At 46.8% G+C, this 53636-nt stretch overlaps 2 protein-coding genes across 19 annotated transcripts in view; both read right to left on the bottom strand.

The window, feature by feature from the left end:
* Nucleotides 1–1372: 1372 nt before the first annotated feature.
* On the bottom strand, nucleotides 1373–32667 carry CLIC4 (chloride intracellular channel 4). Of its 2 annotated transcripts, none has more exons than XM_032709954.1 (7): nucleotides 32636–32667; nucleotides 32513–32593; nucleotides 14522–14631; nucleotides 9011–9136; nucleotides 7987–8093; nucleotides 6602–6783; nucleotides 1373–5230 (listed from the first exon to the last, which is right to left on the bottom strand). In XM_032709954.1, exons 2-7 carry the CDS (start codon nucleotides 32582–32584, stop codon nucleotides 5066–5068), a joined length of 762 nt encoding a protein of 253 aa, XP_032565845.1. In that variant the 5' UTR covers nucleotides 32585–32593; nucleotides 32636–32667; the 3' UTR covers nucleotides 1373–5065. The 2 variants fall into 2 exon arrangements, with proteins under 2 accessions (XP_032565845.1, XP_032565844.1); XM_032709953.1 differs by having other exon boundaries at nucleotides 32513–32596; nucleotides 32633–32663.
* A 14491-nt stretch (nucleotides 32668–47158) lies between these two features.
* Nucleotides 47159–53636, bottom strand: part of SRRM1 (serine and arginine repetitive matrix 1) — an 18205-nt gene continuing 11727 nt past the window's right edge. For 9 of the 17 annotated variants that reach the window (XM_032709885.1, XM_032709878.1, XM_032709877.1 and 6 more), the window contains 7 exons: nucleotides 53477–53621; nucleotides 53183–53224; nucleotides 51459–51563; nucleotides 50145–50609; nucleotides 49015–49192; nucleotides 48381–48575; nucleotides 47159–48167 (listed from right to left, as the gene is read on the bottom strand). In XM_032709885.1, coding sequence (XP_032565776.1) covers nucleotides 48063–48167; nucleotides 48381–48575; nucleotides 49015–49192; nucleotides 50145–50609; nucleotides 51459–51563; nucleotides 53183–53224; nucleotides 53477–53621 — 1235 coding nt within the window. In that variant the 3' untranslated portion in view covers nucleotides 47159–48062. The remainder of the gene's footprint in view (nucleotides 48168–48380; nucleotides 48576–49014; nucleotides 49193–50144; nucleotides 50610–51458; nucleotides 51564–53182; nucleotides 53225–53476; nucleotides 53622–53636) is intronic. The other 8 variants (XM_032709884.1, XM_032709883.1, XM_032709880.1 and 5 more) reach the window with 6 other exon arrangements.

Below are 53636 nucleotides of genomic sequence, written 5' to 3' on the forward strand. Positions count from 1 at the left end.
AGCAGCTCTTGCAGCAAATCATGATTACACACAACACATATCAGATATCCCAAGACTACTGACTTTGCCATGTGGGACAAGCATCCTCTTCCCAGCTCAACACTATTCCCTGTCCACCCTGTCAGCTCTCAGGGATGTGTGTGACCAAACTCAGACCAGGTGACTGCAAACCTCACTGCAAACCACCTCTGACCACAACCCTGAGTCAGTAAAAGCCTGGAATGGACCTTCAGGAGCATCCAGTCCCAGGGACACACACAGGGATCCAAGTACATAATCCTACCCAGGGTTTAATTGCTGGATTTGCAGCTCCCACCACCACCTTCCTGTGCCAGCTCAAAGTCAGGTGATGGCATCCCAGATTACAGGCCCCGGGAATGTCTCCTGAGTTCCACAAATTTCCTTTCAAAAACAAGAATCAGAGCCCAGCTACGCCTCAAACACTCATCAGACAAGAGATTGATGTGATAATGCTTGGGAAGTTTGGAAGAAAACTTCCACTAGTGGCTGGTGGTCTCTGCTCTGCAGAGCCAGGGCCTGATTGACACCCCCAATTAAACCAAGGCTTAAAAACCCCCGGGGTTTGCCAGGGCTGGTTGAGACATATTTGAAAGGAAAAGACAGTAAAGAAACACGTCTGAAACTCAGAATAAATCCACAGATTATGTAGGTGGGACCAATCCAGTCTCAACTCACGGAATGGCCATTTAATGGGTTGCCTGGGTGGAAACAAGTTGAACCAAACATGAGAATTTTGGTGTCTTTTTAATCAAGTTTCACAGGTTAACTCTGAAAACCTGTATTCTGTAGGTAAGCAGGCTACCAGAACTTGTTCTGAAGAGCTGCCACTCAAAATCTGAACAAAATCAACCTTTTCATAATTTCCTTAAGAGTCATTATTTCTCAACTTGGTTTTAAGAAAGTTCTGACTTTAAGGGGCACAACAGCAAGTTATGTTAGAAATAACATGTATTCTGCCTGAAATCACACCACCACTGAAAAAAACAACAACCCTGAAGGCCAAAAATGGAGATTATAATTACCACAAGGCTGTGTTGTACAGTTCAGTACCACACTGCAGACGTAGACAACACACGTAAGTCTTCAGAAATAAGAGAAAGATCTGCTTGGTAGTGAAAATATAATTTTATTTAACAATAGCTGCCAGCAGTATACTGGTATATCTGTAAAAGATGTTCCAGAGAGTGAAAGACACAAGCAAACTACAATAAATTGTATCAACTCTTCAAGTATTTCTGCAAACAACGCTCTGATCCTTGATGTCCCATCTCGGGATCCCAACTCTGCTCCCACCTCCTCCAGAAGAGAAGCGTCAGGAGTTGGTGGCACAGGTTCTGAGGCAGATGAAATATTTATTTTTTTTTTTTTCACTTGGGACAAAGCCTCCTCCTGAAAATATTAATTGGACGTGCTCAGGTAGTTCTGAGTGGCAAAGAGCACAACAAAGCTGACTGTGCTTCGCCACTTTTTGTTCTGCTCCCAGATAGGCATCAGCGGGTTTGGCTCGAGCACCTTCCACTTATTCATGTCTGTGCTCCTTTGATACCAAATGCTAATTTGCTGCTTTAGCATAAAAATTTGATTACATCTCTCTTCTTATCATGGAGCTGCATGCAGCTCTCCGTCGGTCCAGACATGCCCACTGTGGAAAAAACCAGTAATTTTATGGGAAAATGCAAATGGGGGGGGGGAAGAAAAAATGCTACGAGGGAGGGACTGTGCGTGTGGGACATCCACAGGGAGCAGCAGGGAAGAGCTGGACAGGGAAGCTTTGGAGAGCATGGAATTGCTCCAGAAGTTCACATGCCTCTTGTTCAACAGGCAGCTCTTCCACAGAAGGGATCTCTTGGAGAAGGAAAGCTTTGTTAAGGGGAAAAAAAACCCAACCCTACTCATGCATATATAGGATAATCTGTTCTCCCACACAAAAACAGGGTGCAGATGATGGATTTTCCCTTTGTGTTCAGGAAATACACAAGTCACCTGTTTTAATGCGAATTTAAGCATATTTCAGCTTGAGAATAAAGTAAGTTATTCAGCATGCTAATACATGCAACCAACTTGCAAACTGGAATGCCAACTTGAAAGGGTAACTGCTGTTTTTAAATTGTAGAAGGGGCTTGAAGCAGCATTTTAAATTTAAACAGGGGGCAGATTAATTGCTGTTTGATGAAATTAAAAATGCATTTAAAGATCAGATTGTAAACAAGTTGACAGAAGTCAAGAATTTACATAGTTATGAAAGGGCTTTTTTAATTAATGTGGAGCTGGTGATTGGGGCCAGATGAAAGTGCTCTGCCCACACCAGACGCTGAGCCTTCCCCCAGTGCTCTGCAGGGATCACCTACGGAGGTGAGAGCAGCTACTCTCCAGGACATTCCTGGGCTCTCCCGAAGCCAGGAGGGGCTGGGCAGCTCCTGCCACAACAAAACTGTGCAGCAGGAAGCCCGAGGGACAGCCAGTGCTCTCACACACAGGACAGTTACCAGCCTCGCTGGGATTCCACCTCCCAGGGAAAGGGAGATAAGAAATGCATTAGTTCCAGCCAGAGCTCTGCCTTTGTTTACAAGCTCTCAGACAACAATCGTTAACGAGCTGCAACGGTTTGGAGATTGCCTAAAAAGCAGAGAGGATTTATTATCTCCACGGGACAAGCAGTGTTTAAGGAGCTGGGGATTTGTTTGCAGCAGCTGCACCCCAGAAACTGCATCCAAGAGTTTGGTGCTCACACCCCCCCCGGGGCCTGTGCACCACAGTGGGCACAGCAGGGCTGATCTGCCTGGAAAAGGGCTCCTAAACCTCCATTCCTACAACTGCCAAGGGCCACCTCATCTGCTTTTTTTAAAGGGGAGTTAAGAACTTTAAAGGACATGCCCACAGTCACGTTGCTTCCTACAGTTTTGTTTTTAAAGGTGAGCTATGATAGCAAAGAGCACCAAACCAACGAGGGCTGGGGAGTTGGTTTTTTTTTTTACCCTCTATAGTCACTAAAAATGCTGTTATCTAAATAAAAAAGATTTTTTTCTAGATGTCACGTTGTAGCAAAGACTGAGCCCCTACAGAGGATTATTATGGCTGAGAAACTTTATTCAGGAGGAGAACGTGACATTAGAATACAGTGATTATTAAAAGGCTACAGTTTAGGTTTTCCTAACCAGGTCACTCTGCAGCATTTCCTCTCTGTGCCTAAACACCTCTGCAATAAATCAGAACAGGGACTAAGTGTATCTAACACAGTTGCCTTTGAAAGACAAGTAACAGGATTTACTAACTGCCTTTATATTGGAATTCTAGCTCTAGGAAGGCAAGACAAGGCACCACAAGCCATGTATACAAATATGGATCTGGTTCTCTACCTCTTCTATGTCAGACTAACTCCATGGGTATATAAAGTAGCAAAAGCAGGACGCCTGTAAAAGTCAGGCTGGTTTTCAGAAAGCCAGTGCTTACCAAAAAAATTAGTGTATAAAAGTGTTTATGTGAGCATTTTCCACGTTATTGCAGAATGTTAAATATTCCAAGAACAACCTAGCAGGAATAGCACTTTCCAGCTTCTAAAATCAGTTAAATATAAAAGTATCTTTACAAAAAAATAGGCATATAAGTCTAGCATTCTTTGGAGTTGTTTATGATGGTCTTTTAAAAATAACCTAACAGTTCACTTCATGCGTCAAACTCATTAATTTTAAACATGAAAACTATTCCCTGGTTTAGAAATATTTGAAAATTGCTTTTAAAAAAATTGTAGTGCTATTCCTCAGCGTTGCTGTAAAAAGGTTATGTATAGTAGTGCAATGATTATGATCATGCAAAACTGCAGTCTGGGTGCACACACAAGCAAATTGGGATAAATTCAAGGACTGGATTCCACACACCCTCTTCTTTACTGAAGTCATCAACAGATTTCCTTTCAGGAAAAAAAACAAAAGAACAAACCAACCTGCATACTAAAATTTAAGGCAAATGTTCTCTTTCAAGGTCACTTTAGCTTTCTTCAGGAAAGAAAGAGCATATAAAAGTTCCCCAGAGGTTCCCATTTCATGGCTCTCAGGTCATTTTGCATCACTAATCATTGCACTGCTATTCACACGTTACCAACTAGGACACTACAGGTTACATGGACTTGGTTTATGACAGAACAGGGTTTGTTTTTTTTTAAGTAAATATCACCAAAAAGACCTATACAAAACAAAGGCTCTTAACTACCAAAAAGAAACCACTTGCAATTTTTCAGGTGGACACATGGCAGCTTCCAATTCTGCTGTTTCCTGATGGCCAAGGGCATCCTGACAAGTATTTGTCTGCTGCAACTCAGAATTCGGGACAGAAGTAGGTGTTTGAATCTCATCAAGCTCTTGAAGACACAACTAAAAACCACCTCTGAGCTTTGAACTTCCTGCTACAGCACTCAAGCCTAAATTCAAACTTCCCTGATGCTGAGGTCCTTCAAATCCAAGTTCCACATTGAGTCCATTCTCAACCACTACTGTGACTTCAAATCCAAGAGATTTCTTTTTTTCTAATTAAAAAAAAAAACCAACAAAACATTTCCAAATATTCTGCAAATGGCTCTTTTGGATAATAAGTTCCCTTCTCTATGTGAATAGGATAGACAAGCAGGTACAGTTCAATGTGTCACAGGTATGACAACTGTGTACAGATCTTCTGGAAAAGCAATAAATTCCAAAATACATAAATATTCCTTGTACCATACAGCGAGACAGTGTCCTAAACCAATTCATGGACAGGGACCAAACGTTTACAGAGGAAAGCAACAGGGGCAAGACAATCCTTCACACTGAAGAATCCAGAGTTCCCCCAGTGCAACACGACTGCACTAATGATATTCAAAGGAGGTAAGGAAAAACAAGCCTATAATTAACCCTGCAAACTTTAGGTAATTACTGTACCTGGTCTATCCACCGTAACTTTGAATAACTGCGAGTTCATGCAAAAAAAAATTGCTATATCTTATGTGGAAGGAGCAGTCTGTTAGAAGCATTGTTATGGAATATGCAGGAAGTCATCCTTCAGCAAGTGCTGATTACTTGGTGAGTCTCTTGGCTACATCACTGTAAGCTATTTCGATTTCCTTGTCTCCAGGACAGGTGTTGGTGAACTCATCCCTGCTGTAAGCATTCGTCAGGTATCTCCAGATCCCTGTCATCTCCTTGGGAATCTCAAAGTTGCGGTACTTTTTGGCCACCACCTAAAGCGAAAGAATCGGGTTATGAATTTGCATCCTTCCACTTAAAGCACTTTTCCATGGCTGGTCACTCTCCTGTGAGGTTGTCCTTCCAAGTAGGACACTCAGAGTCATTCCTAAGGCCAGCAGAAGCTGTTCCCCAGGGATACACCCGGCCCTGGCAGCTCCCTTTGGGTTTGTCCTCAGCCAAGGAAACATTCCTGCACCCAGGCAGAAGCTGATCTGTGGCTCCATCTGCAGTACAGAACTGACACAGATCCCTGGAGACAGGGAGGGAAACCAAACCATGGTCCTACAGACACACCTGCACTCCTCTGGTTATCCACCTCTTCCTGGACTTCCAACTTTTTTTCTTTTAATACAATCCTTTTATTTCACTTTGTCATTTCCTTGGTTGCACACAGGGCAGTTTTCCCTACAGGAGTGAGCAGATATTCACCTTAACCACCAGCTGCTCACCTGATCTCCACCTTCCCTCTTCCACCTCACTGATCTGAGCACTAAAACTGCCTGTGCCCACAGGGGTCAGGGCAGCAAGAGGGGTTTGGGTTCTGCCAGTTCATCCTCTGCCTACAGGTTCACACCTCCACTGAACCCAGTGCTCCAGCCCCAAAGCCCTTGTGCAAGACCCAAATCCTGCTTCAGGTACTGTTAATGCTGTAGTTAAACTTACATGGGAATCTACAAACAGCTGGAATTAGCTGGGCTTTAGAATGCCCCACACAGCTGGAATTAGCTGGGCTCTGGAATGTCCCACAATTGGAATTAGCTGGGCTCTAGAATGTCCCACAATTGGAATTAGCTGGGCTCTAGAATGTCCCACAATTGGAATTGGCTGGGCTCTAGAATGTCCCACAATTGGAATTAGCTGGGCTCTAGAATGTCCCACACAATTGGGATTAGCTGGGCTCTGGAATGTCCCACAGTTGGAATTAGCTGGGCTCTACAATGTCCCACAGTTGGAATTAGCTGGGCTCTACAATGTCCCACAATTGGAATTAGCTGGGCTCTAGAATGTCCTACACAATTGGGATTAGCTGGGCTCTACAATTTCACACCCATCTGGAATTAGCTGGGCTCTGGAATGTCCCACAATTGGAATTAGCTGGGCTCTGGAATGTCACACAATTGGGATTAACTGGGCTCTAGAATGTTCCGCACAGTTGGAATTAGCTGGGCTCTAGAGTGTCCCACAATTGGGATTAACTGGGCTCTGGAATGTCCCACACAGCTGGAATTAGCTGGGCTCTAGAATGTCCCACAATTGGAATTAGCTGGGCTCTGGAATGTCCCACAGTTGGGATTACTGGGCTCTGGAATGTCCCAGGCCATCAGCCTTTTGTCCTTCATCCTCCCAGCCCTCCAAGGCTCTACCTTGACAATGTGCAGCTTGGGCAGCAGGTTGCAGTCTGCCAACGTCATCTCGTTGCCGTCCAGGAACTTGCGCGTGGACACGGCCACGTCCTCCATGCTGTTCTCGTCGATCTCGTCGGGCAGGGGGGAGTTCAGGTACTCGTCCAGTTTCTGGAGGGTTTTCAAGAGGCCACGTTCTAAGGCTGCAGAGGGAGTTTCAAGGGGTTTTTTTTTAGGAACAAAACAAATGCTCATTTATAATATTGATACCAGCCACAGATCTGATGAACCCCTCATCACTGTGCTCCCCAGAGCAGCCCGTACTCTGAAGGATTTGTAACCCCTGTGCAATTTTTGTGGCAGCAGCACTGCTGGATCTGGCTTTATGGTCACCAGTAACACTGGAACGGAACCAGAACCCCTTTAAATATCCCACACGCTCAGGTTATTTAAAAGCTGGTTAATACACGAGTTTACACTAATTTAGAACACTCTAAGACTGTCCACAAGGGTTTATTTTTGGTTTAAAAAGTGGCTTATGTCAGTTTGTTAAGACCGTGCCTAACTGGCTTAGAATTAAGAATTAGAATTGGAATTAAGCTATGCTGGGGTTTGGATACATTTAAACATAATCTGTTTAACGTCACACGCTCAGCAAAGAGCCACGACCAAACACAGAGCACCCGGGAGGTTTCTGGAATAGAGCAGGTTTTGGGAATGCATCAGCAGAGGGCAGCACACCCCACAAAATCCCCAATTGTTTCTCAGCTGTTTACAAATATTTTGCATCTCCCCGTTTGAAATGCAGCACAAAAGGCCTCCTGGTTCCCTGGCTTTGGTTTTCCCTCAAAGCACACTGAGGATGAAAGAGTTGTGCTAAACTATTTGAAGGTCCAGCTGTGAACTCTCTATCAATTATTGATCTCTGTGTTACACCGACTGTTTTCCCTCCACACACAAAGGTCTTGATGCTTTAAAGAAAGCAACAGGGACTGAGCTCAGCTCAGAACTCTGAATGAGAGCCCTCAGTCCTGCAGAGGGCAAATAATCAAGTGCAACAGATGCACAGAAACTCAGGCACTGGGGTATGACACAAACACTGCATGAAATTTGGTTCTGGATGTTAAAATGTTTGTACTTTATTCCAGAGTTTGGACTGGCTGTAAATATCCAATACCAGGGGTACTGATAAACCCTGCACACCCTGCTGAAATTCTGAGTGAACACTAACTGAAGTTCTCTTTCAAAGTGTTGAAATCTTTGAAAATAAATCACAGATTGAATTCCTGAGACTCTCCCAAGGGTGCATCAGTTTGTCAGTGAGACACTTCACAGCAAAGCTGCTCTGAAAAGCACAAGCCAGTGAAAGCACGTGTGCCCAGGCACTGCCCCCCCAGGTGACCCACCTTCATTAGCTTCTGGTCTAGAGTTTTTGATAAATGCAGAAAATTTGGCAAATATATCCATCCCAGCAGTGTTTGATTCTGGATGCTTTGGTGAAAGTTTTAGGTATCTGGAAAGCAGAAAGGAGTAGATCTACAGCACATTTAGCATAATGATGATCATCATATACATTAACTAGTACAAAATGGCCCTTTTTAAAAAATCTACATAATGTAGATTTACCAGTTTATCCATTTTCAGAGTTGCTTTTGAAATGTAATATCACACACTTCCATTTAAGATTTTTAAACCCACTTTTAAATCACTTTTCAGAAGATCACCAAAGTGTATCCCTGCTTTCTGAATCAGGCATTTGCTTCAAGCAGATAACAAACAGTTCATAGTCAGGGATCAAGCAGGTAAATAATAAAATACACTTGTGTGTTTCCTGTACACACCAAAAAAAAAAACCCAAACAGATGTCTTTTTCCATTTAAATTAATATCAGCTGTTCCAGCATATTGTGGATTCCAAATCTTTTAACAAAAAAAGTGAAGTCTCGCCACACTGAAAAGACAAAACAGTCTGTTAAAGGCAGTGTCTGGATTTTGCCTTTGCCTGCCAGCTGAGGAGAAGAAAGCCAACAGTTTGGGGAAAGCCTGAACACATCACAGCAGCTCCCCACTGCAGTTCATTACAAGTCAGGACTAAGTTTTGCAGAGCAGACTCATCTTCACCTGCATGGTTGGGACACCCCACCAGAACAGCCTGTGCCTGGCACCAAAAGGGAGTCACTGAGTTTGGAACTGCAGGAAGGATGACAGGACTCCACAGAGGACAATTGAAAAATAATTTTTAAGAGAAAAACACTTCTTAATATAAAGGTGAGGGAGCTGGAGAGGAGAAGGTGTGACAAGCAAGAACTCCAAATTATTTTCCATGTCTTCTCTTCAGTTTATTGATGCTGAAGAACATCATGGTTGGTGCAGGAAACCCCTGTGAGAACAGTGTTTATCTAAGGGGACAAATCACCATTTTAACACTTACTTGGGTGGAGCCAAAACATCTTCCAGGAACTCTTCAATCTTATTCACATCTGTTCTCACTTCCCCATTGTATGTGATGAAGGGGGGGTGAGTGCCTGGAGCCAAATTTTGAAGGTCTGCTGGTTTTCTAGGGTGAAATACAAACCAATAGCAGAGTGAGCAGGGGGCATCCATTCCACTGCCACAACCACAAAAGCACTGTCTGAGCTTTTCACATCCTTTCGGCTTTAAAAAGATATCACCAGTTTTCTTCTCAAAAAGTGAGTTTACAACCTGATTAGCATTTTGAATATACTTCATAACAATTTAAAACACTTAAAGCCAACTGCTTCCTCCTACCTCTGGCTGTGTTTATTCTCAAATCAATACAATGTTGACTAGCAGGGGGATATATATATATACACACACACACACAAACACACTCTCTCTTTCCCAAGCTCTGCAGAACAGTTTATATATAGCATAATCTGTGCTCAGTGATAATCCTCCCCCCTTCACACAGACCTGCTCTGGAAATGAGCAACTCTGATACAGAGCAGTGTGTATAAACCATTTATCACGTGCCCAGGGAATCTGGTTTAGACAAACTGACAGATGCTTAAACATCACGTTTAAAAATTATGCTGAAGGTTTCATCCAGTAAAAGAACTATTTACAAATAAGAGCAGCACACCTGGGAGAGGAATCCTGGACGTTACTGTGAGTACACACAAGAGAAACAGCAGTAAGATAAAATACACATTTCTAACTTTTACGTCAGTTTTGGCAGCACATCTCACTGTTCACTCCAGCTCCTTGCTCAGTAATCCCTACCCAGCTAAAACACCCTATTTTATAAGCAATTGGCTTCTCTCTCCTCTGGCTGTGCCTTGAAGCTGCAGTGACAAGGCCCAGCTCCACAGGTGTTTCTTTAAAGCTTCTGTGTCCCTGTCACCCCAAAACACCCAACTTAGCCTTCATGCCCAGCTCTCCCCTCTGCCCTGTCAGCAGAGTCAGATTTAAAGGTGAAATCAATAATGAGATGTGGATCCATCACAAGCTATAAAATCCAAAGCACCATCCAAGGAGCTGCAGCTGATTTCCCCAGTAAATCACCTGGGCATTAGTTGGTCCCACACCAGTGGCAGCAGAAACAGAACTGAGAACTGCCTGGCACTTGTGCAGCAGCACCACTCGACCCTCCCCTGGTGAAGGCACAGACTCCAGCCCCAGGACAACTGCTCAGAGGACACAGTCTGAGCTCTCCATGTCCACGTTTCAGAGGACAGGCTGCAGTTCCCAGTCCCTGCACCATCCCCGTGGCTGACACCCAACCATTCCCACAGGCTGAGCCACAGCTGCAGTGCCATTTGCCAGGCTGGGCAGAGCAGCCCGACCACCCCCTCCTGCTGCCCCAGCACCACCAACCACCAGTGGCCCAGCAGAGAGGATGCCAAGAGAAAGCTGCCCCTTGGTTACTGTTTGAACTAATGCAAACTGGACCATAACCCTTGGACTGGGCTTGTGCCTTGCACGACGTGGCCACATCCCCGAGCCAGCACCAGGCACTGGATTTACAGGAACTGGGTCTGCAGTTCAGGAAATCCTCCTGGCTGTGCTGGGCAGGGAAAGCACATCAGGAACATCCACACACAGCCATGGAGGGCAGCACAGAAAGCAGGGCTTTCAGGGGCACTCTGTGAGCTAAGCCCAGTTTACAAGTCCATCCTGTATAAACATGGTTTTCCATTTCTCACAAAAGGAAGATCCCCTGGCAGAATTTCATGTCCTGCCCACTGCTGATCCTTTCCCAGTGCCAAAATGTACTTACCTGGCACTACATGTGGGACTGAATGAGAAAACTGATTTTCATACTTTAGAATATTATAGACACTGCGTTAAGCCAGGTGACAGAAGTCTTATTAATACAGGAATTCAAATATTTACAATTTTTAACCTTCAGAGAAGTTATTTCTCACTAATAGTTGCCACCACTCTCTCACTTTTAGGATTTAAAGTCTGTCATTGGTTAATGCTTTAAGTAGCTTAACACTTCATTTAAATACAGCTTTGTAACTCCCAACAATTACAGGAAGTCCTCGTGGCTCACTTCCAATTTTGCATGTTGGAGAGATAAAATTCCTCAAGAGGAATGTTATTTTAAAAACAAACACAGGCAAGACCACCGGATTTGCAACAATACTATCAAAGGCAAGGCTTTAGTTCAGCAGCAGACTGGTCTGAGGAACTAACCAAAAACGTGTTCCAAAGAACCAGAGTGCACCTCAGGGACCCCAGAGCAATTTATTAATCCAGCCAGACCACCTGTATCTTTGAAGAAAAAGAAAGCAGAGATTAACATCCCCCAGCCAAGGCCCAAACAACACACAGGGTTTAACTTCCAGTTTGCTTCCCTTGCCAGGAGATCACAAACAAACCCTGGTTTACCACAGAGCAGCCACAGCCTTTAGAGCACCAGTACACAGGAGTATCCTTAAAAAGCTGAGAGTACAAATTCCCTTAACAGTCAAACAAGAAGGCAATTAAAAATACTACAGTGAAGTTTTACTTCAGAGATGAAACTGGAGAGCTTAAAAAGAAAAAAGCCAAACTAAAATTAAAAAAAAAAAAAAAACAACAACAAAAAACCAAACATCTTGAATAAGCACTCCAAGCAATTCCATGATGGCTCGTACCTGCCCCAAACTTTACCAGGGCTTTTGGAGGCAGGGCCACATAATTAAGGATCTGGCTGTCACTGCCTAATTAGGTGGGCAGGTTCTTTAACACCAGGTATAAACATTTCCTGGCTTTGCCACAGACCAGAATGGCAATTAGCATGCAGATCATTTCTTGGAGATCAGACAAAATCCAGCCCCCAAAAGTAGTGTGTGCTGCAGTGATTTATAAATGACACATGTACTGCAAGGAGTGGGGGGGAAAAAATCAGCAACAACCCCCCCTGTGCCCAGTTCCACAGCAGTGTTCACACAGCTCGAGCTGGATTCACCTTTTAATATTTCCTAATGTTGTTATTTAAACTTTCTCTGTCAACATAACTGTGAAACCACCCAAGGGAGATGTTTAAAACAGGATTTCAGATCTCAGCTGAAGGCAACTGGCCTGGGGTGTTGGTCCAAGCCCCACAAATGGTTTCTGTGCTGCAGCTCTGCTCTGGCCACCAGAACAAGTCAGAGCTCTGAAATGCTGCTGAGAAGGGGAAGAATAAAGCCTCTGTCTGCCCAAACAGAAGCAAGAGATGCACAGTTCCTTGGGAAGGGTGGGATGTGCCACTTGGTTTGCCCATGTGCATATTTTTTGTGTGTGTCAAGAGCAGAACTAAGAACTGCAAAAGGTTCTTTTGTTGGCACAGTGTGATGGGCAGTGCAACTACTGGAGGGGAAAAATACCCACCATGGAGTCAGCCAAGCCAGGCTCAGTTTTTCCAGTGTCCCAAGTTCCCCACTGGTGAACTTTTGTACCCAACCATGACCTTTTAAGCCTCACAAACATGTGCACAAATGATGTTCTGAGGCAGAGACATGGTTTGCAAGTAAAGCCTTTTTTTTTTTTGCTAAGAAAATAAATTCAGATGCTTAAAACAATTACTGCTGTGCTCTTCAACAGGAGTTTTTAGCAGGAACGAAAAGCAGAGAAGATAATTGAATTAATAATGTGCTTGAAAAGCAGTTTCTTGTGACAATATTAGAAGTATTAAGGCAACATCTAACACCTGTTATCACTCTGGTAATGACAAGGGAAAGCAATCCCATCTGGTACCAAACATTTCCTATTGAGCAGGTAGCTGGATTTGACATTCTACTATTCTTCAACTGGATATTGGTCAATCCACAATGTTGAAGTTGTATTTATTGAAGTCTAAAAGGAATTAAGTTTGTATCAACATCTATTAAAAATGTGAATTAGCTTCAGTGGTCCCCTGTTTCCTTTACCAGAAGATCCCTCCAGTGCACAACAAAAAGGTAGTTTTTATTTGACCTATTCCTCTGCACTTCCTTAATTTTGCACTTATTTCGTGTTTTCTCCTCCCCAGTATTTAAAAAACCCCAAACCCAAACGTGAAAGAAAGCTTTCCTTGTGTAAGGAAGGTCAACTTTAAACATCTGTAACCAATTTCTACGCTACAAGTTACTCTTACACCTCATTCCCCCATCCAATTAACTCAAAGTTGCCAAAGGGACACAAGTAAAGCCAATTCATCAGGCATATTTGGCATTTTAATGATACCTCTGACTGGTTCAGCAGTAAAAACGCTTCCAAACCTAAAATATATCTTTCCACCTTCCTCTCATCCCCCCACCCCCCAATAACTGCAATAAGTTAAATAACCCCATCATTAAAAGTAAAGGAAGCCCAAACCTACAGACAGTTCTGCTCCTGAGGTTTCCCCAGGCCACAGCTGGGAGATGTGCTCCAGTTGCTTTGTGGTCCTGGCAGCAACAAGATTTGCAGAGGCCAGAAAAGGTCTTTGAGCAGCTACAGATGCTCACCCAGCCCACAAAAGCTGCTTTCTCCTCCTGCCTCAGCCCCACCACACATGGAAGTCTTTAACACCCCTTGCCAGCCCTGAAGCAGCAACTCCAGTGATTTTTTTTTTTTTTTTAAATCCAAACAAACCACCTCCTTCAAAAAAAAAAAAAAATAAAAATTAAGAGGTTAAGTCCAGCAGGGTGATTTCTGCCTTATATGTTGGGTTCAGAGGAGAGCAGGGTGTTATTGCCATTGGCTTTATTCCTGACAATCAGGGTTGGAAGCACTGGCAGCCTCCCCCCTCTGTCTGTAGCTCAGTGACCAACATTGTATTACATTAGTGCTGGGAAAACATTACTTCACACCAAAAGCAAACACAAAAGCCTCTGCTGAATTTAGCATTGCCACTTTTTAAAAAAAAAACAAAAAAACAGAACACCCAACTTTAGGAAATTAAGACTCCTGGATTCACTTCTCACCTTTCTTACCCACTAAAGGATTCATTTTCTAAGTGGAGAAGCTGCTTTTTAAGTGACACACAGCACTGCACAGAGGCAGAATATTCCACATTTTATTCCTACTCATTTCACTTGTATTTACCTCCTGGGCAGATATTTTCCCATTGTTTTCATCATTATTATTATTATTATTGCAAAATAAGCAAAATTATCTTAAATTCTTGAAGGAAAGGAGGAGGGTGCACATTATTTGGGACAGTTATCCAATAAGCACTGGAGATCTGACCAAAACAGCAGTTTTCACTTGATGTGAAGTTAGTAAACACTCAATATTCAGTTATAACATTTTTATATAAGTTATAATATTCATGTTAAGTTTTCCAGGAGCATCACTGAACAAACTTAAGAGGATTTACCAGATCCCTTCTTTTTGGCTACAGACACTTATCAATAACCACCAATGAATGCACCATTTAAAGCAGTATTTGAGGACAGATCTTTCTTTTTAATTGCAGAGAATCAGCCCCTCAGACCTTTGTTACACCAAGTGCACTGCATTGCCTGATAAATCAAGTATTTCTTACCTCTTCAGGTCGACTGTTGTGACACTGAACACCACTCCCTTCAGCCAAAGGATCATGAACAGCCTCTGGGAAAAAGGGCAGTTTCCTATGCTTTCCCCATCGCTGCCAGCCTGCAGGAGAGAACACAGCACAGGTCAGGAGAGAACACAGCAGGGATCAGGAGTAGGACACAGCAGGGATCAGGAGAGAACACAGCAGAGATCAGGAGAGAACACAGCAGAGATCAGGAGAGAACACAGCAGGGATCAGGAGTAGAACACACATGGATCAGGAGTAGAACACACAGGGATCAGGAGTAGAACACACAGGGATCAGGAGTAGAACACACAGGGATCAGGAGTAGAACACACAGGGATCAGGAGTAGAACACACAGGGATCAGGAGTAGAACACACAGGGATCAGGAGTAGAACACACAGGGATCAGGAGTAGAACACAGCAGGGATCAGGAGTAGAACACAGCAGGGATCAGGAGTAGGACACAGCAGGGATCAGGAGTAGAACACACAGGGATCAGGAGGTAGGACACACATGGATCAGGGGGTAGGACACAGCAGGGATCAGGGGGTAGGACACACAGGGATCAGGAGTAGAACACACATGGATCAGGAGTAGAACACACAGGGATCAGGAGTAGAACACACAGGGATCAGGGGGTAGAACACACAGGGATCAGGAGTAGAACACACAGGGATCAGGAGTAGGACACACAGGGATCAGGAGTAGGACACACAGGGATCAGGGGGTAGGACACACAGGGATCAGGGGGTAGGACACACAGGGATCAGGGGGTAGGACACACAGGGATCAGGGGGTAGGACACACAGGGATCAGGGGGTAGAACGAGGCCATCTCCAAGTCCTCACAGTTACTGAGGGGTTTTAGTTAAAGGCAAACCAAACAGCAACTGAAATCTGCACTTTTATGAAGCCAAGTAACCCATTTACTTGTCATGTCCTCATGAAATGTGCCCCAACAATATTTCAGTCAACACAAGCTCTCTCTCACTGAAGATGATCCAACTGCCCCAGCAGCTGAACATCCTCCTCTGAGCAGCCACACCTTTTGATGGCAGGTTCCCAACACCAATATTGTTCTTTGCTCTTTATTATCCTTTTTTCCTCCTTCTCCAAGGCATTGCTAACTCACTGGAGTCCTCTTCCAGTTCCCTGCTCCTGTCAGCCCCTGTGCAGTGCTCCAGGGAGCCAACTGCACCCAGGAACTGAGAACCTTTATTGTACTGCAGGTGTTGGGAGGAAAGACATAACTGTGAGTACATAGAGACTTCACTGACAATTAAGTAATATTCCAAACCCATTTTTTTATAGACAATTCATCAATAAGTCTTTGTCCTGCCACAACAAAGGTCCATTAGACAGCAGCAGTAGCCCCTCAGGGCAGGCAGTGATGGCATGGATCTCATGATTGCTCTGACAACAGGGATGTACTGCTGAGCTGGAAAGTCTGAGTGTGCAGTGGGCAGGAATCAGGCACTGGAAACCTTGAATCTTGTTATAAAATTCAATCCTCTGAAAACTGGCTCAGCAGTTAAAGCAGCCACATATGTCAGATCTTAACGTGTACTTTATATCAGACAAGTTTCAATGGATTTTGCTTATTGTTATTAGAGTCCCTCCAAGAGTCATTTTAATGAGCACAGCTCTCAAAACCTGGCCAATTCTTTCATCATCACAGTGGGGAGAATGAAGAAAGACTTTGTAAATCAAGAGCAACAGCAGGATTTTCAAAGACCAGGAAAACATTAAGTTTTTCAGTGAAACTGTCTTAAATTCAGAAAGCTTTTTATTTTATTTTTTTTGAAAACTTATGGTGCCTTTGCAGATGAGGTTGAGTCTACTTTAATAGTTGTCAATAAATACCAGGACATGAGGATTCAAATTCATTTATGTTCCTGCAGCTTATGGACTCATTTCTACAAGTGTCAGCTCTGACTCTCCTTCCCAATACTTTGTTGTGGACAACAAACAGAGCTGTTTTCCTTCAAACCCTTATCAGTGTCATTAATGAAGACTTGAAAGAAAAAGGAAGTTGTCTTTCTGCCATAAATTACTAATTGCCTCCTTTATCTTTGGAAAGTAAAGCATAAAACTTGTAGCAGATTAATGATTGTCTTAAAAGCTGCCACGAGACTTCTCATGCTCAGGAGAACAAATTCCAAAAGCATCTCAGAAAGGATAAAACAGAGTCACTTTGGTTCCTCTGCTCCACACAAGCTCAGCCCACACCTCACAGCAGGTAGGTTGTTGTGTAGCTGTTGTAAGGATTCCAGCTCCGTGGGTTTGTGTGTTCCCACCTCAGCAGACACTTCCACGAGGAATGACTTCACTCTCTGCACTCCAGCTGTGCTTTATGGGTGTTAATAATTAACCACACTGCTGTCCTGCAGATAGCAGGGTGCATTTCAGCAATTCCCACCACAGTCACACTGCTGTGTTTACACTGCACAGACATTTCCTACAGGTAAATTGTAGATTTATACTCATCTACCCTTTTTTTTTTGCCACGTGTAAGATCTTATCTACTTTTGAAAAAGACAACACTTCACCCCATCTAGGGAAAATACACATTTTGTACTGCTCAGGCTAATTCACACTTTGAAGCAGAAACAATTCTTTGATTGAGAAATTATCTCGATCTTCAAGTTTTATGGGAACTTCAACCAAGCTACTCAGAGCAAAGTCCCTGAGGTTACACCACAGTAACAGCACAGGCTCTGTGCCCCCATCCCACTGAGCTTTACCTCACTTGGCCCACTGGAACCCAAAGCAAAGCTACTTTAAAATCACTGAACTGCACGGAAAAGTGTTTAAAAATTCAGGCACAGCACTGAGCTGTGGCTTTCATTCAGGTCCATCCTGCTCAGCCAAAGTCAAAGTGGCCAGTGAGGACCAAAAAAGGTCAAATGCATTTATGCTGCAGAGCCAACTTGTCCCAAAACTTTCCTTCTCTCCCAATGCAGGTTTAACATTCAAAACTAACAAACAACGAAGAGCATCTGCTTTTGTTTAGGCAAGGCAGGCTTTTTGGATGACCTGACTTAGAAATAAAGGATTATAGCCCAATATCATCCAGTGCCACGAACAAAACCTGATGCACTTTCAAAGCTGCAGCTGAGCAGCAGAACCGAGCACAGCCTCTGTCTCCAGTCAAACGTTTGTCCCACTTCTGCTCCAAAAAGTCCCAAGTTATTCTGAGCACATAGTGGAAAAGGAATGCACTCAGAATGCCAAGAAACTTTTGGCTCCAGTGCTCTTGAGCCAAGGAATTCTGCTCTGTAACTGTTTGCCTGAGAGGCCCTGTGTTTGCTGCAGCCCCTCAGCCAGAGCAGCTCTGTGCTGGGACACAGCACTGGGATCTTCAGGATCCCTCAGGACCTTCTCCACAGACTCACCAGTCTGGGGGATGTTTCTGCAAGACTCTCATTTTCTCCACTAGAACAGAGCTGTGCTGGCAGTGAACTCCAAACCTTTCAGTATTGCAGGAACATCCTGGAATTCTACACAACTTGTGGTGCAGGGGGTCAATCACGTAACAATTGTGCTTGAGCCCACTTCTAGAAGGCAGAAAGTTGTCATTGCCTTGTCTTTTAATCCAGGCCATAATATTCCAGGATATCTTCAGGGTCTAATCCTCATCACCATCACAGTAAAGTAAATTTCAAATGTTGACTTCTTTACACTAATGTCAGCCTAGAGTATTGTTAATTCGACTCGTTATAATTACTGTTAATTATACTCATTCTATACTGAGAAGCTTTGAGGTTTTATTTCAAATTCCTTCTAAAACCAGTCTAAAAATCTCAATCACTAAATAATGCCAACCTGGCCACAGTTAGGCTAATTTGTCAGTTCTCTGAAGGATATACACTCAAGAACTCCATCGTGTACCTGTGTTTCTCTGCCAGGTTTGCACCAGTAGGGATTAGGATCAGACAGAACAAAGTGCCACCCATCCCACAGGAAGCAAACAGGGTGTTTTACCTCCTGTGTTACCCTCTACAAGCTGCCTGGAATTAAAAAACTTCCAAAAAGGGTGCAAACCTCTTTAATTGTAAAATGTGGCACAGAAGGAGCTGAGCAAAAACACAGCAGGGCACTCACCCCCCAGTGTCACATGATAAACAAACAAAGCTGCTTTTTGAGGAAACTTAAATAAGAAAGTAAGTTCCAAAAGGAAGGAGAGAGTTACAAAGCAGTAAAACAAACCAGCCTGCTCACTGAGACGTCACCCTGGTTTATCACAGCCACAGTAAAACTACTGGCAACTCCCAATGCCAGGCAGCTCAGCCCAGGGAAGAGTGCCAGAGACTGGGAAAGGGAAAAAAACCAGAAAGAAAATCTACTTATCCCACTGTCTGGAAGTCTGAGCTGAGCTGATCCAGCCCAGGAAGTCACCTCCTCCCTTTCTCTTCCCCTGGAGCAGTGATTTCATTCAAAAGAGATTGTTTTTCCAAAAAAAAAAAAAATCCAAAAAACAACCCCCAGAGAGTACAAGTAAAAATACATCCGTTTAAGGGGCTAAACAAGCTAAGTGAAGAAAAAAAATCCATTTATATTGTGAAATGGTTGTCTTTGCAGCTGCATAAAAATTAACCTGACTCCTCACACAAGAACCTGCCTGGATTTACTTTACCAAGGTGGTGCTGGAGTTCATGGAAGACTAACAGGAAAAACAGACAAGCAAAGAAACACAAAGGGACACAAAGCCCTTATTGTGCTGTACAGACCTGAGAGCCTCGAGAGCAAACCAGAATTCAGACATCCTCGGTCTCAAGGGCCTGCAAAACTGTTTCAAAGAGCAACAAGGGAAAAGGCACCCTCTGAAAGTTTCCCAAACTGGATCAAGTGACTGCAGAAATAACAGTAAAGTCAAAGTGCATCTGTGAGCAATGTAATACAGAGCAATGTAAGGAAAATAAAACAAAAGGGCAGAGCACTTCAAGACCATTTCCTCATTTATCCAAAACTATCAAGGGAATCTCTCCCAGAACTGTCACACAAGAAGTGGTAAAAAATAAAGTTTGGATGAAAAGGGAAAAAACCCCATTTTAGATGTATCTCATAGAATGCTTTTCACCAGAGACAGCTGCTGGAGCCATTTGATTATCCCAGCAAGGAAGTCCCCACTCCCCCAGGTAAGAAATCTGCCCTCTGCAAAGTCTAGAAGAATTTGCCATGGCTGGGCTTCGCGAACGAAGATTTGGGAAGGCTTTATCCACATTTGTTACAGGCACGTTGGTGACTTATGAGGCCAATACGTGACAGACATATCCGGTTGCAAAAGGCACAACAGAAAGACTCCTTAGATGAAGTATTCAGCAAGACACGGTTCTTCCTGCGTTGCCTTTTCTCCTCGAGAGTGATCCTGCGTGTGTTCTCAAAGGAGACAGCTGCGTTGTAGATGGTGTGTCTCCAAGCCTCCCGATTTGAGGCCAGAGTGGACCAATTATGGTGATCAATATGGCCAAGGCTGAGATGTTGTTTCAGGGAGTCCTTGAATCTTTTCTTCGGGGCTCCTCTCTTGCGGCAGCCAGTGGCAAGTTCACCATAGAGCAAGATCTTAGGGAGGTGGTGGTTGGTCCTTCATCCTTGAGACGTGCCCTGCCCACCGCAGCTGTGTTCTCATCAGCATGGCCTCTACACTTGTGACTGCTGCTTGCTCAAGAACAGATGTATTGGTCACATAATCTGACCAGTGGATGTTTAAGATTGTACGGAGGCAGCGTTGGTGGAAGCGTTCGAGGAGACGCAGGTGGTGGCGGTAGATGACCCATGATTCGGAACCATACAAGAGAGTAGACAACACTATGGCTTTGTAAACACTGATCTTTGTGCTTTTCTTCAAGTGTTTATTACGCCATACTCTTTTGTGGAGTTTTCCGAAAGCACTGTATGCCTTTGCCAACCTGTTGTCTATCTCCCCGTCAATCTTGCCATCCGAGGAGATGAGGCTACCTAGGTAATTAAACTGCTGGACTGATTTGAGCTCTGATTCGCCAATGGTGATATGGGGATGATGGAAGACTTCCTGAGGTGCAGGTTGATGGAGAACTTCTGTCTTCTTTAGGCTGACTTCCAGCCCAAAGAGCTCAGCAGCATCTGCAAAGCAGGATGTTAAACGTTGCAGAGCTGCTTCTGTGTGGGCAACAAGGGCGGCATCATCAGCATAAAGCAGCTCCCGGACAAGATGGTTTAGGGTCTTGGTGTGGGCCTTCAGACGCCTTAGATTGAACAGGCTTCCATCAGTACGATATCGAATGTAGATACCGTCCTGATCGTCGAGGTCTGCTGTGGCCCTTTGGAGCATCATGCTAAAAAAGATTGTGAATAAGGTAGGAGCGAGAACGCAGCCTTGTTTCACACCATTCTTAATTAAAAAGGGCTCAGAAAGAGTGTTGCCATACCTGACTTGGCCGTGCTGATCCTCATGAAGTGAGATGATCATTCTAGAAGAATAATGTTCCACTAATAAACAGATTGGGGAACAGACAAATAAATGAGAGGGGATATTCAAATTTAGAACTCAAAAATCTTGAAATATGCCTCAGGTTTAACAATAATAAAAAAACCTGCTGAGAGAACTACATGAGCAAACCAGAGTGATGCAAACCCATGGCCTCAAACCAGCAGATAACAATCAGCCTTGCATGTTTAATGAGCTCATTCAAAAACTGAGTAATTAATAATAATCCTATAAGGATTACTGTTTTGAGAGGAAATGGTTTAAGGTAACAAAGTGATTCAAGTGAAAAACCTGCAGCAATTCAAAACTCCTGAGATAAAGGAACAGAGAACACAGAAAGGATGTTCCACACATGAAATACTGAAAAGGGGCTGGTACTGTCTGTCCAAATCCTTGCAGGCTCTGCCAAGCTGAATAAACAGGATTCTGTGCTGCTCATTGAGGGGTTTTCAGATAAGATGTAAAGAGTGACACCCAGGGAAGGATGTGCCAGTGTTTGATGGCACAGCAATCAAACACCTCCCTAGGGAGCTGCTGTTCCAGCTGCTCAGGCAGGGGATGGATGAGCTCTGGGATGTTCTGTGCAAACATTCCCCCTGCAAACCAAATCATCTCTGAGAGGGTCCCAGTGTCCCAAAGGTTGATGAAGCATCAGTCAAAGAATAAAACAGGTGACAAGGCAGCGAGGGGAGAGACCAGGAGCACAGGAGGGTCTGCAGCACACGGTGTTCAACCCCTGCTCACCCTCTCAGGTCTGTGGTTTGAGGAGGGAGCTGGTTTGTGTTTGCACAGCAGGAACAGGTCAGGGAGACTCAGGCCCTGAGTGGTGATGCCACTAAATCTGGTCCAACCAGCTTTATCCCGAGGGATGACAAGCCCACACTTCCTCCTGTCACTCACCTTCCCTCTCAGCTCACCCTCTGCCCCTCCAGGACAGGGCACAGCTGGTGCCACAACTCCCATGGGAAAGCCTTTCCCTCTGAGAGGTGCCTTGTGCCACCAGGCACATCAAACATGGAAGGGACACTTCCACACCCAAGAGTGGCACAGCACAGCAAACAGGGCTGAGACTGCTGACAGCTTAAAGAAGTTTCCTGGCCCCATAAACAGAACCAGGAAAGGTCAGAACCCCAAAACCACATCCTGCAAAAGATTCAGAGTATCAGAAGGACTTTTGTGGCACGTGTAACACAGATCAAACATTTCATTACTGGTACTGGAAACCTACAGGCAGTAGCAGCAGCACAGGCAGGAGCTTAAAACACTCATTTTTGTTGTCCTCAGGAACACTGACTCCAACCTCAACCTGCAAACGTTGTGTGCAGAAACCTGAGCCGTGGGATTTTCCTTTCTAACTCAGTTGTCCTGGTAAGTGTAAACCAGAGCACTGAAAAACCACATTAAACCAGACAATTTAAAGGTATCATAAGCGTAAATTAGTGGAAGTAAACACAGTCTCGGGCTCTGTGCTATCCAAACACCTCAACAGGACAGCCCTGCCAGCACAAACCCAAGAGCAACCTTGGACAACTCCCGCCAGCATGTTTGTTCTTCTCCCACCAGACACACCAAGGAGTGTTCCAGCAATAAACATTCCATAAAGGTGGTGAAAACATCCTCTTGCTTTAATAATTAGCCAGTGAGAGCTGCTATCAGCACATGCACGTGAAAGGTGAATGAAAAGGGCCTGGAAACCACCCACTGCACAGCCCTGGCCCAACAGGGCCAGGATGCCCCAGGCCATGAGCCACAGGGGCAGAGGTGTCCCAGAGCTGTGGCCTGGGTCCCAGCTGAAGAGTGGGGACCACCTTGTAAAGGTAAAGGGGAAAAAGTCCACACATGAAGAGCTCAGAATAACGAAGATTTAAAATATTTCCCCTTGAGTTTGTTTTTCTTGACCTCATCTTTCCACTAGAATTCCCATCTGGCAGAGCTGTTCAATATCTAACATACTCCATCAGTTCCAAGTGCTCATTAAGGGCTGACATTTGTCATGTTTAGGAACCAACTCTCCTCTAAAAGTTTTTTCTCAATAGAGAAAAAACTGTGGCACATTGAAAGCTCCATGTCAACCTCTTCAAAAGAGACAGGAGCAAAGGCAAGTCTCCAGACAGCTTCAGGCTGCTGTTCCCTCAGGGTGTTGCAGCTGATACCACAGCACAGCTTCTCTTAAGCCCTTTGGGACTTATTCTACACATTTACTGCTGAAGTAAGTTAAAAAGTCACTAAAGATTCAGTCTGAGAGTAAAATAAGATTTAAGCAACCATTAAGAAGATTATTCACACTATTAAGGTCTCTGACAAGCAAGCTAACTCCTGTAATTCCTTCACAACTTTAAGAAGATTTTAAATAAAACATCCAACACCTTTCCCCTCCCTTCAAAGGGCAGCAGTTTGGCCCCACATATCAGTTACTTCAAAATCACCTTTGTCCCTGGTGTGTTGTCACACAGCACCACTCCTGTGTCTCTGCTGTGAGATCTTGTTCTCTTACTGCCATTGTAACTGAACTCCAACGTGTTTCCTCGATATCTTTATGAAAAAAGGTAAGTTTCCTCGTTAAAAAAAAGTGACAAAATAAGCAAATCCCTCATTAGGTGCCATCTGAAAACATGAAAATGTCTTTCAGGAAGAGAGGGAACATTCCCTTCCAAACTGCACAGCTGCCCTCAGAGAGCTCCAAATTAAGCTTCCAGCACCTGTATCTCTCAGTCTTATCTTCACATGAACTACACTGATCACTGTGACCCCTTTATTTGACTTTTAAAAGGGAATACTGTATCAAGTTAACACTATATCAAGTTAGACTTAAATTCTCAAATCACAACCTCCACACACACACCCCCAAATTTGAAGAGTTACAATATTGAACAGCTTAGGCCATCGCTGCTACCTCAAAGAGCCAAGGTTTTAAGAAAAACAGGAAAAACAGAGAAAAAAAAAGCAGAAGATCAGTGCTTATACCTGGAATTCCCTAAAACACAAAATGATCAGGATAATTAGTCTATATTTCCCATAAGCTGACTGACATCAGCACCACCCTGGGGAAAACCAACCTGAGTTACCCCCTGTCCCCTCAGGAGCTCCATCACCTTTGTGCACCAAGTTCCACATCAGCTGAAATTCCTTTAAACTCAACAAGCTTAAAAAAACAAAAATTTACTGAAGTCCTTGCATTTACTTGAGATCTGGCAATTCCACCAGGGAAAGGAATGTTTATCAGCCCATTCAAGCAGCCTCTTAAGTTATTACCTTTCTGATAAGCCCCCACTGTGTCAGGCATTTGACTGGAACAGCAACTGGCCGTTTTGGGATGATGGTATTTTTAGCCCTGTGATGCTGCTCCTGACAAAATAATTAGCAGACTTGTCTCACACTTCCCTACAACTCTCGTTCATTGCTACCCAATTCTCACTGAAAAGCTTTTGGGAAAAGCTGTGGGATCTCCATGATGTATTAAAGTAAGTTCACAGCTCAGCAGAAATTAATTAATTAAGCACTTCTAGTCCTTTGGAGAACAGAAATTATCCCGTGTTCATCCTTTGGGAGAATCAGATGAAGAAAGAGTCAGAACCAAAACCTGCATTAAACACTAACCACCATTTTCTTCAGTGCAGAAATGAGCTTAATGATATGAATATAAAACCCTGGGATTATTGAGGACAGACACACACAGGACACTTCCTGACCTGGCACAGGAAAATTAAATTATTCCCCAATGGCAGAAGCCTGGTGCTCCTTTAACAGAGAGATCATGTTGTAACAAATCTCTAAATGATCAACAGGGCTACACTGACTAAAATTTGCTGTGTAACAGTTTGACACATTCTTGCCATATTCTAGCAGCAACTGGAGACAGACAATTAACTATACAGCACTAAGGGTTTCTTTTATAATGCCTGAAACTTGTTTTTGGGTATCCAGCATATAACCCTGGAATGGGCATTTTATATGACCATGATTCTCTCTCTCTCTCCCCCTAGACTTCTCAAATTTGTTAATGAAGCACAGTGTGTGCTTCGGCTACAGCCCAAGAGACCTACTTCAAAATCCACCCCCCACCAAATAACAAAGCACCAAAATTATAGCAAAGAACTGCAAACATTGTCACTGGGGCTCAGAAGACAATTAAAATTGGTATCTTTGGCATTTAAGAGTTTTTCAAATGAACCTTTGAATTTGCGTCACTTCTGCAGGTCAGAAAAACAAAGAACTGTGTTTGTGGTATTTTTTAACCTAATTTACAGAGCAAAGGTGAGCAGAGAGGAGCAGGAGAGCCCAGAGGAGCTTCAAGTCCAAATGTCAGCCCAAAAGCCACCACCTGGGAGCTTCGACGTGCTGGTAGAATCAGGAGCACAGCTGAAACCACAGCTGCCTCCAAACCCCACTGCAAACAGCAACGTCCACAGGGAGTGCACCAAGGAACAAAGAACGTGCCCAAAGTCTCCAAAGTCCCTCAAAAATCAGTGCAGTGTTGAGCCTGTTCCCTGCTAACAGCACGTTCCGAAGCTCTGGAAGGAAAAACGTTATCAGAGACCAAAACTGGGGTTGGAATTTTTGCTTTAGAGCAGCTGCAGGACGAAGGGTCCTCTACAGCACAAGCAACGTGAAACTCGGTGAGTGAAAGGCACCTCCCTGCCCGAATTCCACATCCCCTGGGAGATGGGATCCCAGCTCTGCTGTTCCAGAGCACAGCTTCCTCCTCTGGGACATTTTGCCTTGTCTCCTGAAGCTGCAGGACAGCATGTCTCACCAGGGTGGCTAATGCATCCCTCTGAAAGGCTACAGAAACGTACTGATGCTTTGCTTTGATTTTATTTTTAGATAAAGCCACGTAAAAAACTATTTCCTGTATTTCAGCAAAGCAGCTCCCCAAAGTACAGGGCAGCAAACTCCAGCCAAAATAGTAATGTTTCATCAGAGCCAAAAGAGCCTGAAGCTGCTCCAGTAGCTCTGACTGATCCCATTAGCTCTTCCCATGAAAATATACAGATATGACTTCACTCCTGGATTACACTCCTATATTTAGTTTATACCTAATATGGACATTCAGTGTTCAGAACGAAGTCATTTCCTTTCCTCGTGTAAGTTCCTTGCCCTTTGTCTGGCCAACAATACAAGGAATAAGTTTGAACCCTCAGAGAACTCGCACACAAAGACATTTGTAATTAATAGAGTTTAACTTGTTTTTCACTGCAGCATAAACAAACACAGCATTCAGAGCCCTAAAAATCAGATTGTGCCACAAATGTGTTTGATTTGAATTAAAAAACTCCAGCTGCTCAAAGTAAGTTTAAAAAAATTAAGTGTTATCTTCTTCTAGGGAAAAAGTATTCTAAATAAACCTCTGTTTAAACTCCCATGAAGACAATCATTCTGGGTTTGGGTGTTCTAACTGTTAAAATATGCACAAACACTTCATACCACAAACGAGCACCTAGCCCCTCTTTTAAGAGTGAAACTGTATTATTCCACAGTGGAGAATATGGAGGAAAAAAACCCAAACCTGATTAGGACAATAAGCTGTTTGTTATGGGTTATTTACAAAGAACTTTGAAGATAAAAATCAAATTAGATGGATGACAAATACAGATGTAAATTATTTTTCCATCGACCCTCAATTTGCAACCAACCACCACCTTAATTAAATTTTGTTGTCTTAGACAAACTCAGTGGCTGCACTGGCAAACAAAAACCACCTTGTTTTCTCCCACGCTGTCCAGTTAAGGCTTTAGAGAATTCCACTGCTCAGTTACAGGGAAAAAGAGAACAACTCCCAAGAAAAGGCAACAAATCCAATGACTGACAAGTACAGTTATCCAGTCTTAAAAGTAGTTCTTGTGGATTTTTAAGTGGTATGTCCAGCCCAGCCAGAACTTGGAACTGGTGTAGGCACTGCTATAAAAGCGTGCAGGCCTCGTGTTTGTCACATCACAATAAATGCCTCATTTAAAGAGAATCTGAACACACACTGGTGAGAAAATAACGGTCCAGGGCTTTTCTTGTCCCTCTTAGCTAATGAACACCTTTAAAAATCAACCCTCAGAGTCCAAAAGTCACTTCCCAGAGTACATAGCTTACTGTTTAGCTAGAAGTTCAAGGAATTCCCAAATTAGATTCTTCCAAACACGGATTTCTGTAAGGGACAACTCAGCCTTCAAAAATCCCCAAGTCCAGCTCCAGAACCAATCACTTCCCTGCTCACTCTATTCCAACTGAAGACAGTCTTACTGCTCACATCAAGAACTCCCTTTCTGTCCACAAGATGAGGTCAGGATAACCAGGGAAGGAGTAGACAGGGACACTGAGTCACTTCAGGCTGGGAGGGTGATGATTACTAACTTCTTAGGATGCTAATACTGTCCCAGACCTCCCACCCACTTCCTCCCAGTGAAACCCAGTTTATGTAAGTGTTCCTCACATCCCCCTGTTACTTCTCAGCCATCATCTATCTCTACCTACAGACAAGGCTCTCTTTAGGAGGATCCTCATTCTCTTCATACATTCTCACAAGAATGCTGGGGTTCAGGGAGGTCTCCCCTGCTCTGTGGATTCCTCCCTGCTCACACCCCCAGTCACTGACACACAAAAGCATCAGGACAGGGCTCAGATCCCCCGACAGCACCCAGGCCCTGAAGTTTGTCCCACCCCAAGTGCTCTGACACACAGGCTCTTCCTTCCCCTTCAAGGCTTCAACACACACCCTGAGAAATCCCAGCTGGGAAAACTGAGGACAGATTTGTCTTTTATAGCAGTATCTGTGTTCCAAGAATGCATCTGTGGCACAGAGCACTTGTCTGAAGCACGGAGTGAGTGACTCACAAGCACCACTGCCCATGACTGTACAGCCCAGGATGATCCACAGCCTGCCAAGGGCCAGGAGCTGGAATTTGGCAACTCAGACAGCTTTCAGACTCCTTTGAGGGGAAAAGGAGGAAAAGTGCACTAAGTGTTTAAGACTCATTTCAGCTGCAAAGTAAAACACAAGTTCTCTTGACAATCAGAGCTGTGTAGATGTTAATCATTGGAAAGGGGAGGATGGATCCCAGGGAATGCAACCATTACTGCTGCAGAGTGCTCAGAAGCAATTCCTGACTGAAGGAAAGCTAACTCATCTGTGTAATCCCTTTGGAAATGATTGCTATCAGGCTTTAAGCTTACATACCGATGTTTTGCAAAAAAATTAACATTTACACTCGAGACCATCTCTGTACTTTTAACTGTGCTGTACCAAGTGCACCAGTTTCTGTCTGAGCAATCAGAATCCAATCAGAAAGCCAAGGATGTTGGTGGCTGTGAGAACTTCCCCAAGCAGAGTTTAAAGGAATACAGTTTGCTGGCCAAAGAAGGAAAAGGCCTGATTTATAACCAGTGAGCACAGGATACAAGATGGTTACCCCTCAGTTTATAAAGGGCTCCTTTACAACACCCCAGTGTTTGCTCACAAGAGACACTTTGCTGTCTATACCAGACACTTATCAAAGGCAGGCTGAGGAGGTTCTCAGGTGCTGAGGTTATTACATCAAACCCTCCAAAGGATGATCTGCCACGTAAGGAGGAGACTTATCTAATAAGATTATCAAGCAACAACCCTGCCAGAGCTATCTCTGAGAAGCAGTGCTGCATGTCTCCAGTCCTGTTATTTCCTTGTATCAACGTGTCTTTAAACTGTACAGCTACATTGTAGGGGAAAAAAAGGGAAAGAAACCTGCTGACAAACAAGATCATGGGATGGTTTGTTATAAACCAACATACAGCAGCTATAGGGCTCCAGACTGACACATCAGAGCTTACGTAAGGGAATGAGCAGAGTGAGACAAAGGCAGACCTGAATCCAGGCAAAGCCCAGCCCTGAGCTCACATCCAGCTGCTGCTGGAGATGCAGGATCCACACATCCCCTTCCTGAGCTGAACAAAACAGACCCAGGTCCCGGAAGACAAACAGTTCACCTGCCAAATCTCTGTTTAATTCAGATATACAAAAATGTAGACAAGCTTCTCTTACAGTCACTGGGAGAGTTTCAGAGTGGGGTATTTATGAAATGTGAAATAGCAGGGTTTTTTCACCTGAGAGTACAGTTCACAGGTAAACAAATAGTAGACACTATCTGATTTTCAAAGCAGGTGCCCAGTTTCGCAATGACATTTGAAAGCTGCCAGAAATCCGAGGTCTAATTAATTTGCAAGTATACACACGTCACCCAGGGGAGAGGAGAGCACCTTCCTCAACAGTTACCTACATCTACTCTGCCCCATCTCGTGCCAGTAGACTGTGAAATCCTTGTTTGTTGAGTCTTGTTTTTTGCCTTTAACACTGAACTCGCTGACCCCGCGTGTCTTCACCTCGCTGTTACAGAGGATGCAGTCCCTGACTGCCCTCCAGAACACCAAGGGCTGGGCTCTCAGCAGCTCCATCCCCGTGTCCTCTGCACACTCCCGTGAAGGAGCTGCACGAGGAGTTTTGTAACTCTGTCCTGTGACTCCCCTGTTCTATTTGACCAGGTCAGTCCACCACGCTTTTTATTTACAATAAAATTCCACCCATCAACTAAACTGCAGCTATTATTCCAAGTGACCTACACAAGCTGTGTTCAGATCACAGTGCTCAAGTTTCTGCGAGCACACTCACCACAATGCAGCCTTCACTACTCTGAAATGCCACTAGGGCAGAGAAAAATATTCCTGCTAGACAATGGAAGTGGGCCTCCCTCATGTATAAAACATGGGGACATACAAGGAAACTAAATGAAATCAGATACATCACTGGTTTCTCCTAATCAGCTCTCAGGAGAAAAGACTTGAAAAATATTTACAGCTGGTCTAAAAGAGACCACAGGCAGCCCACCGGCTCTGTAATGAAAAACTGCTGAAACTACTCATTGTGAGGCCAAGGAACAGATCAATCACCTCCCTTTCAGCGCTGTAACATATTTTCCTACCTAAGCACCCTAATTCTGAGGGTAGTTGCCATCACAGGCTACGAAAATACAAGTTACAGCAGATTGATACAGTGTCTCTGGAGGAAAAAAAAAAAAAATCGCTTTGCTGGTGACAAACAGCCCCACGTAGTTATTCATAACTGAAACCCAGCTACGGGTGTGCTCCTCCCCGTGCTGTGCCCGTCCTATTTTGTTACTGATCACAGTTTAATGAGGTTCAAACCCAATGTCTTGGGCTCGGAGCCAAACCCTTTCTCTCCTGCTTCACAGGTTTGTTTCTCAAGCTTTAATCCGTACCTTTGTTTCATCTCAGTCTGGGCTGCTACAATCCTTTGTGCTCAGGTCATGCAGTTACCGCCCTTGGGCCGCGGGCGTTTGGCAGAGAGCTCGATTTTGGTCAAGGAGCCTTTCCACTACCTCTGCCTGAAGAGCTTCGCTGCCCAGCAGTGCACAGGGAGGACCAAGAGCCCAGACACCGCCTGAAAAGTGATCGGCTACGGCGAGAAACACTCGGTAAATTCAGATTTTTTTTTTCTACCTTCCAGCCACAACCAGGTGAGAAACTGCAGCAGACACCGAGCTCCCCATTTACAGGGGAAAAAATGACTAAATCAAAATCTAGTGCTCCCCTAGACAGACATTCCATTCAAAAACTGTATTCTGCTTGCGTTTGCTGAGGTGACCATCTAAATGAGTCAGAAAACAAGACTTTTATAGGCTTTACAAAACCACTGCCCTGATAATGCTTAACAGCTTCAATAAGGTGTGGGACAGGCAACAACACCCAGGTGAAACAACTATTTTGGTCTGTCTGCTGGGGCAGGGGAGTTGTTCTTCCTCTGAAGGGTTTTACAGGGAAATAACCTTTACCTGAACATCATGAGGGCAGACAAGAATAACTTCTTTTCTTAACCTGAACTTCATCCTAAAGGCAGACAGTGTGCAGCATCACTGGGAAAAGGTTTCCTTGAGGGAGAAACAACTCACTGACAATCCCAAATTTAGCCTTCTTAAACCCATTCCAGTAAAGAAATGAGAGGGACAGAAAAATGTCACTGATTATCCCCTTTCATACAGTCTCAACCTTTACTGGTCCAATTCAGATTAAATCAGAATGAACACATCTTTCTCACAACTATTTTTACAACTTCTTCCATGCCACTCCTCATGCATGAAATATTCTCTTTAAACACACCCACAAAGGTTATTTCCCCTGCCCCCAAATCCTTCTGCCATCAATCACTGCTCTAAGTTGTTTAAAAATAAGAAAAAAATCAGCCAGCAAACTTTAGGACAGATAAGTTGGCATGTTATATTAAAGAAGTACTGCTATAAATAATGCAAAGTAGTCTCTCACTTAATTGATGGAGTTGTAAGTTCTAACCTCTACACTAAGAGCCTAAATATTCTGACTAAAATCAGGTCTAGAATCCTCCACTGCTTTCCCTTGGTCCCATTATTGCCTCTTGACACGATTCAAAACTATGAAAGGGGGAAAAATTCGACGCTTTTAGAGCATAAATAAAATCTATACTGAATAATTTATTTTCAAAGCTCTACCTAATCTGCTGGAAATTTCCATGTTTGTCATCGTGGCTTTCATACAAAGCAATTCCCAAGATCTCAGATGAAGAGATCTCCGATTTTCTCACTGCAACAGAAAGAAACTTCATCTGAAGAATTTAAATACTTTTCTACGGAGCCTTTTCATTAAAGGGCGTTTAAGCACAGAAAAGAGAAGATTAACACCAATTACTCTGTGCACTTTTGATATGAAGTCAAAAGTAAGATGCTGCATCACCAGAGCCCCGGAGGATGCAAAATATTGCATCATACAGCAACAAATGAATGCAAAACATGTGGAGATACCATATGGTATCTCTGCCAGATAAGGGCAGTACAACACATGCTCATTCTTCTGGTTCGGATAAAAAAAACTGGCGGTCGGTTTCCGACACAAAAGTAGACTTTCTCAGGCGGGGAGCGAGCAGTAACTCGGTGTTTTCGCCACCTTTTCGCCGCGCTCCGGGCACACAATGCCGGGCGACGACACCGCGGGGGGCGATGCTTTTGTGGCGAGCTGAGCTTGCCGCTCCCCCTCCGCCGCTGCCCGCGGTCCTGCCACGCACGGGCCGGGCGAAGAATCTTCCAGCAAAACGCACAACACTTTTTCCCCGGAGTGACTTTTTTTTCTTTTTTCCCCCCCTCCGCCGGGTCCGCGCTATCGCCCGCTCCATCTGCGCGCACTGACTCAGCCGCGGCTCCCGCACCCCGCTCCCGGCGCCGGGCACACGCCCTCCTTCCCTCCCTCCCTCTCTCCCTCGCTCGCTCCCCGCTTTTGTGCGCGGCCGCCCCGCACCTCAGGGGAGCCCCGCGCCCTCGGGGGGTCCCCAAAAAGCCGTGAGGGGACTCGGAGCGCCCCGGGCGGGAAAGCGGCGGGAGAGCGGCGGGGTGAGGGGAGGGGGGGGGGGGCGGCGGAGCCCAACGGTCGGAGCGCGCGCGCGCCCGGCGCCCACACGGGACCCCCCCCCCCATCCTGCCCTCCGCTCCTTCCCTTCCCTTGGCCGTACCTTGACGAAGAGCTCGATGACGGGCTCCTTGTCGCTCTCCTTCAGCCCGTTGACCGGCACGGAGAGCGCCATCTCCTCCTCCTCCTCCTCCTCCTCCGCCGCTGCTGCTGCTGCTGCTGCTGCCGCCGCCGCTCCTGCAGCCCCCGCCCCGCCTTCGCCTCGCCCGCCGCCGCTCCTGCCGCTGCCACAGCCGGGACAGCGACGCCGCTCCGCTCCCCTCGCCCGCCCTGCGCGCGACTGAGGGCGGCCCCGCCCCGCGCCCGGAGCCCGCCGGGGCCGCGCGAGGGTGGGCGGGGCCTCCTCGAGGGGGCGGGGTCTCCCTAAGGGAGCGCAGTTGGGCCGGCTGGGCTGAAGGGGCGTGGCCTCGCTGAAAGGGGGCGTGGTCCCTCGTAAAGGGGCGTGGTCGTCTGGAAGGGGCGTGGCCCCGCCGAGGGGGCAGCGCTGAGGGGGCGCCGCCGGCCATGGCGGGCGCAGAGTGCCTTCAGGGCCGGACGTTCCCCTTTCGGGACGTGGGATCCCCACTGTTCCCCCTCGTGGCGGCGGGGACACCTCCCTGTCAGCTCGGGACGCCCCCGGCGGTGCCCGATGACCTCACGTCTGGGAGCGGCCCTGGCGGTGCCGCTGCCCGCGCCGGGGAGGTGGTCGGGGGGTGTGTGTGTCTCCCCCCACCGTCCCCTCAGCCCGCCTCCCCCTCAGGGAAAGCTGTAAAATGTAGAGACTCCCCCACTCATGGACCCGCCACGCCAGAGCAGCACAAACAGCTGCTTTCCTGGCTGCGGGGAAAATCCATTCCAAGAGGCAGCAGAGTTTCCAGCCTGGTTTTTCCCTCACTCTTAAGGTCAGGGGCTGAGGAGCCGGACAGAAAATCTGTGCGGGAGAACTGGGCGAAACATCGGGATGAAACCAAACTGAGCTTTTTTTTCTTTTCTCCCCCCCCAGTCTTTTCACCAAAATAGCACGGCCTGGGATCACATTTTCCCCATGCGGCTTCGCGCCTGGCGGAACCCAGGCCGCGGGAACAGAGCGGCTTTTATTCCCCAGCACCTCCACCCTCGCTCCCAGTCCTTCCTTTTTTTTTTTTTCCGGGAGCCCAGACTCTGTTTTTAATAGTCTGAGCTCAGCTGCACCTGAACGTCTGGGCAGAGCCGTTCCCAGGGCAGGACGGGGCTGTGGGATCCCCCGAGGTGGCCCGCGGTGACTTGGAGACGCAGCGCTGGGATGAACCTCCCTGTAATTTGTACCCAAATCCATCCCTGCAGCCAGGAATGGCTCCGGATGGAATGGTTACCAACGGAGGATTCGCTGGTAATAACAAAACCTCCTACTCTCCAGGGCGTTTTGCTGCCCTCGGTTCTGCATAACCGGATGTCTTTACGCAAATATCAGCTTTGAATGCCCTTGAATTCATCTGGAGCAGGAAAAACTGCTGTCGGCCCCTCTCCGGAGCTGATAGGACTGGGCCACCGATGTGACAAAGTCCTTTTCATTCCCGTTCCTGCAGTTCCTGCAGCTCCTGTTCAGCCCCGGCTCCCCGGGAGCCAGTGGAATATTCGTTTCTGTTTGTTTCACAGAGTCCAAGGAATCTCGCTGATTCACGGGGTGGGACAGTCTTAAGTTGGAAATCGGCGTGTCACTGTAACCAAAGCGATGTGGGAGCACGTGCCAGGAACCTCCCTCCATAATTGCCCATTAATTAATTGCAGCCTGTACCACAAAGGGCACCCCCACCTTCCTTGGAACGTGGGTGGGGTGGAAGGGAGGGAAAAAGAAATTTTCCTTAAATGGGATTGTCACAGAAACATTCAATCCATTCACCCATCAGTCTTGGGCTTTCCATTCACGTTGCTGCGTGGCAGGCTAAGAAATTTGCACCAGCTGGGCCAAATGCCCCCAGCAGCCTCAGGAACTGGTTTAACGAGGGGCTTTTATTGCGAGGCCATTGCAGCACGTGGCAGGGAAAGCTGTGCCCTCTGTCTGGTGGGAAAGGCAGGAGCTGAGTCCTTTTTCCAGGATAAGGAACACTGAGCCGGGTACTCCTCACCACAGCCTTCCTCTCTGCTTCGCCCTCCTCCTCCTCCACCAAAAGTTTTAAAATCACAGGCTTTTGTAAAAGTTTAAACCCTCTCAAAGCCTCCCCCGAGCACAGACCCACCTCCCCGTGAAAAGGCAGTGGTTCAGCACAAAGAAACAGCTCTCCCACGGCGCCCATAAAGGTGGGTGTAGAGCAACAAATTTGAGGTCTGTGAGGCGCTCGGGGCCTTTTTATGTTTCACCAGCCCTACAAAGGAGCTGCCAGGGCTGGTTTTCCCTCCCCACCGCTGCATTTCTCCTCTAACAAAAGCGCTCCCATGCTGTTCTCTTGCAGAGCAGCTAATAGCTTATTTCGTTTATACCCAGCTGCACCAGCCTTGGCTCTTGTTTAATACCTTTTCAATTATTTCACTTTTAGATGACATTTGCCTGGTTTCTAGCTGCCACCTATCAAACCCCTCACAGTCCCCATTCAAAGGAAACCCCTAACAATGCCCAGAACAGTTCTGAACACTGAAAGCTCTCGATTCTTTCCCAGATCAGTAATCACTGCTTATACTATTCTGAAAGGTTTATTTTTTTTTTCCTTTTGATAATACTTAGACTTAATTTGTCCAAGCTTTACATAACAAACCACCAGTCCTCCTAACAACCCATAGGGGAATGAGTATCACCCACCTTAACAGCGGTGAGGAATGAGTCAGGAAAGTTAAGTGACTTACTCAAAGCTAAATTTGCACCAAGCCAGGGAGTCGGAACAAAGCAATTCTGGCCCCCCACCTGTGCTCAGTGGGTCACTCCCTCGATATTATTTCATGCTGCATCGAGGAGGTTCATTTCCATTTGGCAGAGCAGCAAAACAACGTTATTATTGTTTCGCTTCTCCAGCACTTTTGGCCTTTCTGCAGCGATTTTCCATCTCAAACTTTCCAAGTGCTTTTGAAAGTGGAGGCATCAGATGTTAAAGATATCAAAGCAGGCGTTCTCCTGCCCTGGCCCTCGCTGTTCCATGGGTGGAATTTGCTGCCACATTGGCCCCGGGGGCTCAAAAATGGGATTTTATTTCTAGAGGGAATTTTTCAGGCACTGGAGGAGCTCAGCACACAGGTCAGTGAGAACACAGTATGAACATCCTGGCTTTTAAGCATAATGAAAGAGCTTTGAGAAGAAAGGTGCTGAGGAAGTTTGGAAAGGCACAGACCATCCCGTGCCAGCTGGAAGTGAGAGCCTGTCCTGACTCTGGGGTTCATCAGAGCTCCTTAAAGCAGCGCTGGATGAGGCTCTGAGAAGAACCTGCCCACGGACACCTATTAAGAGAAAGGCAGGAATGACACACCCCGGTTTAAAAATACCAGCACTCTCATTCCAATGCTAATTTGGGATCCTGGGCTGGGATGCTGCAAAGTCCTTCCCTGGAGACTTCCAGCGGAAGGGCAGCGACCGCAGGCCCGGGGACAGCCTGTCCCAGTGTCCCAGTGTCCCAGAGGCTCTGCTGAGGTGGTGCCCCCTTAGCAGAGCAACTCCATGAGCTCCCATTTCCTTCCTCCTTCCAGGCACCGAGCGGGATTTCGGCTCCATCCATCACCTGCCACCTTGGCCACTCTGTCATTGCTCCCTCCTGTTTTCTTACCCCGCTCTGAGCAGAGTTTGGGTTTGGAGCTGCTGGGGAGGTGTGAGCCTGCCAGATCTGCAGGCAGCGCGGGGGAAATCAAACTTCTGCTGGTGTCAGACTGTTTGCAGTTTGCTGTAATTCCCAAGCAGCTGTCCCTGGGTAGCTCGTTTCCATCCGGGGCAGATGCCAAACTCCAGCATTAGCTGCGGGCTCAGGAGCTGGAGTGAGCAGCTGAGGACAAACCGTGTTCCATCGGACCTGACATCTGCCACGGGTGGAAAAACCCCATGGAAAACAGCTCTCTGCTGTGGGTTGAGGCAGAATTACAGGAGCAGAGGACGCATCCCATGCCATTATGTGGGAAGTTGACTTCATCCCACAATTTCTGGGTCGCTCCTCTTTTTGCACGGTCCAAGTTAACGCCGCTCCAAGCACAGGGGGTGGAGAACTGAATGTTTCTAGGAAATGTTCATCAAGAACTTTTAGTGGCAGTAATTGCAGTCATTTAACAATCGATGTACTTTCCATGCCTTTTTTTTTTTTCCCCCTTCCCTGGTTACTGGCATATGGGCCTTACCCCGGGGAGCTGGATGGTAATTAATGCATTTTGTGGTTAAATGTTTGGACTCAGCATCTCACGGCGCCCGAGGAGAAGGGAGGTGGACAAAGCAGGCATTGTCTGTAGGTTTGGGTCTGCTGCCTTGGGTCCTCTCCACGGAGGCACCGTGGGGGCAGGTTTGTGGGAACGCTGACACAGGCAGAGCTTTCACCTCGCTCCCTTCAGGGCCGCTGGAACCCCGGGGAAGTTTCACTGCCCGTCACCTCCCTGTGTTTGGAGGTGGCATCCAAGGAGGGGCAAAGGGAACTTGGCTCTCAGGGCCACCCAGACAACGGGAGGGACTGAATGCCCGACTCTGCCCTTTCAGCAGGAGGCTGTTGCCAGGCTCTGCTCGCCTCGCCGGGGATTCTCACTGCCCTACTTTCCAAATCCAGACACCGGCCTGTTCTCTGCTGGGAGCACCAGCAAACAAAGGTTTTGGCTTCTCCCTTTCGTAAAAAGCGACCTGGAAAGGACCAAGAGGCAGAGTTGGAGCCTCAGCTGCTGTGAAGGGAGCTGGGAGCTGAGTCTGGGTGCTGGGAAACCTCCCTGGGACACATCCCCAAAATAGGAAAACATTCTCCCCTGCAAGGGTGGGGAGGCCCTACCACAGGTTGCCCAGAGAAACTGTGGCTGCCCCATCCCTGGAAGTGTCCAAGGATGTGGCCCTGGTCAGGTGGAAGGTGTCCCTGTATCACTGTGCAGATGCACACGAACAAGAAGTTCCTTCAAGAAAAACCCAAAATCCAGTGCAGTTCTGGTTTGAAAAGTTATTTGAGGGGAAAAAAAAAAAAAAGAAAAAGTTTCCTGTGCCTGATTAAAATCTCTATTTCCCCACCTTTATGTATAGAAGTTGCCTGAAAGTAAATAAATTAAGGTATTGGCTGTTTTCTTTTAAGGTTTGTCTCCAGGTGATTCAAACACTTGGACTGATAAGGTGATTTTGCTTAGGAAAAAACCCTACACAATCTGCTTCTCCCAAAATGACAATGCCAGGCTTGCCTGGCTCTGGTTCATTAAGTGGTTAAATCAGCCACGCCACCCTGAAGTGCAGAAATCAGAGCCACCAGCAAGGTTTCCTGCTGAATTTCCACCATCTGAAAAGCCTGGAAGTTGCTGGGAGCCCTAATGAACTCGGTCCATTAGATCCCAGCTGGGTTTCAACACCGTGGACTGGCTTCTGTCACGAAGCTTCAGTGGAGGAGACGCTGTTTGATGTGGGGGTTTGATGGTCTGCAGGTTCTGTCCGACCCCAGGGTGCAAAGGCAGCACAGCCTCTGTGTCCTGGGGTTCCTTTGTGAGTGCACAGGCAAGGGAAGCACCAGCTCCTTCCCAGCTTTCATCCCCCATAAATGGATCTGCAGGGGATCACTCCAATTACAGGAGTGACACTGAGACAGTGTATCATCTCTGCAGGGTGCAGGGCAACATCAGAGACAAAAAACCCCAACACAAAATCCCAAATCCAACACCCAAATCTCTTTATCCCCAGACTGGCTTGATCCAGACCCACGGATATCAGGAAAAAATTCTCCCCTTTGAGGGTGGGGAGGCCCTGGCACAGGTTGCCCAGAGAAACTGTGGCTGCCCCATCCCTGGAAGTGTCCAAGGATAGGGCTCTGAGCGACCTGGTCGGGTGGAAGGTGTCCCTGCCCATGGGAGGGGGGCAGAACGAGATGGGCTTCAAGGTCCCTTCCATCCCAAACCGTTCCATGATTCTCGGATTCCATCAGTGTAGGCACCTGATAATCCATCCCAATTTATGGCAACACTCTCACCTTCAGAAATACCAACCACGTTTTCTTCTCACTGCTCACGTTCCTGGCTCCACAGCAAAGCTTCAAGCGTGGCAGAAGCCTTTGAGGAGAGGAGGGGGCTGCTTTCTGCTCCTGAGGGGCTCCCAAACACGGGCAGCTGATGAGGGTGTGTGGTGCTACCTCACACCAGCAAGAGGAGGGAGAGAACAAAGCCAACAGCTCAGGTGAAGATGAGTCCCTGTCACTTGTGTCCTGCCCCAGGTAAGGAAAACCTCCCTGCCCTCCTCCTCCCCCTGCTCTGAGCCTCAGACCTGAGCGTGGCACCGGGTGAACACCCTCCTGCCGTGGGCACAGAAGCCCTTTGTGGTGTGATGCTGTTCCAGCAGCTGCCTCTCCCATCTTTTCCCCGGGCTCTGGCTGCTCCCAGCACTGAGCCTCCAACATCAGACAAGCACCCACTAAATCCCTCTGCAGATTAGGCAGCTCTGAGAACCACTGAAGGCCCCAAATTACCTCCCTGGGTGCCTTTGCCCCTCGAGGCCTGGCAGGCAGCAAGACACCGATGGGGCTTTTTAACTGTCTTTTTATCGCATCGGGACAGTGGGATTATTGGAGCCCTGCAAGGGAGGCTTTAAATCCCAGGCAAAGCCCATGGACGAGGGCTCAGGGAGCACCAGGCGTGATCCCGGAGTGGGAATGTGGAATTACTCCTGCAGAAACACGAGTCCCTCCCAGGCTGCTGCTCCCCCAGCTCAGCCCCACACCTCCACCGAGGGGCCTCGTGCCCAAGCTGTGCACCACCAAGGAGGGATCCCAACTCCCTGGAGCTTTCCAGGTGGTTCTTTGGGCAAAGTCCACGTCTAAGATGAATTATGTTCATCAGAGGGAACAAAGTGAACACCCCTCCCTGAGCCAACCTGCTCTGGACTGGTGGCGTAAGCGCTGATCTGACTCAAGCAGGGACATGATGAATGAGGGGTTTATCTCCTCCTATCTGAGTCACAGGGGAAGGAGCCAGATTTTTTTTTTTTTTTTCAAAGGACCCGAGAAAGAAAAGGAAACATGATCAGGACAAGAAGCCAAGATTTCTCAGTTCTACCAGGATTTAGAAGTAATCTCTTCGATAAAATTGTTTGCATTGCAGCAGCACGTCCAGCGCTCCAGCCCTCCAAACATGGGCACAGAAACTCCTCCACCTTCTCCAAACCTCACAGCCTGAGGCAGCACGGCAGTGACAAGGGAATGACGTCCCAAAGCCCCGGTGTGGCCACAGCAGGACGGAGAACTGAGCCCAAACCTCCCGAGTCACCCATTAAAAAAGCAGCTGCAGCCCTCAGTGAAACCACTTGTGCCCTGCAGACGGGGAGAACAACAATCCTGCGGGGCAGGACCAAAGATTTCCCAAATCTTCCCCCCTTCCTGGTTATCTGCAGCACATGCTCTACCTGCTCAGGCTGAAATTCTGGTATTTCAGATCACTGGGTATTTGATTTTGCAATTTTAATTATCACCTCTTTACCCCAGTGGCGTTTCTGTGCAATGATCACTCCGAGACACTCTTCAGGCTCCTACCAGGTAACAATAAGAGCCATTTAGAGCCAAAAGTTTAGGCACAACACCAAGATAGATAACAGAGGACTGGAGCCATCCCTCTGCCTCACAGCCCAGCCCAGGACAAGGGCTGTCCAAACCCACCCAGGCTCTGCACAGCAACTCTCTGAGCACCAATGCTGCTGAGATTTTCCCCTTTTAAATCCTTCACTTCTGTCCCAGCCACGAATCCCAGAATTTCTAGGTGATTTGCATCATTTCCCCAGCTAGTCCCTACAGCAAGATGGGCAACAGGATGGAAATGGAGCCATGCATGGAGCAGGGAGGCATTGCCATGGAAGGGGTTAACACTCTTTCCTAGACCCATCCTAATGAGCTGCACAAGAGCTTTCTGTGATTCAGGTTTCCTTTACTGATTTACCACTTACCCTGGATAAGCAAATGAGCAATTAGCAGAGCTGCATCTGTGATGTCATTTAAATTCAAATGATACCGTGGCTGCTCATTAATAGCGGGATGTGCAGCTCCAGAGGATAAACCCAAATCCTCTCTTAGCAGCAGGTAGAAATCCCCTTCTCCACACCCCCCTTCTCCCAGGAGGATGTGCCCAGGAACAACGGGCTGGTTTCAGGGGACTCATCCCAGGGGCTCCCAGAGGATCCTGGCAAACCCCCCTGCTTTGTTCAGGAAGGTCCCTGCAGCCCTGTGCCCACCATCTGCCTTGGCATCGTGCTGCTCACCCACCTGGCACCTCGGAATCCGCCAGGCTCTGCATCCATGGGCATGATCCAGGGGGAGATTCAACCTGCACAACTTCAGCCCAGCAGGACAAGTCCTTGTTTCTGGCACAGCAAACCTGTGTGAGGTTTGGCTCCATCCAGGGGTTACAACAGGGGAAAGTGGAGCTTTTATAACCTGGAGAGCAGATGTTCACCTTCAGGGCAGGTGGGAGTGTGGGGCTCAGAGGATGCAGGACTGGGCATCCTTGGCTCATCCTGGGAATTTCAACCTGCAGCACTGTTTTGGCTTTACCCAAAAATCCAGGGAGCTGGGGCCCCTTCCCTGTCAGAGCTGGGCACCTGCAGGGCTCACAACAGTGACATTCAGGGACCTGGGGAAGGTCCCAGCAGAGCTGGTGCCAAAGCCAGGCCGAGTGGGGCAAAGGGAGCTGCAAAGGACCTGGGCATGGCCTGTCCCACACTTTTTTGGGGTGAATGGCCTGGCCAGGAGGGCATTTCTTCTGCCACTTGCTCTTACCCCTCCAGCTGCAAAGATTCATTTCTCTCCTCTGTTTCCCTCCCCAAGTCAGAACTTCATCCAGTTTTGGGATCTGCCCATGGGAGACCCAGCATTGGGTGCCTCGAGGAACATTAGGAAAAGCTTTACAGGAGGAAACTCATCCCAGAGCCCTGGGGTATCCCTGGCACAGCCCAGTGGTACTGGCAGGTTCCTGCTCCTCAGCCTCTCTGCAGCAAAACTCTCCTCCTGAACTGCCAAAAGAACACAATGTGAATCACATGAGTTTCATCAAGCATTTTATCAACAGGAATCTTCATGACATCACCGGGGAATGCTGGGGACACTGAGGCAGGAGGGGGCTGGTCCCATGAGCTGCCCGGTTTTACACAGCAGTGTCACCAGACCCAGCTCATCCTCCTCCTCCCCCAGCAAAAATCACCCAGAAAGGACACCGAGCAGGAAATTAGATTAACATTTGCTGCAGTGTCTCCACGCTGCTGTGCTGGGCTGAGGGCAGGGAGGAAGGAAGCAGCAGCTGGAGAAGGGCCAAATCCCCACTGGCAACACGGCCGACCTTGGGACGAGGTGCTCTGCACACGCTGCCCTTCGGGTGAGGATGTAGCAAAGCCTTGTCACTGGAGAGCAGCTCCCTCAGCTGATCCAGTGCAGGATGGAGACCCTGGGGTGACTTAACTGCTGGGATGCAGGGCTGAAACAGTCTCATCCCCTGGGGAGGCTGGAAGGCTTTTTTTCAGCAGAGAGATTTACCCTGCGGTAACCCAGGGAACCCACAGACCGCTGACACCAGCCCTGTCCCTGTGGAGATCCTCCTCTCCTGGTAATGCCCTGTTCTCCCACAAAACATGTGAATTACTCCATTTTCACACAACTACCTTCACTTCTCTCTGCCCTGGGTAACAGTGAGGTGTTCACCTTCCTTGTCTGGAAAGAAGAGTTGAACTGAAAGCAGAGTCTGCCTCCTCCTGCAGCCACAGGGACGGCTCCCTTTATCCTCCCCCATAAATAATAGAAGGATTCCTTCACAGGCTTGTAACAGATTAAAAATAAATAAATAAAAAAAATGCTTGATTTTGTTTTGCCAATCATGCACTCAATGTAATTTTCCCTTCTCATCCCCTTGTGCCAGTGCCTGTGGACTCACAGAGATTTTAATAAGCTGGAAAGGCGCCAAACCATTTCTGTCTCATTAAAAAAATATCAGCACGGTGACAAAGGTAGTTTTTTCACATCAGTAGTCAAATCCACTTGCTGAATTAAAATCCAGCTGACAGGGAGACTATCAATTTTTAATGGGAGCTTCCTCCCTCCTGGAAAGGGGAAGCATGTGGGGGTTATTCATAAAAGGGATCAGCATTTCTCACCAACGTTCTGCTGGCTTCGGTTTCATGTGAAGTTTGTAGGCAATTCTTTATAAACCTGAGTGAGGGATTACAACCATCCCCTTCCCGGGCAAATACCCTTCCATGAGCTTCCCAGGCAGCACCCGGAGCCCAGGCCCAGGTTGTCCCATCATGGACATTCCCACACGTGCTGGGTCAGGGCAGGGGCACCACAGAGGCAGCCGAGGTTTGTGAGCTTGGGGACAACCTGGAGCAGGGCACGGCCTCGGCACAGGTCAAGGGTGGGGAGAAATCCCAAAAGGAAGCTCTGGCTGAGCAGATAAGTGATGCACGTGCTTGGAGAGTCCGGCCCCACGGGCTGACCCTTCTCTCCAGGGGCCATCCCCGAGCTGAGTCGGCAGCAGAGCTCCGCTCCTTTCAGCACAGCCACAACAATTTACACAAGCTGCAGCTCTGCCCCTGCACCGAACACAAAGCCTTTGTGTGGAGGAACCAGCAATTCCCTTCCCCCCAGAGCTGCTTTCCCAAGACAGCCGTTTTCCGTGTTTTCTTTTAAGTGAGACAGAAGGATCCCCAGCTTCCCACACCGAGCGTTCAGAGCCCACCCTGCCCCGAGCAGCGGCCGTGGCTCACACAGGGACCAGCCCCGCTCCTCTCCCGCAGCTGCAAAGAGCAACCTGAGCTCTCCAGTATCTGGTGGACAACGTCCTTCTCCATTTCTCCATGAGCACCTGCTGCTCCCTGGACTTATTACCTTACTGCAGCAGCAGAGCTGGCTCCGGGGGGCTGTGTCAGGCGTCGGTATCGCTGTCGGTGCCGCAGCCCCTGCTCCCGTCTCCTGTCCCTTCTCCAGCCGTGGCCGTTGCTCAGGACACGCAGCTCCGGCTCCATCCAAGGCCACACTGATGCCGTGAGCGCTGGGGACCCGTGGGGCGGCCACATCCTGCCTTTGTGTGGGGGGAAGGAGGCTCCAGACCCCACATCCCACCACACACAGCCCAGCCTGGCTGAGGAAACAGATGGGGGAGTTAAAAATGATTCCTGACCCCCCGTCCTGGGCTGGGCGGCCTCCCCCAGTCCTGGCTCGTGGCCCGAAGGTCAAGTCCTGCCCCACTGGCTCTGGCAGGTGTTCACTACACAATTCCCAAGGGATTGATCCCAAAGGAGCAAACCCACTGTTCTTACAGAATCTGCCACATTAGGAAATCTACAGGTAGTTATTTGATGATGAAAACACCTTGCACTGAAGGCTCAGTCATCTCCCCACCTCTGGCAACCCTGACCTGAGGGAGCTGTGCTTCCAGCACCAACCCTAGCCCTGGTTTGGGAGCCAACATCCTGCAGTGCTGATTTTTGGGATCAGCCAAACCTGTGGCACAAAGGGGCACGGATGGCACAGCGTGGCTGCCATCCCTGTGAGTCACCTGCCCTCTAATCCAGCTTCACCCAGACTGGGGTGTCAAACACTGACTCACCTGCCCCGGGAGTTGGCCAGGTCCCATTGCAAAATCTGACACTCCCAGCTAAGGAAGAATTCCAGAGGATCTTCCCTCCCTGGCAGACAGGCAGGATCCACACAACACCCGTTCAAAAGTCAAACTGTTGATTAAAGTCTGTTCTGTTCTGTTCCATTGTGCTCAGCTTTAATAATCTTTTTGTTATCCTTGAAGAAATACCCAGGTAATTTATTGGAATGAGTAAGGCCTGATCCAGAGAAACAGAATTCCACTGGAACTGTCAGGACAGTGACTGTTTGCTGGATTCATTGGTGACACCAACAATGGACTTTAGACAGACAATTCAAGGGTTTATGGGATGATCCTGTGCTAAATCATAAGTTACCACACACGGCAGCTGAAACGAAACTCAATCAAAACACAGCTCCCTGCCCTGCTGAAAGCTGCTCCTCCAAGAGCTGCTTTTTATACCAAAACTCACCTATTGGGAGGTTTGCTGCTTGAGGAATGAAGTCAGAGTGCAAAACTGCACGGGGATGTTTGAGCTGCTCCTCCCAGCCCAGGGCCCTCCCTCCAGCCCTCCCTGCCCAGACATCAGCTTGGGAGCCTCATTTGTGTCAGACACAAATGTGGGCTGAGCATGAGGGAGCTCTGGTGAGCCAGGTTTAGTGCTGGCTCCGAGCACAGGACTCTGCCTCAGTGCTGGCATTTATCTCTGGGATCACAGCAGGGAGCATGAGGCCCTGTCCAGAGCAGCAGCAGAACAGTTCTGTGTCCTGAGGCAATTCACTGCTTAGTTTCAATGTAAACCCAACGGTGGAGCTCAGAGAGCTCCACACAGGACTCCCAGGCAAACTGCCAAAGTCACACAAGCGGAAAAATTTAATAATCCAGCACCGAGTTTCTATAAACTTTGAACCCTTGCACACACACTCGCACACACCTGCCATTGTCCCACCTGTTGACACAACAAATACATCTTTCTTTTGTGTGAGCTACAGAGACTGGCCTGTCCATGACTCACTCCAGCCTCGCTCCAGCAGTCCCATTTTCAGTTAAATTATTTAAGCCAACTAAACTTGAGTGGGGCTTTTTTGTGCAGTTAGATATAATTACTGCAGCAAGTCCCTTCTCTAAACCCTGTACCTGTCACTTCAGGAAGGTGGCCTGGGTCAAAACCCCAACGTTCAGCACTAGCAGATCCACCACAGAAAGAGCAAGTGAGATCCACGCAGCTTCCACCCCGTCGCACCAGGCACCTGCACAGTCACTGTCTGAACTACAGCAGCTACAAATAAAAGGATGAAAAGCAGAGAGAAGAGGTTAACCAAGAAGCTGGAGGGGTGAAGGGATCAGACAAGTTTGGGTTTGGATGATGGGATCTCAATCAGGGGATCAGGAGTGAATTCGGTGATGTCAGTCAACAGCTTCCCAGGACAAAGCTTTGCTGTACAGACACAAATGGAAATCAGCCCAGAAGAGATTCTGTGCTAAAAAACATCTAAGCAACAGCCCTGAGAGCAGCAAGAACAGTGAGAGCTCAGGAGAGGACAGGAGAAGGCTGTTTTATCCCTTGACTGGTATTTAAATACAACGTTAGTACTTGAATGGGTTAAGTAGGAAGGAATTAAAATATTCAGCTAAACACAACTTAGAAGTTACACTCCTCTTAAAGAGCACATTTAATTGCCCTTTTTAAACCTAAACCGTTCTTTATGGATAGATGAAATAAGAGGAGGGAGCACCAACAATAGAAGCTCCAAAGGAGAGAGGTGGGGGAACATCCAAAACCAGCAGTGAGGCCCTTTATCAGAGTCCTGGAGGCAGGAGATGGAAATAGGTGTGAGGGAAGATAAGCAGTGACTCAGGTACTGAACGTATTTAAAGAACTTCTATTAGTGCTAAGATTAAAAGGCACTGGGAGGTCACCAAACCCATGTGGAAGCAAGACTGGGATGATAAAGGAGGAGGCATTAACCCTTGGGAGCTGCACAGCCCAGGGCTCTGCAGCCTCCCAGTCATTTGTGCTGCCCAGGAGCATCCCAGGGAAAATCCAACTGAAGGAGCCCGGGATCAGCACGTCCCATATCCAGGGTCTGTGGCTTCATAAGCACCAAATCCACTCAAATGTACTTTTAAAAATGTCTTTGTCCAGAAGCTTCTTGGAATTTATTATACACATTTTAATAACAGATGATACTCAACATTCAAGCTGCTGAAGTAGGTTTACAAGCACTTGAGGATACAATGATACTTATGCTAAGAAACAAAGATGCAGCACATAAGGAAGTGCAGGAGCTACTTTGAAATATCCCCTTCCACCCAAGATCTACAGCAGCCCTGCTTTAGTTCAAAACCCTACACCATGGCAAGTAAAAAGACTCATCAAATATCTACACTTCATTGTACACATCACATCTACTTCAGATGCAGGACAAAAAAAAATTCAAAAGTATGTTCCATTCCTCCTTCCAGAGGAACCCCAGACTTCAGAACTGATTTGATTTCAGAAGCACAGCTTGAGTTTCTAAAAGAATTCAACAGCAGTAATCCAGCAAGTTTCCAGTATGATGATATGGGGGTTGGAACTGGGTAACATTTAAGGTCCCTTCCAACCCAAACCACGCTGTGATTCCATGATTATGGAAAGGCAGTGAGCCCCCAGGATTCCACAGATTCCTCACACAACTACAACTCCTTCACTAAGTTAATTAAACCTGCTGTTCATTTTTTGCAGGACCTTGAAACATTTTACTTGCTCTGAGACAAGCCATTTCCACAGCACACGTTTGTTTGCTTAAAGCTTCCCCATCCTATCAGTGCTGACCAGATAAGGCTGTTTGACTCTTGCTTTGCAAGAACACAACAGGAGCATCACTAATTAAAGGGCTCTTCCTGCTCCCTCAGGACAGTTAAAAGCCCCAATTTTTCCAGAGCCAGCATACTGGATCAAATACTTTTTCATCTCTGAGTATTCATGAACCTCGTACAAAAGAAAGCTGATTAGCAAATGTAAATGCCCATATAAAAATAGCCAACATCTGTTTAAATTTAGAAATTTATTTTGTTTAATCCACAAGCTTTATATAGCTTTAGTTAAAAAAACAAAAACAAAGAACAGTGAAAACATGACAATATCCAAAGTTCAGGTTCCTCAAACTTTCAAAGACCACATCTCTGAAAGTTGCTCTGACCATTCCGAAGAACCGTAACGAGACAAGATTTATGAATTGGGGCAACGACAGCTCACAAATAAAATTTATGGAACTGAAGGAATTATATTTTTTTTTTGTTTGTTTTTTTCTGGGACTGCTGATCATGGAAACTGCCCTTTAAAAAAAGAACATAAAAATACAAATGAAATTCCAGTGTTCCAAATCAACATGTTAACATCAATATAAACCCACAGTGTCCTGGTAAACAACATGCTTTCATTTATGTACCATTCTAAATTGCTATTCTTGATTGGCTTTAATGGAGACTATACAGGCAACAGTAGAAAGCATTAAAATATAGATGTACTTCCTTGGAATTCTGCAGTGGTTTTACTCCTGGGCAAGCTTACAAACCACAAAGGTTAGTAGCATCATGTAAGTGGATACAAAAGAAGTCAAATGAGACCCTCACAAATTATGCTCGAGGCTTTGTTGGAGTTCAAAGAAACAAGGGAATTGATGGTCATGTTTCAAACCTTCAAAACAAAATTCCTACTGCTTCTAAGAAGTCTCACTCTAAATGAAATTATGCTGTCAATGAAAGAATGTCACTAGTACACTGTGGACACCTTTTGTAATGTAAATCCATGCCCTTTTGTACATGGTGAACCTCAACCTAGCAATTATTACAACAAATGTTATATTCTAAAGCTCAAACACATTTAGCAATTTGAAATTGAATTCTGAGTACAAACCAAATAAAATGTACATTATATCAAAGGGCCGGGCCTAGGATGGGGGGGATACTTGCGCCTTCCTCATGGACCTCAGGGCCTTCTCTCGCAGGTGCTTCTCTAGGTCATCCAGGTTGTCTTCAGGTTCACTTTCTGTCTCCTTCAAACAAAGACAAAGCCCTGATTCAAACACCCAAACCGAGCCAGGCCGAGCCCTCCCAACACCACAAATCCCGAAGGGAAACCCGCGACACACCAAGGGCTCCCTCTGGAATCACCAGTGTCAGTCCCCAGGAGTGCAGTGCAAGTCCACCCCCACCTGCCTTCTTACACTGGACCCTTACAAAGCACAGCTCAGGTACCAAATTCCTACCTTTTTGGGTTCTGTCTCTGCTTCCTGGTCTTCCTGTGTTGAGGTGGTGTCTGCTGCAGCCACAGCAGCAGCTGCTGCGGCCGCGGCCGCCTTCTCCTTCTTGTGTTTTTTGTGCTTCTTGTGCTTTTTATCCTTTTTATGCTTCTTATCCTTCTTTTTCTTCTTCTTCTTGCCGCCCCCTTCTTGATCTGAATTCTGTAACGAACAATGCAACATATTACAACTCATCCCTAAGGCTTCCAAATTCTCTGGCAAAGAGTGGAAGTGTCCCTGGGAAACACCTGAGGTAAGGATGCCAAACAATCTGTTCTCTTCCTGCTAGGAATAGCCTAAAGTTTGCATGCAAGACTACTAAGCACAAATAAGCCCACTCCACCTGACATCACAAAACTCATGCAGACTCATAAAATGGGACATTTCTTCCAGAATTTCTATATAAATAGCACTCATATTCACACTCTGAGATGTTAAGTTTGAAAAATTTATGTTGCAAATTGTTTTTAACTATGAAAAACACCCCAAGGATCTTTCTTCTCCCCCCCGTGTGAACAACCTCAGAGCTGCTCAGCAAGCTCAGCCTTCAGGAACACAACTTGCCCTATGACCCAGCATGGCTTTATGAGCAAACAAATACCCTGGCAGGTGAGGGGCTCTGAGTTGGGCTTTTGGCCTTTTTTGCAGGTGACCAGTTGGCAGAGGGAGAACGAGAGCGAGCAGGAGATGCAGGTCCTTGGTGCTTTTTGGGTGCTGGCTCGGGTGACCCCGAGGCCGAGCGAGACGAGGACACGCGCCGGGGGCTGGGGGTGGAAGCCCTGAAAAACAGAAGAGTCACAGTCAGGGATGAGACACAAGTAAAAACTAACCAAAGAGCCAAATTAGTGGGGTGCTTATAACTTGGTCAAGCTGTCGCTTAGAAGATGATTAATTGCTTTGCTGGCACGTTACAAAAGGCCAAACAATCCAATAGCACTGTGGGTCTGTGATGCAGGAGGATAATGCAGCCTGAGAGCCTGTTAAACAATCCTGCTGCTGCTCAGGAGTGATTGCTCCCTTCCTAATATCACCAATTCATTAACAGTCAAGAGAACAGCAATGCTATTGGATCACCCAAAGAAGAGTGCAAGGCTTTCCACTCAGCTACATCTTCTTCCCAAAACCATAAGCCAGCACCATATTTTTGACTATCTGCTCATAAGAACAGCATCACACTAAGCACAAAAAGATTTTGAATTTTAGTAGTTTCTCTCAGATGACCACCTGCAAAATTATTTATGAGCTAGTGAGAAGTGTTGGTTCCCTTCCACAGTTAGGTTTAAAGATAAAGTTCATTGATCTTTAAAGCCAGCAATTAGAAGAGAAGGCTCATTCCAGTGCCTCAAGGAGGCTTATAAGAAAAAGGGAGAGGGACTTTTTATGCAGGCAAGCAGTGACAGGATGGAGGGAATGGTTTTAAACTGACAGAGGGCAGGCTTAGATTGGATACTGGGAAGAAATTCTTTACTCAGAGGGTGGGGAGGCCCTGGCACAGGTTGCCCAGGGAAGCTGTGGCTGCCCCATCCCTGGAAGTGTCCAAGGCCAGGTTGGACAGGGCTTGGAGCAACCTGGGCTAGTGGACCATGCATGGGGGCAGAGCTGAATGATCTTTAAGGTCCCCTCCAGGCCAAACCAATATGAGATTCCGTCACCCCCTGGCTACTCCCGCTGCATCACGACAAAACAAAAACCCCTCGTGAAACCCCAAGCAGCAAAGACGGATTGTTTTACTTTGTCTTCTTGGGTTCAGGCGTCCTGGACACCCTGCGGATGGGTCTGGAGCTGGGAGATGGGGACTGTCTCCTCTGGGGCGACGCCGACGCTCCCCTCCGCGGCGGCGGTGGGCTGGCAGAGGGGTGGGAAGCTCGAGGCCGTGGCGAGGGCGAATGCCTTTTGTTTTGCGGCGGGGAACGTGTTTCCCGGTTGGACCTGCTGGGAGGAGACCCCTTCCTGTGCTTGGAGGACACGGAAGGGGAACGGCGCTTGGCGGGCGGGGAGCTCCTCTGCTTCGGCGGCGGTGGCGAGTGGGAGACTCTGCGCTTCGACTGCGGGGAAGGGGACGCCCTTCGTTTGGGAGGGGGAGGAGGGGAAGCTGTTCTTCTCTTGGGAGGTGGGGATGGAGAATATCGCCTCTGGATAGGGGGGGAGTATCTCCGGGGAGAGGGGGAGCGCCTGCGAGGGGGCGGGGATGGAGACCTGCGGAGAGAACCGACAGTCAGGGGCCATCCAGGCCTGGGAATCCAGTCCTGCAATTCACCCCAGGAGGGGAAACGGAATTCTTCTAAAATCCTTTAAAACTTCTACTACAACCCCTTAAAAGTTCTAAAAATTTAAAAGGAAACTCCTTCAAGACCTCTAAAAACTCAAACTAAGATCCTTTAAAAGTTCTAAAAATCGAAAAGGAAACTCCTTCAAGACCTCTAAAAATTCAAACTAAAATCCTTTAAAAGTTCTAAAAATTTAAAAGGCAACTCCTTCAAGACTTCTAAAAATTTCAACTACAACCCTTTAGAAGTTCTAAAAATTTAAAAGGAAACTCCTTCAAGACTTCTAAAAATTTTAACTAAAATCCTTTAAAAGTTCTAAAAATTTAAAAGGAAACTCCTTCAAGACTTCTAAAAATTTCAACTACAACCCTTTAGAAGTTCTAAAAATTTAAAAGGAAACTCTTTTAAGGCTTCTAAAAATTCACACTAAAATCCTTTAAAACTCGTTGCCCAGAGAAGCTGTGGCTGCCCCATCCCTGGAAGTGTTCAAGGCCAGGTTGGACAGGGCTTGGAGCAACCTGGAATAGTGGAAGGTGTCCCTGCTCATGGCAGAGGATGGAACTGAATGAGCTTTAAGGTCCCTCCCAACCCAAACCACTCCACGATCCGCGATTCCGGATTTGCTCCAGGCATCCAGTGCCATCCAGGCCACGCACCCACCACCCACAATCTCTCCCCAGCAAGCTGGGAGCCAAGGAACTGGTGAGAGGGCATTTCTTTTCCCATGTCCCAGAGGGAAGGGAACAAACCCAGAGTCCCTCCCTGAGAAGGGCCCTACCTTCGCCGGGGCAGGGATGGGGAGCGCCGGCGCCGGGGAGGGGGGGCCGGGGAGGGCGAGCGCCGCCGCCGCGCCGGGGGTGGAGAGGGACTCCTCCTCCTCCTGCTGCAGAGAGAAAGGCACTGCTCAGCAAACCTCCAGCAAACCTCCAGAAAACCTCCAAAAGATTCTTCTCTGCCCTGCTTTCGCTACACAAAAGCGCCTCGTTCGCACGGTTTGAAATGAAACCCTCCTGGAACCACGGGGGAAAAACAGACTGAAGTCTTTGTAAAGAGTGTGAGACAACACATGTTCTGCTGTGACTCTGAGTCCCCCAGGGACAATTCCACACTCTGCACGACCTGATGCATCACCATCTTGTGGCCAAAGATGTGGCCAAAGATATTCCAAATGTTTGGAATAACTGATGGATAAAGTGTCGAGTTACTTTTCTCCACAGTGTGAAACTGCACCCCCGAAAACAGCTTTTAGCTACGGATCTGAAATCCAAAATCGTTTTTTCTTGAAATGCAGAGAGAAAAAAAAAAAAAGAATCAGAGTTGTTGCTAAACTGCAGCTATCTGGATTAAAATTATTCATGAAATGAGCCATTTTCTGCTACGCCAGGTTTACAACAGACTTCTGGGAGGGGAAATTTTAATGCAACACATACTGGCCTAGAATTTTAAAGGAGGGGAATATTGGTAAAATGTTCTTTTTAAAAAAAGCAATTAAGATAAAATGACTGGATAAGGGAAAAATGAAAGCAATTATAAAGCAAAGCAGCTCATCTACATAAACTGAGATTCAAAATACAATGTTCTTTTATGATTCCAAAAAAACCCCAGCCTTCAAAGCTGCTAATTGTCCTAATTAAACATACATTTATGCAATAGGCAGTTGGAGAATTCAGCATGTTGCAAAACAGATCAAACCCTTTGAATTGCAACCTGCTTTACACAGAATTGTTTGACAAGATCCATCATCAGAATGGTAGTTGTCCTACTTATCTCTTACATCATGATGTATGCTGTGAGGATCTTCTAGCTGGGGCTTAATTACAGCTTGCTCAAGGGTCATTACAACAAATTAATAAACCCATCAAACACCCAGCTTCCTGCACCTTCCTGTATTCCCAGATCAACACAGAGAAAACAATATCATAAATAAAGTGCTGACAATAGTGCCTACACAAAAGAAAATAAAGGAGGTGTTCACTTCTAGTCTACTAGTAGTGGTTTCAAATATCTAATGAACTGAGGAATGAGACTTTTGAAAACTCCAGTTATCTGGGACCCTGAACATCAAGATCTCATTTGCTCGTTGCAATGGGCCTGGAGGGTTTTAGTCAGTGGCAGCAGGAATCCAGTACTGCTCATCCATCCTTCCAACCAGGTATTTGGGGTGAGGAACCCCAAAGAACACAAGTGTTCAGGTGTTTGCAGGTATCAGTAAGATGTCAGAAACACTAATGTTATTAATGTCACAGGCTGATATGAATTAACAAGTAGTGAGCAGGGAAGGAGACAGAGCAGGTGTTGCTCCTCTTTTTTTTTTTTACCCAGTGAAATGGCCCCAGATCCAACACATCAAGGAACCCATCAGTCTGAATTTCCCTCACCTTACTACCTTGAGTGTGCAAACCCAAAGGACAACAAGTACTTATCCACGACAGTATAAATGACAGCCAGTCTAAATGATTTTCTAGATGTAAATCCTATTTAACAGATGAATTTCTAACCAACCTTTTCATCACTGGCGATTGCCACCTCTTTTCCATCTGCATCCTGAGAGCAGTGGAGGAAAAAAAAACAGAACAAAACAAATCTATCTGCCAGGTATCTGAGGCAAAAAAATCAACACACTCAAAGAAAGGTCAGAGTCATTTTCGCCAAATGAGGAATGAAATCTTGAAACGAGATTGGGCGAGCTGGACGTGACTCAACTGTGATGTATTCTCTGACAGATGCAGAGCAGATAAACAACAAACAGAAAAAAAAAAAAAGATGTCAGTTATGCTCAAGTTAAGAAGGAATTACCGAGGGGAGGACTCCTTCTGTCGTTTCCGTGGAGACGGCGAGGGGCTGCGGGAGTGCGAGTGGCGCCGGCGTCTGCCGACCTCCCCGTTCTTCACGTTGGACCTCTTGGGTCTTTCCTCTTCAGAGGAAGATGAAGAACCAGAATCTATAAACGTAGAAG

This window comes from Chiroxiphia lanceolata, chromosome 24, assembly GCF_009829145.1.
Source record: "Chiroxiphia lanceolata isolate bChiLan1 chromosome 24, bChiLan1.pri, whole genome shotgun sequence".
Classification (NCBI taxonomy): Eukaryota; Metazoa; Chordata; class Aves; order Passeriformes; family Pipridae; genus Chiroxiphia; species Chiroxiphia lanceolata.

Excerpts from the sequence above, each read along its gene's own strand:
- CLIC4 (XM_032709954.1), bottom strand. The coding sequence starts at position 32,584 with ATGGCGCTCTCCGTGCCGGTCAACGGGCTGAAGGAGAGCGACAAGGAG. Across the intron at positions 6,784-7,986 it reads TAGACCAGAAGCTAATGAAG|CCTTAGAACGTGGCCTCTTG; the intron begins GTGGGTCACCTG and ends CTCCCTCTGCAG. Across the intron at positions 5,231-6,601 it reads CCAAGCTGCACATTGTCAAG|GTGGTGGCCAAAAAGTACCG; the intron begins GTAGAGCCTTGG and ends CTTTCGCTTTAG.